The sequence below is a fragment of the Capra hircus genome, chromosome 20 (assembly GCF_001704415.2).
Source record: "Capra hircus breed San Clemente chromosome 20, ASM170441v1, whole genome shotgun sequence".
In the NCBI taxonomy this organism is placed as follows: Eukaryota; Metazoa; Chordata; class Mammalia; order Artiodactyla; family Bovidae; genus Capra; species Capra hircus.
Genome location: NC_030827.1, coordinates 66402395 through 66472317, shown reverse-complemented (window position 1 = coordinate 66472317; position 69923 = coordinate 66402395). Strand labels below are relative to the sequence as shown.

General features: G+C 53.3%; 1 protein-coding gene across 2 annotated transcripts; it reads left to right on the top strand.

Moving 5' to 3' along the window:
• PAPD7 (poly(A) RNA polymerase D7, non-canonical) lies at positions 20988-61403 on the top strand. Of its 2 annotated transcripts, none has more exons than XM_018065611.1 (13): positions 20988-21472; positions 45435-45558; positions 46336-46382; positions 47221-47341; positions 48242-48349; positions 49413-49541; positions 51659-51872; positions 53721-53847; positions 54827-54927; positions 55473-55645; positions 55895-56053; positions 58482-58646; positions 59247-61403. In XM_018065611.1, exons 2-13 carry the CDS (start codon positions 45469-45471, stop codon positions 59439-59441), a joined length of 1629 nt encoding a protein of 542 aa, XP_017921100.1. In that variant the 5' UTR covers positions 20988-21472; positions 45435-45468; the 3' UTR covers positions 59442-61403. The 2 variants fall into 2 exon arrangements, with proteins under 2 accessions (XP_017921100.1, XP_017921099.1); XM_018065610.1 differs by having other exon boundaries at positions 21383-21472; positions 59250-61403.

The window sequence follows — 69923 nt, the reverse complement described above, 5'->3', positions numbered from 1 at the left end:
ATAATTGAAGCTGTTGTATAATTTTGAATGAATAAATAGGTCAAAATAGAAAGGCTTTATGATTTTTTGATAAACATCAAAAAGGTGTTTGATAACATTCATTTCTAAATTTTTTTAAAAAGCTTCTAGAACTAGAAATAGAATGCCATTTTCTTAAAAGTCTAACAACTTATTGGAAATAAGCAGGTAAATTATATTTAGCAATGAAAAATACGGCACTCCCATTAAAATAAAAAATAAGAAAAGTGTCTACAATCACAGGTATGGTTAGTCACTGATTTGAAAATTTTAGACAATGAAGTAAGGTGAATAAACCATGAAGCTGCATGCTGCAAAGTGGGAGAGAATACTTTGTTTTTACAGGTAATTTGATTGTCTGCCGGAAAAGCCCAAGGAAATCAACTCATAAAAATATGTGAATTAACAACAAACTAATTGAGTGGTTGGTTATCAATTATCTTTGTGACATAGCAGCAATAGCAGTAAAAAAAAAATCACATAATTTCAATTAAAAAATAAAGATACTAGCAAGAAACATAAACCACAAGTACAAGGACTTGTCTAGTGGCCAAGACTCTGTGCTCCCAACGCAAGAGGCCCGGGTTCAAGCCCTGGTCAGGGAACTAGATCCCACATCACAACTGTGCAGTGAAATAAACAAATATTTAAAAACTAAATAAGCAAATGTTCAGGAAGTTTCCTGGTGGTCCAGCGGTTAGCACTTTCACTGCCATGGCCTGGGTTCAGTCCCTGACCAGAGAGCTAAGATCTTGCAAGCCACGTAGCTAGGAAAAAAAGAAAAAAGTGCAGAGTCACTGTGAAGTCATTATTAGCACTTTACTTCAAGACATGAAGTTCTTGAATAAATGAACAGACACAACATTCCTCTGGGTAGAAAGATTTAGATTAATTCTTATGTATAATACAATTTAATAGAATTAGTTTATAAGATCTAAAAATGTAATATAGTTTAATACATTAAAATTTATGGAATCCTACTGCGTCTTTCTTGACCTTGACAAAATTATTCTAAGATTTACCTGGAACAATAAATACCTTTATTGAAATATACAAGATAATGTGTTTCTTGTAAAGTAACTTAACATTTAGGAGAGGAATCCCCCCCCCGACCCCACCTTATAGGACATTGAGGTGAGGTGAAGTTGCTCAGTCGTCCAACTCTTTGTGACCCCGTGGACTGTAACCTACTAGGCTTCTCCATCCATGGGATTCTCCAGGCAAGAATACTGGAGTGGATTGCCATTTTCTTCTCCAGGGGATCTTCCTGACCCAGGGATCGAACCCGGGTGTCCCGCATTGGAGGCAGACGCTTTAACCTCTGAGCCACCAAGGACATTAAACATGCCAATTTACAATCTAATAATTAAAATGGTATTTTTCTGGTTGAAGAATGGACAGAGTAATGAACAGAACAGAAAGAAAACTTTAGAAACATACATCACAATAGTCAGAGACATACTGGACTGGATCGCTAATTATTTGGAAAAACTAAATCAGATTTCCTATTTCACAGTTTACACACAATCAGCTCAAATACATTAAGTTTTTTTTTTTTCTGACTGCATCAGGTCTTAGCTTTGGCACGGGGGGCTTAGTGGTTGTGGCACAGCGGCTTAGTCGCCCCTTGGCACGTGAGATCTTAGTTTTCAGATCAGGGAGGGAACGTGCGTCCCCAGCATTGGAAGGCAGATTCTCAACCACTGGCCCACCAGGGAAGTCCCAAGATGCATTATTTTAAATTCGAGATATAAACGCCTATGTTTAATTCCACCCTAGATGCATACTATAAAGCAGACCCTGTGGTGGAAATAAACACATGCATTCAACTGGTTGAGGGATGTCTAAGCGTGACTCACAGTCAGAAAAAAGTATTCTGTGAATAGTTCATGCCTTCACTCTGCTTGATCATTACCCTCGAAATACTATACTAACCCACTGAAATGTTGTTTCATGTTTCACGATCCACCAGTTGAAAACAGTATGCATGTTCTTCGCTGGAATTATTTTCTCAGACAACACAAAAGTCACAAATGTAGAGGATATTTCCAGTATTGGGCCTAAGTTTACCGTGAGTGTTTTTTCTGCCATGAAATTACACATCACCTTTCAGACATTAGGAGACTGGGTCCTGAGTGGTCTCGACTTGAATTTAAACACGTCTAGCTTTCAGATGGACAGGGAGGCCTGGCATGCTGCGATTCATGGGGTTGCAAAGAGTCGGACACGACTGAGCGATTGAACTGAACTGAACTGAGCTTTCAGAAATGTTAACTAGCAACTGTAAATGATGTGCCAGTGTGGGCAGTAATTGTTCACAGCTACTTTAAATGCTTGCGTTCTGGAAATGCCTTTGCCTCCTCAGCCAGTCTGTTTTGCTTTAGGCATTTTGCAAACAAGATGCTTTCGAAACAAAACTTTCTAACTCCCCGGCTGGCAGGGGGTGGGGCGGGGGGAGTGTTTTGTCATTTTATTGTTTAGAAATGAAATGGATGCATCTGCCTGCTATGAGACAAGCCTTTGTTACGTACTGACCTAATTGCAGGATTTCTGCATATATTTCTTATGATACTTCAAATTTCACAAACTCATTCTTAGAGGTAAGTGGTTAAGAAGCAAGGTGAAACTTTCAACTCCCTCCAATAGCTCTGTCTGGTGGAAAACACATGCTGTGATTTGTGCCTCTAAAACAAGCCAAGTCCATTGTCCTGAGAAAGAGCCAGTTCTTTGGGAAACAACTTAGCCAAGATCACATGCGAACGGCATGATGAAATGTAGGGTTTCATTATAAAGCATATGCAACCCACTCCAGTATTCTTGCCTGGAAAATCCCATGGGCAGGGAAGTTCCCATGGCAGGTGCAGTCTGTGGGGTTGCAAGAGTTGGACATGACTTAGTGACTAAACCTCCATTTCAAAAGGAAAGGAAGTAATTTTTAAAGTTTTTATTGAAGTGTAGTTGATTTACAATGTGGTATTAGTTTCAGGTATATAGCAAAGTGATTCAATTATACATACATATTCTTCAGCTTCTTTCCCCTTATAGATTATCACAAGATACTGAGCAGAGTCCCCTGTGCTAGACAGTAGGTCCTTGTTGGTTACCTGTTTTATTGGGCTTCCCTGGTGGCTCAGAGGTTAAAGCGTCTGCCTGCAATGTGGGAGACCTGAGTTTGATCCCTGGGTTGGGAAGATCCCCTGGAGAAGGAAATGGCAACCCACTCCAGTATTCTTGCCTGGAGAATTCCATGGATGGAGGAGCCTGGTGGGCTACAGTCCACGGGGTCGCAAAGAGTCAGACATGACTGAGCAACTTCACTTCACTTCAGTGTGTATCTGTTAATCCCTATCTCCTAATTTATCCTCCCCTGTTTCCCCTTTAGGCTTCCCTGGTGGCTCAGACGATAAAGCATCTGCCTACAATGCAGGAGGCCCGGGTTCGATTCCTGGGTCAGGAAGATACCCTGGAGAAGGAAATGGCAATCCACTCCAGCACTCTTGCCTGGAAAATCCCATGGACGGAGAAGCCTGATAGGCTACAGTCCGTGGGGTAGCAAGAGTCTGACACACTGAGCATCCCTAAATCTGTTTTTGTGTCCGTGAGTCTCTTTCTGCTTTGGAAATAAGTTCCTTTTTATCTTTGTTGCTGTTCAGTCGCTCAGTGTATCCCACTCTTTGTGACTCCATGGACTGCAGCACACCAGGCTTCCCCATCCTACACTATCTCCCAGAGCTTGCTCAAATTTGTGTCCATTGAGTTGGTGATGCCATCTCATCCTCAGTCACCCCATTCTCCTCCTGCGTTCAGTCTTTCCCAGTATCAGGGTCTTTTCCAAGGAGTCGACTCTTCGCATCAGGTGGCCGAGGTATTGGAGCTTCAGCTTTAGCATCAGTCCTTCTGGTGATTATTCAGTGTTGATTTTTTTAAATCATTTTTCCTTTGGATCCCACATATAGGTGATATCATTCCCTTCTGGAAGTGAATTTTAAGAATATTATTTGAGTGAGCCAAAGATAAAGACAAAATAAATTGAACATCTCCTTTTGGGCTTCCCTGATAGCTCATTTGGTAAAGAATCCACCTGCAATGCAGGCGACCCTGGTTCTATCTCTGAGTCAGGAAGGTCCCCTGGAGAAGGGATAGGCTACCCACTCCAGTATTCTTGGGCTTCCCTGGTGGCTCACCTGGTAAAGAATCTGCCTGCAATATGGGAGACGTGGGTTGGGAAGATTCCTTGGAGAGAGAAAGGCTACCCACCCCAGTATTCTGGCCTAGAGAATGCCATGGACTAGTCCATGGGGTCGCAAAGAGTCAGACATAACTGAGTGAATTTCACTTCACTTTTCCTCTAAGTGACATTTTGGGGAACTTTTAGCACCCGATAATCCATGTCAGCAATTGTGTTAAATTCACTGGACACCACTTGACTGATTGAGTGACCCATTTCAATCTTACTGTTTTAACTTTTTTTGTTCCGTTGCTCAGTCGTGTCTCTCTGTGACCTCTTGGACTGTAGTCCACCAGGCTCCTCTTTCCATTGGGGTTCTCCAGGCAGGAATACTGCAGTGGGTTTCCATGACCTTCTCCAGGGGATCTTCCCCACCCAGGGATCAAATCTGCGTGTCCTTACACGTTTCTTGCACTGAGGGCAGATTATTCACTGCGGAGCCACTGGGGAAAGCCGTTTTTCTTGGTAAGGACTTATGTTTTCAAACCAGCGTGGACAAGTTTCTCCCTTGTCCGCTAAGCTGAGTTCTTCGGGATAGCGGCCAGCTCAGAGCCTAGCACTCTGGCGTGGGGTGGTTGCTTCTTAAATATTTGCAGATTCGAATGTCTTTCTTGTCTTCAGATTCCTTTTTCTGCTGCCTGTGGCAGGAGATGAACCATGTCTTGTCTGCTGCTTGTTTGAAACTTCTGTAGCTCTTTTGAAAGATCTGGACCCAGATGCGTTTAGGGACGTTTCGGAGAAGGCAACGGCACCCCACTCCAGCACTCTTGCCTGGAAAATCCCATGAATGGGGTCGCTAGGAGTCGGACACGACTGAGCAACTTCACTTTCACTTTTCACTTTCATGCATTGGAGAAGGAAACAGCAACCACTCCACTGTTCTTGCCTGGAGAATCCCAGGGACGGGGGAGCCTGGTGGGCTCCCGTCTCTGGGGTCGCAGAGAGTCGGACATGACTGAAGCGATTTAGCAGTAGGAGCCTCCCCTGAGATGCTGCGATATCTCTGCCCACTGTGAGAAGGCCCAGTGCCCTCCCTGTCAATCAGGAAAAAGGGGAGGAGCCGCTGGAAACACGCCACACCCGCGTGCATTGAGCGCCTCCTGCCGGCCAGCCGCGGAGCCGGGGCGGTGCAGGGCTCAGTGTCCCAAGACTCCTGCTGGGATGCATCCTGCGGTCCACCTGGAGCACTGAGTAAAAGGGTCATAATCAAGTGATACCAGAGTTACCTCATTCCAGACAATGGGAGAGGCCCACCTCTCCTTTTCAAAATCACTTGGGTGATGTTCAGAATGACTGTCAGTCTCCACCTCCCAGCTCCATCTCATTGTGGCCAGGAAAAGTCCTGCAAAGATTTTGGCTGCACCCAGGTCTGGGAGGTTCAGGTTACACTGGGAGAGGCAAAGACGAGGTTGAGAGAAACTTTCAGAGAATCGACAAACCCTGAATGCAGGTCAGAGACAAGAAAGCTGGCAGCTCACTTGGCTCAGAGGCTGTGAGCAAAGAACTCTGAGAGTCTGGGCTCCAGCAAGTGGGGGAGTGGTTTGGGGAAAGGCTGGTCTGGAGACTGAGGTCCAGTTGGGAGGATCTTGAATGTCAGTTCTTTTTTCAGCAAACAACATTGTACGGGACACCCTGTTGAGCTCTGCTGAAGGGTGGGAAGGTTGGCAGCCTCCCTGTCTCAGCCTGGGGCAGGAGACGGGGACATCACCAAAGTCACCTCACTCTGAGCTGGCTCATGGTTCATGGCCCATGGTTGGTCGTATGAAGACTTTCTGCCCAGAACTTTTAGCACCTGCTTCCAAGCCTTGACCTTTTGCTCCTTGGGGCAGGACCTTCCCTGCGACCGAGGTAGGTAGGTAGAAGGCCTCATTCTGACTTTCTGATGGGAGGAGTCACACAGACGGTCCCTAAAGTGTTCCCTGCTGTCCATCCTGCGCTCGTCTTGTGGGAGGGACTCCACACAGGTCTGTGCAGTAATTGCGTCATGAATATGCAAGTGAATGGATTTATCTACAGAAGAATCGAGACAGACACAACCATGAAGACAAAGCAAAACCTTCACCATCTGAAGTGGTTTCTTATCTCCAGACATCCTGATGGCAAAACATTCACCAATCTTGAATATTTTTAGGATAAAAAGAAATGGACTTGTTAATGGCTGTTTTTAACCTTAGCCAGACTGAGGCAGAGCCTGCAAACCCCAGAAGCAGCGTGGACCACAGCAGCATCGTCTGTGAGCAGGTGGACCACTGGTGAGAAGCGGTACCTGCAAGGTAGCATCCTTCATCCAGAGGTGTTGTGGGAGCTGATTATTGGAGCATCGTTCCTCCTGGTTGTTCTCCGTCTTCTATCAGAGGGCCACCCATCACATCTTCTCCCTCGGGCATGGCTTCAGCCAGCAGAATGAGACTGTATGTAGCATCACCACATCCCAGCAGAACACTGAGGGTCACCTGAGGCTTGGCTAGGTCTCCCTTTTCCCTCGCTGTGGGGCTGAGAGGGGCTGCTCCTCCCGTGAGGGTCCTTGAATGGTGAAAGCATGATGGAGATAGAGCGGGGGAGGTGTTGCCCGTGTTATTCCTAGAAGCCGGTGAGATGGGGTCATGGGTCGTTCAGTTCAGTTCAGTTGCTCAGTTGTGTCCGACTCTTTGCGACCCCATGAATCACAGCACACCAGGTCTCCCTGTCCATCACCAACTCCCGGAGTTCACTCAGACTCACATCCATCGAGTCAGTGATGCCATCCAGCCATCTCATCCTCTGTTGTCCCCTTTTCCTCCTGCCCCCAATCCCTCCCAGCATCAGAGTCTTTTCCAATGAGTCAATTCTTCGCATGAGGTGGCCAAAGTACTGGAGTTTCAACTTTAGCATCATTCCTTCCAAAGAACACCCAGGGCTGATCTCCTTTAGAATGGACTGGTTGGATCTCCTTGCAGTCCAAGGGGCTCTCAAGAGTCTTCTCCAACACCACAGTTCAACAGCATCAATTCTTTGGCGCTCAGCTTTCTTCACAGTCCAACTCTCACATCCACATATGACCACCGGAAAAACCATAGCCTTGACTAGATGGACCTTTGTTGGCAAAGTAATGTCTTTGCTTTTGAATATGCTATCTAGGTTGGTCATAACTTTTCTTCCAAGGAGTAAGCGTCTTTTAATTTCATGGCTGCAGTCACCATCTGCAGTGATTTTGGAGCTCCCCAAAATAAAGTCTGACACTATTTCCTCTGTTTCCCCATCTATTTCCCATGTAGTAATGGGACCAGATGCCATGATCTTTGTTTTCTGAATGTCGAGCTTTAAAGAGCCAACTTTTTCACTGTCCTCTTTCACTTTCATCAAGAGGCTCTTTAGTTCCTCTTCTGCAGCTGTGAGGAGCTACCCCACGTCCAAGGAGCGGTGGCTGCACGGGCGCAGGAGTGCCTAGAGGAGCTACTCCACATGCAAGGTCAGGAGGGGCAGTGGTGAGAAGATACCCCTCATCCAAGGTAAGGAGCAGCGGCTGTGCTTTGCTGGAGCAGCCATGAAGAGATATCCCATGTCCAAGGTAAGAGAAACCCAAGTGGGTCATTACTGCAGCATAAATGAGCAAAGCTGACTAATGAAGCAATTTTAAAATTTAATTTAATTCAGTTTGTGGCCGTGCTGCTTGACTTGTGGGATCTTAGTTCCCTGACCAGGGATTGAACCCTGGGCCCAGACAGTGAGAGCTCAGAGTCCTAACCACTGGACTGCCAGGGAGTTCTCGTGATTTGTATTTTAAACTGTTAAACCACACACAGTAGGCCAAAGGAAGGGTGTGTTAGGCCAGTGTGTTCTTTGAAACACAATGCCCATGCCCTCCAGGCAGGAAGGTTGATGTGATCTCAGTGCTTCTGGTCTGTCTGAACTTCTGCCTCCTGCAGGGTGTCTGGGCCAGGATGGGCAAATGCAGCATGCAGGAGCACCGTCCAGGAGCACCCTCCTTCCAGCCCCTTCCTGTAGGGGGATTTGCTGACCCCACCCACTCAGAAGACTCTTGAGAGTCCCTTGGACTTCAAGGAGATCCAACCAGTCCCTCCTAAAGGAAATCAGTTCTGAATATTCATTGGAAGGACTGATGCTGAAGCTGAAACTCCAATACTTTGTCCACCTGATGCAAAGAGCTGACTCACTGGAAAAGACCCGGATTCTGGGAAAGATTGAAGCTGGGAGGAGAAGGGGACGACAGAGGATGAGATGGTAGGATGGCATCACCAACTCAATGGACATGAGTGTGAGTAAGCTCTGGGAGTTGGTGATGGACAGGGAGGCCTGGCGTGCTGCAGTGCATGGGGCTGCAAAGAGTCAGACACAACTGAGTGACTGAACTGAACTGAACTGAACCCACTCCTTTAAAATACCAAGTGAAAGTGAAAGCTTTCACCTTTTCTCTGCTGGTGGTAACACCCACACCTTAATCACAGCCAGTGGTCTGTGAAGGAAGCACAGGTGCTGGTTTGAAGCTTCAGGAGCAGGTTCCCTCTCACTCAGGCATTTCCAGGGGGCTGCCCTGTGCTTTGGAGAACATGACATCCTTGTGTTTCTCCCAACGACTGTTTTGTTTCTGCTGTGGCCACCATTCATGTTGGGGGGCTCTAACCATTGCCCTGTGTGTGTGTGTGTGTGTGTGTGTGTGCACTTAGTCGTGTCTGACTCTGTGCAACCCCATGGACTGGAGCCCATCAGGCTCCTCTGCCCATGAAATTTTCCAGGCAAGAACACTGGAGTGGGTTGCCATTTCCTCCCTCCAGGGGATCTTCCCACCCCAGGGATCAAACCTGTGTCTCTCACGTCTCCCTGCTTTGGCAGGTGGGTTCTTTACCACTAATGATACTTGGGACACCTGGCCTGAATCAAATTCAGAAGGAAGGCAACGTGACGATGAGGATTTTTCTCAGCAAACAGCCGATTTGGTGGACCAGGCTGCCCTGGCCCTGTCTCCATCTGCCCTTGTGGCCACGCGGAATCCACTAGCAATGTCTCCCCAGCAAGTCTTCGCGTCCAGGCCTGCCTCCAGCTCCAGGGCTGCTTGGCTGGGCCTGCGAGGTCTCACTGTCGTGAGAAAAGAACCCACAGCTCTGTCAACTCGCTATTTTTAGGCCTGAGTGGACTTCAGCCAGTTCCCCAAGTGTAGTAATTACTCAGCTATTTTATTGAACAGAGCCTTGAAAAATGACAGCACACATCCTAACTCCACTCAGAAATTCAAACGGGCTGAAAAATGCCACGCAGTGGGTCCAGGCAGACGGTGACGCGTCTGCTTGCCCCGCCGTCAGGCTGGTCCTGTCCCCATTTGTCTGTTCTGCTCACCGACACCCCCTGGGCGAGCTCACTGCCCGCGCTCCATGCCAGCAGGGAAGGCTTCCCTCCCAGTCGCGCCTCTCCAGACCAGCTCCTCGTCCAAATGCATCACTTCTGTGGCCGGCTGCCTCCTGGGTATCGCCCCAGGATGTCAGGCCAGGACATCACAAACCTCATGTTTTCAAAGGAGCTGCCTCCTGCTGCCCTGTGTCTCCATCTAGGAGAGAAAGCCTCTCAGTTGCTCAAGGCACCACCCGGGGTCCCTTTATTCTCCCCTCTGCCTCACTCCTCAGTCAATCCGAATGATTCTGCCTTCAGACTGCTCCCGCCGCCCCCTCCACCCAACCATAATGGTACCAGCATCCACATTTCTTCGGTGGGATGGCCAAGGCCCCAGACTGGTCCCCTGTCTGGATCCCTCCCTCTCGCTGGTTCCCTTCCACTCAGCGCAATTCGTTGGGAATGTAGACTCTGCCTCCATCCCTGGGCTCAGAATCCTCTTGCCCTGGCCCGTGAAGGGGGACATGTGTCTGTGGGTCTTGCTGCCCCTTGTCTCTGGTCATTCCATGTCACACACGGACATTCTTGACCCGAGTGACGGTTCAGCAGCAACTGGGAACCGACATGTTCCGGCCCACGGGCCCAAGGGCTCCGTTTGCACAATGGAACAAAACAGACCCCCGGAGAGTTTGTCTGAGGATGAAGATCTATTAGAGAAATAGAAAAATGCATGAGTTCATCAGACCTGTGGAGCAGTGAGCTCTTCTCTTTCATCACCAGGGAAGTTGGAGCCTGACCAAGAGCGAAAAAACAGGAAGCAGGGCCCTTGACTGCATCTTTCCACTGAGAGCAAGAGGAAACTAGGAAACTGAGGGTGTAAGGAAAATTCTAGCTTCTTTAAGAACCTCTGAGAGACTTCCCTTGTGATCCAGGGGTAAGAATCCACCTCGCGATGCAGGGGAAGTGGGTTCAAACCCTGGTCGGGGAACTAAGATCCCACATATGGCAGAGCAGCTAAGCCTGGGCATCACGACTACGGTCTGCGCATTGCAACAAAAAATCCTGCATGCAGCAACTAAGACCCAATACAGCCAAACAAATAAAATATTTTAAGAAGAACCTCTGAGAAATAACATGAATACACGTGTAGGACAGATGCTCTGTGCCCGTCACTCTGGTAAGCACTCCACAGGTGTTGAGTCTTTTAATCTTCACGCAGTCCTATGCACGTGTGTGTGTGCTAAGTCCCTGCAATCGTGTCCGACTCTTTGAGACCCTGTGGACCGTAGCCCTCCAGGCCCCTCTGTCCATGGGATTCTCCAGGCAAGAATACTGGAGTGGGTAGACATGTCCTCCTCCAGGGGATCTTCCCGACCCGGGGATCGAACCGCATCTCCTAAGTCTCCTACATTGGCAGGCAGGGTCTTCACCACTAGTGCCATCCTATGCATAAGTTCGAATTATTGTCACCATTCTGCCAAAGGAGGCGACTCGGGCCACCCAGGTTAATCAGCTTGCCCGAGGCCCCACAGTCAGGAAACAAACAGGAGAGTGATTGCAGTGTGAACTGGCTCCCGCAGGCCCTGTTCTTAAACAAAGAATCTGATCTTGGTTTGAGAACTGGCTGTCCCAGTCAAGCGCTAAGGCAGAGGGAAATTTCAGCAAACCCCTGAGATGAGAGCCTGGGTCCCCGTATACCTGGCACGGCTTCCCTGTGCAGGGCAGTAGCTTACGGATGCCGCGGGCTGTGGAAGGAAGGTTTGGACCTGGCTGCGGGTGACCTCCGTCAGAGGGGGACCGAGCCTGGGGCTGCAGGAAGCGCCTGAGACTCTGGGGTGTAACGTGTGAACGCTCAGGCAGAGCTTCTGGTTGTGGAGGCTTCTCCAGGGAGCGGGAGAAACGCTGAAGCCAAGGAGCCTCCATGAGGCGAGAATGAGAGACCGCCAAAGAGAACCCTCCTGTTTCACCTTCAGGCTGCCGGGCTACACTGGAGGTTTACAGCCGCTTGCATCTGTGGCTCTCCTCTGGCGGGAGGCGGAGTCCGGCAGGTGGTGGCGGCCGCAAGGTGGTCTGCTGGGCTTGTAGAGGAGCCCCTGGTCGGCTTGCCCAGGCTGGGGCTCCTGCGTGTCCTCCATCTGGGGGTCCTGGCCCGGGCTCCTCGCTGGAAGCTCCTGGCTCCTCCCTCTTCCCTTCCTCCACGTGGAATCAATTACGGGCCCGATGATCTTACCTCGAAAACATCCTGCGGCAGCATCAGCGCTGCGGTCTGCCAGACGCGTTTCCTTTCTGCTGGGCTCCTGGCTCTACTACACTTTATAGACTCCCCCAGTGAGATGGGGCCGAGAGCATGAGTTCTGGCCACCGGGCTGCCCACTGCTACAGATGTGGGCCATGCCAGGCCCGACCCCGAACCTCCCACCAGACCCATCATCCTGCTCCTTCCTTCCCCTGCTGGTCCTTGCCGGGTACCGGGGGAGCCTGCTGGGCCCAGGGAAGCCAGCACCCCTGGACAGGGTAGCCTGCATCCCTGAAGGACCTTCACATGCCCTCCCTGCCCACACCCAGGCCCCATCAGGCCCAGCTGGATGCAAATATGAATGAGAGACAAACTCACTACGGCCTGCTGCTGAGACCTGAGGGTTTTTCTTCCAAGAGGCACAGCCCCTGACCTGAGCAAGCTTATCTTCAACTAAATTTTCCTTTGCAAACCTAACACCATGCTCGTTATTGACTTTCCAGTTCTCTCCTCAGGCCCTAGGTCGTCAGCCACTATCACCCCTCATCCAGCCTTGTGCATCGCAATTCCATCTCCTGAGGCAGAGTGAAAGTCGCTCAGTCCTGTCAGACTCTTTGCAACACCATGGACTATACATTCCATGGAATTCTCCAGGCCAGAATACTGGAGTGGGTAGCCTTTCCCTTCTCCAGGGGATCCTCCCAACCCAGGAACTGAACCCAGGTCTCCCACATTGCAGGTGGATTCTTTACCAGCGGGGCCACAAGGGAAGCCCAAGAAAACTGGAGTGAGCAGCCTTTCCCTTCTCCAGGGGATCCTCCCAACCCAGGGATTGAACTCAGGTCTCCTGCATTGTAGACAGATTCTTTACCAGCTGAGCCACAAGGGAAGCCCAAGAGTACTGGAGTGGGTAGCCTATCCCTTCTCCAGGAGATCTTCCCGACCCAGGGATTGAACTGGGGTCTTCTGCATTGCAGGCGGATTCTTTACCAACTGAGCTATGAGGGAAGCCCCCTGAGGCAGAGTGAGTCTCCTTAAACAACTCAGCTCCTGTCGCTCCTCAGTACAAATCTCTTCTTGGGCATCCAATGCATCTCACATGCCGTTGGGTGGAATACGGCCTTCCCAGGCCAGGCCTCGGGGTACAGTGCCAGCCTCAGGCGAGATTTCTGTGGCCACCCCTGGACCTGGAAGCGGGCAGTGTGGTCCTCCTGTCCTCAGGGATGTTTCTCTCCCCAGGCCTAGAATATCCTTCCTCCGCACGCATTTCCTGCATCTCAGGTTAGATGGGAAGGGGCGTCTTGGGATAGCTGTGCTGCTGAAATGTGATGACCCCCGCCCTGGAGGAACCATGGGCAGAAGTCTTTGGTGATGCTCACACCAAGGGCGCTTGAGGACACAGAGCCATCTCCATGGTTGTCACACTTCCCAGAAAAGGCCAACCCTGAATTCAACTGAGAGTCTACATCCAACAGACCAATTTGCAGAAAACAGAGGAGACTTCCCTTGGAGGTCCACGGGTTAAGACTCCACGCTTCCACTGCAGGGAGCACAGGTTTGATCCCTGGTTGGGGGACTAAGATGCTACATGCCACAGCCAAAAAGCAAAAATAAATCAGTAAGTGGAGTCAAGACCTTAAACAAAGGAAAAAAAGAAAAGAAACTAGAGATGGCAGCGAACATGTCAAGTGATACCACAGGGAGATGTGCCTGCAAGACAGACTGTGGGATGAAGGAGCCATATTCTTCAACAAAAGATTGCCACCCCCTCGGCCCCCAGAAGAGGAAAAGATGAGGGAGAAATCACAGATGAAAAACCTGGGAAGATTCAAACTAACCATTGCAATTACAGAGCTTATGGGGGAAAAACAACCAATTAAAATTTTGTAAGATAATCAGATATCACTGATCCAGGAGTCATGTACAGATGAGAGAGTTGGTCCGTAAAGAAGGCTGAGGGCTGGAGCATTGATGCTTTCGAATTGTGGTGCTGGAGAAGACTCTTGAGAGTGCCCTGGACAGCAAAGAGATCAAACAAGTCAATCCTAGAGGAAATCAACCCTGAATATTCATTGGAAGGACTGATGCTGAGCTGAAGCTTCAGTATTTTGGCCACCTGATGGGAAGAGCCAATTCATTGGAAAATAGCCTGATGCTGGGAAAGATTGAAGGCACAAGGAGAAGAGGGCAACAGAAGATGAGATGGTTAGAGAGCATCACTGACTCAATGGACACGAATTTAAGCAAAGTCCGGGAGACAGTGGGACAGGGAAGCATGGCGACTACAGTTCACGGGAGTAACAAAGAGTCGAACACAATCGCAAAGAGTCGGACACAACTTATCAGCTGAACAACAACAGATATCGGTTATGGATCAGATGTTTGATGATATTAAGTAAGACATTATCATTAATACATTGATGTGATTAATACCATAGCTATGTTTTAAAACAAGAGTGCTTATAACTCAGAAATACATACTGAGATATTTATGGATGAAATGATATATTATCTGGGATTGGCTTCAACATATTTGGAAGGAGAGAAAGTGGGTAAGGATGTTAGTGAACACATTTGACCATGAGTTGATAATTACTGAATCTGGTTAATGAGTACATAGGGTTTCATTATATACTTTCTTGCTACTGTTGTATAAATTTGAAAATGTCCATAATCAATGATGAGGATGATTACTCATTTTACAGAAATGCTCACCCCCAAGGTTTACTATTTTTTAAAAAATTTATTAAATCGATTTACAATGATGTGTTAATTTCTGCTGTACAGCAAAGTGATTCAATTATACATATATTATACATATATATTCTAGATTTCCTTTAAGTAGTGCCCCCAGCTCTTGAGACTTTCAAAAAGCTCAGCCTTCACCTTGGTAGGAACAGAGCTCTTTGAAGAACACCTGTCTTCATGGACAAGAATCCCTGGGGCACAGCTCAGGTAGATGGCTCTTGCCTTCTGTCTCTTTTTCCCTCATCATATTATTTGCTTCCCAGTGACCAGAGATTATCCACAAGCCACAAGTAACCCACTGACTCTTCCTGTCTGGCTCTCTCTGTGTGGTAGCATTTTCTGAGTCACTTGCTCCTGTTGTTCAGTTGCTCAGTTGTGTCTGATTCTTTGTGACCCCATGGACTGAAGCATGCCAGGCTTCCCTGTCCTTTATTATCTCCAGGAGTTTGCTCAAACTCATGTCCACTGAGTTGGTGATGCTATCTAATCAGTTCATCCTCTTCAATTGTCTTCATTGTTTCCCAGCATCAGGGTCCTCTTCCAATGAGTTGGGTCTTCATATCAGGTGGCCAAAGTATTGGAGCTTCAGCATCAGTCCTCCCTATGAATATTCAGGGTTGATTTCCTTGAGGATTGACTAGTTTGATCTCCTTTCTGTCCAAGGGACTCTCAAGAGTCTGCTCCAGCAACACAATTCAAAAAGATGCTTGCTCCTTGGAGGGAAGACTATGACAAACCTAGACATTTTATTAAAAAACAGAGACATCACTTTGCTGACAAAGGTCCATATAGTCAAAGATATAGTTTTTCCAGTAGTCATGTAGGGATGTGAGAGCTGGATCATAAAGAAAGGTGAGCACTGAAGAATTATGAGCAATATTGAACACTTATTTTAAGCCACTGAGTTTAGGGGTGGTTTGTTACTCAGCAGTAACTCACTAATACAAACACATGCACAATCTGATTTTTGTCAGTTACTCATATCACCTATTTAGTTTCTGTGAGCAACTGAGTTAGGAACCTTGAATTAGATAGAGGTTTTCAAACTTTACTGTGCTTAAGAATTGTCCAGGGAGTTTACTTAAAATACTGATTCTGGGCCTCACTTCTAGAAAGATTCAGTAGATTAAACGAGCCCCTGACATCTGTATTTTGACCAGCATGTCTGATTTCAGTACAGATCATTTATGAAATACACATTGGAAACCATTTGCTCGTGAGAACACTAAAACCGTGATGTGATCACAAATATCATCTCTCTTTAATATCAGGAAAGAGAGAGAGTGGGTTTTGGCCAAAGAAGGGTAAATGCTTTGTCTGATAAGCAAAGAGAAAGATGTGCCCCTTCCCGGAGTCTGAGACTGCATTTTGCTGTCAGTACTACTTCTTTTTTTTTTTAGTATGTATTTACTTTTCTTCGGCTGCATCGGGGCTCAGCTGCGTCATTCGGGATCTTCTGCTGCCGCCCGTGGACTCTCTCTGGAGCGCCGGCGCTCAGTAGTTGTGGTGCCTGGGCTTAGTTTCTCCAGGGCGTGTGGGATTTTAGTTCCCCCAACCAGGGATGGAACCCAGGTCCCCTGCATTGCCAAGTGAATTCTTAACCACTGGACCACCAGGGAGGCCCCAGAATTGTTTCTTCATTTACATAAGGAAATGTTTCTTCGAAATCACATAAAATGTTTACGATCAAATGCATAAATAGCAAAATCTGGATATAATTACAAGAAGTTGACTGGTGGCTGAGGAATCAGGCTAAGAGGGATTAGCTAGAGGTAAACAGCAAAGAGGGAGTGGGAGGTTGGGGGGGTGGGGTGGGCAGGAAGCTTAAAATGGGGAAAACAAGTAAACAGTGACAAGCTGTGTAATGGATCCTGGAAGCTCGGCAATGCAACTGCTGCCTTTCATTCCCACCGGGTCAGTGAGGTGACGACTGGTCATCCCACCAGTTCATTAAGGGCCTGTCATGTGCCAGACACAGTCCTGGAGCTGGCCCCCACCAGGGAAAAGGACAGATAAGGATTCTTCTCCTTGTGGAGCTTACATTCCTATGGGGTGAGGGGACACAGATGATAAACAACGTAAAGAAAATTTACATCAGATGGCACAGTGGGTCGATTTGCGTTCCCTGGCCCCTCCCCCTCAAAAAAAGCTCTGGTCAAGCTCTCCCCCCGGGTGCCAGTAGCACGTGCCCTTATTTGGAAATAGGGTCACCGCAGAGGTAGTCGAGTTAAGATGAGGTCAAGCGTGAGCCCTGATCCAAGGTAAACGGTGTCTTTATAAGAAGGGAACAGACACACAGAGAAAACTTCATGCAATGCTGGAGGCAGACAGTGGAGTGATGTACCCACAAGCCTGAGGAATACCTAGAATTGCCGGCAACACCTGGGTGGCACAGTGGTAAAGAATTCGCCTGCCAATGCAGGAGATGCAAGGGACAAGGCTTTGATTCCTGCGTTGGGAAGATCTCCTGGAGTAGGAAATGGCAACCTGTCTAGCATTCTTGTCTGGAAAATTCTATGGACAAATGAGCCTGGGGGGCTGCAGTTCTTGGGGGTCGCAGAGTCAGAGATGACCAAGCACAGGCACGCACACTTCAGAAGAGTAAGTTTCTCCCCCAGAGCCCCCCGAGAAAGGCAGGGCCCTGGCGACACCTTGATTTCTGACTTTTAGCCTCCAGGATTGTGAGAGAATGAATTTCCGTTGTTTCAAGCCATCTGGTTTGTGGTATTTTGTTATGTGGTCAAGGAAACGAATGGAGATAAATGCTAAGAAAAACAGAGCAAGGAAGGGAAGGAGAGAATGCTGACGATCAGGTTTGCAGTTTAAACAGAGTCACTTGGAAGTCCTCCCTAAGACCTGAGAGCGGGGAGGGACGTCTAGGGTAGGAGCGTCCCAGGCAGATGTAACAGTAAGTGCAAAGGCCCTGGGGTGGCAGAGTGTCCACTGCCTTGTGACTGAGTGGGCAAGGTGATCAGACAAGGCAGGGACTTGCAGGTCATAGTCCGGCTAAGTGAGAAACAGAGCTCCCAGAGGGTTTGGAGCAGAAAAGTGGCATGATTCTTATTTATTTAAAATCAACACTTTTTTTTTAAGGCTCACTCAGGTGGCTCTGGGGAGACAAGGCCAAAGGGGGCAAGAATGGGTTGGGGAAAGCTAGCTAGAAGGGCCTGTTTAGGTTAAACCTATGGAAGCTTGGGGCTTCCCAGGTGGTACTAGCAGTAAAGAACTGCCCTGGGCCAGGAAGATCCCCTGGAGGAGGGCATGGCAACCCACTCCGGTATTCTTGCCTGGAGAATCCGACGGACAGGGGACAGAGGAACCTGGGGTTGGGAGGGGGTGGGCTGTGGTCCATGGGTCACAGAGTCGGACACAACTTAAGCGACTTAGCGCAGCACATGGAAGTTTGAAGGGGCTGTGGGTGGAGGGTGGGGTGGATGGAGGCTTTTGGCTGTTTGGAAGGTAAAGCCTAGAGGGTGTATTGGCTCTGGAAAGAGGAGGCTGGGATGACTCTGAGGGCTTTGGCCTGAGTCACTGGAAGCAACGGGTTCCAGAATAACAACTGACTTGTTTTGTGTGTTTTCTGTGGTTTATTTAACTGGACATGTTCTAATCCTTGATCATAATTTCCACATGTACCATATACAGGTGCTGAGCAATGTCTGAACAGAAATAGCCACTTTTATCAAGTAACATCATTTGAGGGAAGGAAAAAAAAAAACACCAAAAACCTCAGTATGTAATACACGGACTTTTTCACGTTGGTAGGAGAAGGCAGTGGCACCACGCTCCCGTATTCTTGCCTGGAGAATCCCAGGGACGGGGGAGCCTGGTGGGCCGCCGTCCATGGGGTTGCACAGAGTCGGACACGACTGAAGCGACTTAGCAGCAGCATCAGCAGGAGTTTCCAGTGTCAAGCACTTAGCACAGTTTACTCATCTGAGATACCGACGAAGACGAGACCATTTAAAATATGCTTTGTTCTGAGGTCTGACGGAAAAGGCGTCCAGGCTGCGGGGTGGGAAGGAGGCAGGCTCGGTCAGGGAAGTCGCCCGGCCCAGGAACGGCCTCCCCGGGTCAGGCCAGGCCGGGTGGGGCCGCCGGGTCCGGCAGGCAGGCAGTCTTAGCTTCCCTGGCACAAGGAGACTGTGGACCTCACCGAACGTGTGTGGGCAGCGGTGTGTGCCAAACACCTCCAGCGTCAGAGCGCCGGGCTCAGAGCACTCTCTGGACACGGGAACACACAGGGCAGACGGCTGGGCAGAGTCGCTGATGAGGCCCGCAGACCCCGGGCCAGCCGGCAAATCCAGGCCACCACGGGCTGCTTCCCTGATGGGCAGCGCCTCCGGGCCGGCCTCGGGAGCTAAGCTGCCAGCTTGAGCTTCCTTTTCCGCGTAGAAAATAATTTTTAAAAGCATAACAACAGCAAACTAACAAACAAAATAAGCCTGTGAGGCGGGATGTGTATTTTCCTTCGGAAACAGAGTGGAGAGAGAAGCTGTGAATATTCAAAACTGTTCCTGGTTAGTAAGATGGGGTATGAAAAACGCAGAACTCGTTTGGGTTTTTGAATTCAGAGGAGAAGGCCTAGCACAACGGGTATGCGCTTTAGGCGTTACAGCCACAACAGAAATTCAGTGTTACCACCTACTGCTTGAGTGAGGGTGAGCAAGGACTTAGAAATCTCTTCGAGCCCGGATTTTTCTTCAACTAGGAAATGAGAATAACAACGCCTACCTCACAGGGACGCTGACCTTAGCCCACCCCGGCAGCCCGTAGCGTTGTTTGCGTTGTTATAGGATTCATGCTTTATTACTTTTGCTTTGCTTTATTACTATGTAGGTCTTTTTATGTCTCCTAAAATTTGGGGTGGGGGTGTGAATCTTAATCTATTTAATTATATTTTAAAAAAAAGCCTGTGAGGAAACCGGTAGATGAGGGTTTCCCCCCCGCAGGGTGTGGGGCGGCTCCTCAGGAGGACGCCGGTGAGCACGTGGGCGGCGCCGACACCGGGGACCGCGGCGTGACCGGCTGCCCGCGGGACCCTGGTGGACGCGAGGGCGGCTTTGGGGCATCTCTGTTCTGCCCGTGGGGCAGCAACCGCCCCGCGGAGGGGCCGGTCAGCTCCCTACGTACGGTGTCAGCCGGCGGAGGGCGAGGACGCGGAAACGTCCCCCACAGGCGGCGCCGAATTCGAGCTCCTGCGCATGCGCGGCGCGGCCGAGCGGCCGGCGGACACCCAGCGCGCATGTCTCCACGCCTCGGCCTGCGCGTGGTGGAGGGAGGTGCGGCCGGCGGATGCAGACGGGGCCGAGGGCGGTGCGTCGCCTCGCGGCTTTCCCCTCTGCCCCCGCCGCAGCCCCAGTCTGGTCTAGAAAGGCCCGCGAAGCCGGCGCCCCCTCTTTCCAGCCCCTCCCCCGTCGCGTATCCTTCCGACGCGGTGCCCCGCCCCTCGCTCCCTCCCTCCCTCCCCCCGCGCCCTCTCCTCAGACGGAAGGGAACGCCAGCACGCAGGCGCGCTAACCCAGGCCGCGGTGTCTAGTGAGGATTTGAAATCGCCCGCGCGTGCGCACTGGCGTCCGGGCCCGGGCACGGGAGGCCGCGTTTCCTGCCTGCCCGCCGCCCCCGCCCCCCGCCCGGCTCCCTCCCCGCCCCTCATTGGAGCGGAGGCGGCGGCGGCGCCCCCTCCTTCACCCGCGCCCCGTCGCCGCTGAGCGTGTCTTTTCGCCGCCGCCTCCGCCGCCGCCGCCGCCGCCGCCGCTGCTGCTGGCAGGGACGCGGAGCTAGCGGCGCGAGCTCGCCTGAGGGTCCGGCTCGCGGCGGCGGCCGCCCTCCCGCGGGTCCCGGGCCGCGCGGCGCCTGGGCCCGCCCCCCTTCGATGGCCTCCGCCGCCGGCCCGTGTGGAACGCCGCCGCGGCCCCCGCGCCTCCTGAAGGGAGCCTGACAGGCCCCAGCAGCACCGCCGCCGCCTGCCCGGGGACCTCCTCGTTTCCTCAGAGACCGCCGCCGCGAGCCGCGACCCCGACGGGAGCCGCCGCAGCGAGCCGGCCCGAGGCGCGGCTCAGGCCCGCCCGCCCGTGCGTCCGTCCGTCCGTCCGTCCGTCCGTCCGTGCGCTGCGCGGCGCGGCCCGGGGGCGGGGCGGGCGGGCGCGCGGGCCCGCGGGGCGGGCGCGTGGATGGATCCGCGCGTGGCCTGGATCCAGCCCGAGCAGAAGGGGCCAGCCAATGCCCTGTGGATGCAGATCTGGGAGACCTCGCAGGGCGTGGGCCGCGGCGGCGGCTCGGGCTTCGCGCCCTACTTCTGCCTCAACTCGCCGGCGCTGGACACGGCGGCCGCGGCGGGGACGGGGGCGGCCGGGCCGGGCGGCGGCGGCGGCCTAGGGGGCCCCGCGCTGCCCGCCGCGTCGCCCCCCGCCGCCCCCGCCGCCGCCTGCGCCCGGCGCGGCCGCTCTGCCCCCCGCGCTGCTGACGGCGCTCGGGCCCGCGGCCGAGGGTGCCCGGCGCCTGCACAAGTCGCCGTCGCTGTCGTCGTCGTCCTCCTCGTCGTCGTCCTCCTCCTCGTCCAACGCCGAGTCGGGCACCGAGAGCCCCGGCTGCTCCTCCTCGTCCTCCAGCAGCGCGTCGCTCGGCCGGGCGGGCGGTGGCCGCGGCGGCGCCTTCTTCCACTTCGCGGACGGCCCCCCGAGCGCCCCCAACGGGCACGCCGGGCCGCGCGGGCCCGCGCCCGCCGGCTCCCCGCCGCCGCAGCACCAGTTCCACCCGGGCCGCCGGAAACGCGAGAACAAGGCCAGCACGTACGGCCTCAACTACCTGCTGTCCGGCAGCCGCGCGGCCGCGCTCAGCGGAGGGGGCGGCCCCGGGCCCCAGGCGCCGCGGCCCGGCACGCCGTGGAAGAGCCGCGCGTACAGCCCGGGCATCCAGGGGTGAGTGCGCGCGGCGGGGCGCCGGGGAGGGGGGCGGCCTCGGCCGCGAGGGCTCTCCCGGGGCTGCGCCGCGGGCGATCGGACGTCCCCACCCGGCGCGCTCACCTCGTTTGGAGGGTGGGTGTTGGAAGCCGAGGTCCGACTCTGCGAGGAGCTTTTTTAGTTTCTTATTTTCATATTCAGAGTATAAACGAGCGGTGTGTCGAGATTCTAGAACTAACGGTGCAGGAAAGGGCCCACTGCGTTCTGTGCGTGCAGGTGTTTTCCTTTTCTCGCTGGCTAAACTGGAAAGGTGGAGAAGGAAACAGCAACCCACTCCAGTATTCTTGCTGGAGAATCCCCATAGACAGAGGAGCCTGGCGGGCTACAGTCCATGAGGTCGCAGAGTCGGACACGACTGAAGCCACTTAGCAAACTGGAAAGGAGGTCGCATACTTTCCAATACTACCCTCGCCCCCGCCAGGTTAGGGACCTTTTGTCAAGTGGGATGCAGAGGGGTGTTCTATGTTAACTTGCAGAGGCTTTTTAGTATTGTCGGGAACTTGAATCAAGTTGAAGGCAAATGTTGGTTAAATGTTAACTTTTTTACCCCCCCCCCCCCCCCCCCCCCCCCGCGAAAATCCATTTAGAACAGGACTAGATTTTTCGGTAGCGATACACTTTAACCAACAGCGAATTTAGAAACGACTTTCTCGTGAAGGGGCTTGCATATTGTGGTTTAATTTTGTGCCGAAATTGCCAAATAGTGTCTTCTGCAGTTTTTTTTTTAATAAGTTAGTAGTGTTCAGAAAAAGTAAAAAAACGTTTGTAGCTTTTGGTTATTCTCTGGGAAGTGTCATCTCTATTTTAAGCATTTCCACATCAGCCTAATGGGGTTAGAAGTTCCTTTTAAGGTTAGAGCAGTTACAGAGGCCAGGACCTGTGAGGAAGGTGTGTGTGTGTGGGGGAGCTGTCCCAGGTGAGGCTGTCTGAGGTGTGAGTGCTACTTACCTAGCCCTTCTTGCGCTCTTCTGAGCACCTGGAAACAAGGTATCTGTAGGCAGGGTTTTTTTTTTTTTTTTAGTCAGCATTTTTAGGATTTAAGTTATAAACTTTCTTGTACAGTTAGGAGCTGATTTAAAGGTCACGTAAGGATCTTTCAGGGTGTTAAGGTTGTAAAACATTAGTTTTATAAATCCCACAGTTGCTTGGTATTTGGATTATTTGTAAAAGTAACTAATTGTTTATTTTCTAGGTCTGTTTATTCTCTTCTGAAATGTGTTGTGAAACCTAAGTTGATACTACTTTAAAGCATGTGTGATACACAGTAATAGCTGCTCTTTCTGCAGCTTGTTTCACCTGGTGTGGGTTGGAAGCAAGTTACTTTCAGAAATTCCTGAAGCCTTTGAGTTAGGGCTTCCCTGGTATTTCAGCTGGTAAAGAATCTGCCTGCAGTGCAGGAGACCCCGATTCAATTCCTGGGTCGGGAAGATCCACTGGAGAAGGGATAGGCTACCCACTCCAGTATTCTTGAGTTTCCCTGGTGGCCCAGCTGGTCAAGAATCTGCTTGCAATGCAGGAGACCTGGGTTCGATCCCTGGGTTGGGAAGATCCCCTGGAGAAGAGAAAGGCTACCCACTCCAGTATTCTGGCCTGGAGAATTTCGTGGACTGTATAGTCCACGGGGTGGTAAAGAGTCTGACACGACTGATCGACTTTCAGTTTGAGCTAGTACTTCAGCCCTGAATAGGAGTCCTACCTCCTCTTGCTGTCTCCCTCCAGTTGCTACTTGTGGAACTTTCTGAGCAGAGGTGGTGGGGGGTGGCTGTAGGTTTCCAGCCTGTCTCCCCTGGAATTGACTGTGTCTGAGCCCTAGGAAAACAGGAGGACGTGTGGTCTTCACCTGTAGAGCTTCGGGTGTGATGCTTTTGTGGGACCTGCTCAGGCTCTGCAAGCGGTGTCCTTGCCTATAGTTTCTAGTAAGCCTGGGCACATGGGTTGCTGTCTTTCCTTAAGGAGCACACGACCTGCCAGGCGCTGTGCTGGCGTCTGGGGGAGGGGTTGGCGTGGGCTATGGCCCTGGGACCCTGACTCGGGGGCCCCTCTTGTGGGCTGTCATCCTCTCTAGTGAGGTTCAGTCAGGGCCCACCCCGCCCACCTCCCTCGCTCCCCTTAGGTTAGAGGCAGAGCGGACACCCTGCTTGCCACTACAGGCTCTTCTGGGGTCTCCGCTTCTGGGGGCCTGCCTCCTCCACTCCCCCAGTCCGTTAGAACTCAGCTCCGCAAGGTGCAGGGCTGAAGAGTGGGCTCCCAAGCTGCCAGGAGTTCTGCCTTTCAGCCCCTTAAATAGGTGGGGTTTTCCCCCCCTTCCTCGCGGGACTCTGTGGGTGGCCCTGGGTCTGTCTACTCTCTTCCATACCTGCCTAGAGGAGGAGACTGCTTGGATTGCCCACCTGTGCCTGGAAGGGTGAGTGTCCAGCACCTGGTTCCCTGCTCTGAATCCTAGCGGACTGCCGCTTTAGAAGGGCAAAGAGGAGGCGGAGTGCACCCCAGCAGCGGTCCAGCTGGGGGGTTCGCCTGTGGGGGGAGGAGGGAGGCCTCCCTGATGGTCAGTCATGTCCGCCGGCCTGCTGGGCTTCTGGGAACTCACCTTTTGGTGTGGAAAAAGATCTGTGTCTGGAGCTTGCTCCTGGTCACCGACTTCTCTGGAGAGATGAGGAAGGCCACCAGAACACCTCTCCCTTGTGGCTTAGAAAGAAAAGGAACTGAGGTCAGAGAGCCTCTGTCCACCCAGCAGACGAGACTCTTGTTGATGAAAAGTTGCCGGACAGCGTTTCTGGAAGGATGGTGTCTGCAGCCCTCCAGAAATGGTTCACACTTGCTCGTGTGGCGGGAGTTTGAGCAGCCTCCACTGAACCCCATTGGGCCTCTGCGTGGCAGCCCCTGTAGCAGCCGGCACCATCCCTTCTTTCTTGGGGAGCTTTCTGCCCTTGGGAACTCAGCCTGATGGCTGCCTTGAGAGATGGCCAGCCTGTCTTCATATGAAGAAAAAGCATGTGAAAGTGGATGGGAATGAGGGTGAGAACTTAAGCGTAGAGAAGGTCACATGCTTCTCTTGTAGTTGCCGTTGTCTCTAGTTCTTAGTCTCTTTCTTTGGTTGAATCTCAGTCTTTGGGGAACCGTGTGGGCAATGGGAGGGGTGCTCTACCTGGGGATGCAGGCAGGTGGCGGACGGGTTCAGGGCCCCTGTGACCTGGCCTCTACCTGCCTCGCTGAACTTTGCCCAGGTCAGCCTCAGCAGCTTCAGAAACCTCAGTTTCAAGATAAAGAAAAGTGCTGCATAGCAAGTCAGGGTGTGGGCCCCAGTTCCGCTCTCACATCCACCCCTGGTGCTCTGTGGGCCCCTGGGAAGGAGGTCCTGGGATGAGAGAGGAGGCCTGGCGAGCCTGCCATCGGGTCCTGCCCAGGCTCGGGCTCCGAGTTTGCCCTCTCAGGCCTGCCTGCGTGTGTGGGGTCACCCAGCAGCCTCCCCTCAGGTCTCTGGACGTTTCATTTTTAAAGGTCTTCTGTTCCCCCAAAGAGAATTCACTCAGCCTGAGTGTCCGAGACACCAAGTGTCATTCATAGGGGTGTCCAGCCGCTCCCGCGGGACCTGGTCCGGTTTCCTTCTACCCTGGGTCTGTTCCCTTCTCCCCGCTCTCCTGAGTCAGCGCCTGGAGGAGGTCATGACCTCGCCCCTCCCTCTGGCCCAGCCTGCGGTCCAGCAAGCTGCCTCCCATGGTGCGTCCTCAGGGGACTGGTGGGAGGGCACAGGGGAAGGCCTAGCATGACTGCCATGGACCCTGGGCTGTCTCCACTCTCCTGCCTTCGTCTCATCCAGATGAACGTGCTGGGATTCGCAGGAATGGTATTTGGAGATCTGCCTTGAAAGGTGGCACACCTGGGCCTGGTTTTTCCAGTGTTCATCCCCGGAGGCCCTTGGTTGTGGAGGGCAGCAAGGGCGATGCGCTGGGCATGCATTTGCTGCTGCCCGGGCCATTCATGAAATCCGCTGCCATGCAGGCACTCACCTGCGTGCCAGTCACATAGCTCTTCCTGCCCCTTGCACCATGGCTGGTCTCTCTGCAGAGTGAAATTGAAATCTCACTCAGGGTGCTGGCTGTGATGCTCAGGGAGAGTGGCGCCTGGTCGCTGGTAAACAAGGATGGGCTGACCCTCAGGGAAGGGGCTGCCAAGGAGGAGGGGGGGAGGGGCAAGACAGAGCCCTGGAAGTGGAGGGGCAGCTTGTTACGCCAGCTGGGGAGGGGGCCTTTGAAATGGGGGCCCTCAGAAGGTTTTGTAAAATGGCTTCCCGATTGCTCCTGTGTGGAGGGCAGGGTGGGATGGAAAAGCCTTGCCAAGGTTGGGCCACTGCGGCCGCTGAGACATGGCACGTGGTGGGGCTGTGCACTCCTAAAAGGAAGTCTTCAGTGTTATGAAGTTAAAAAAATTTCATAATTGAAGATTTGTCAAAGTAAAGTGTCAGACTTGCCTTTTGTTTGCCATTTAATTTTAAATTTTGGTCCCCGTTTTAAGTGGGCTCATGTGAATGGAAAGAGAGGTAGCAGTCATCCTTGAAAAATGCTGTTGTTAAGGTGATTCTGGTTTAAGCTTTGGCTTTTTTGGTTGTGGAGTAAAAGAGGATTGCCATAAACAGGCAGACACAAACCTGTGATGTTCGCGTTCACAAACCTGGTTTTGATGATGCAGCCAGAACGTGGGCTTACAGGGTGTGGGAGGAGGGCTGACTGAACCCGGGAGCCGCCGGGTTGTTGAAAGCCACAGTGCTTGCTGGGAACAGTTGCCGGCCTGTCTAGAAGGCTCCAGCTGGCCCGGCAGGGTTCCTCTGCTCTGAAGGCTGCGCAGGGGGTCTGTCTGGCAGCGGAGGAAGGGGAGGTGGGTGGGCTCTAATCGGGATAGGAGCCCGAGACACCCGCCCACAGTGCACTGCACATGCGACGTCTGACGCTGAGCTTTCAGCGCCGCACCTCGTGTGCTGCTGCTGTGTAACACACATCCAGGCTCCGGGCTGCCCGCTGCTCTCACCGACTGTCTCACAGGCTCTGTGGGTCGGAGGGTGGGCTGGGGGCTGGCTCCTCCACTCGGGCGCTCGCTGGGCTTAAGTCCTGGGTTGCCCACTGCATCCTCCGCTGGGGCTCAGGAGCTGTCTGTGAACTCACTCCTGTCATGGCGTGATTCTCCCTCAGGGTCCTAGGACTGAGGTCCCTGGTTTCTTGCTGGCCGCCAGCTGGGGCCTCTCTCAGCTCCTTTAAGCCACCAGTGTCTTTTGTTCCTGGTCCTTCTGTCTTCAGACCTGCCAGGCTTTGAATCTTTGGTAGCCTCTGCCAGCTGCAGGAAGCCTTCTGCTTTAAGGACTTGTGGAGTTGGTGCAGGCCCACCAGGGGACTGTGTTAAGGGCTTGCAGTAATATGGCATGGTCCCAGGAGCCACGAGCATTTCCTCATGGCCACAGGTTCTGGATTTTCCGGGGTGTGGGTGGGGAGGTGTTCTCTTGTAGGTAGACCTGTCTGCCTGGGGACTTGGGCTGCGCTGTCCTTTTCCAACACTGCTCTCCTTTGACTGGACACTAGCCCGTCACTATGACTGGCAGATTGTCTGTCTTCTGGTCTGGTTGTCACCACTGAACTTGGGCAGCCAGAGCTACCGTAGCTCTGAGGGCCTGTCTGTGCCTTTCATGTGGACTGTTCTTAAAATTTGTTATCTGAGCAGAGTTTATGTGAATGTTGTGGACATACAAAAATCTCAGTGATTGAGAAGTCCTGTGTGTGAGGTGTCCTGCCTTGGCTTGCTTAGCGAAGGTGCCCTTCCTGCGCCGGGGGAGGGTGGCCGGTGACTTGCCCAATCACCCCTGGATTACCCCGCGGTCCCTCCGTGCTTTCAGAAGACGCAGCCCAGGTTTGGGGACTGGTGCCTTGCTCAGAAGCCCCGCCTCAGGGCTCTCCCCCTGCCTGTGGAGTTACTGCTGCTCTTGAGAACTGGCGGCAACTCTCCTGTGTCCTTTTGGGGGAGGGTGGGCTGTGTCCAAGCCTGGATTCCCAGTGCCAGGCACAGTCACACTATGTGCACTGCTGCTGTGTGTCTGGGGGGCGAGTGAGCGAATGAGTGAGAGAAAGAAAGGAAGAGAGTCTGGCAGGTGTGGCAAGTCTGCTGAGTTGAAATAAACCAAATGCTAAAAATAACTTTCACTGTTTTTCTTAGAATTTTTGAAGATTTTATTGCTAACTGAGGTTATTTAAGTGCAGAATGAAGTAAAATTTATCACAGTGTATCTGCCTCCTTTCCTGAAAAGTGGTGAAGTCAGGTTTACGCTTTGCAACCCAGAATGTGAAAAACAGAACGTTCAACAAAAATCCTATTTGGTGTTAGAAAGGCATCTCCATTTAGTTTTTAGCTGGTCTCTCTCTCTTGTTATGAAATGACATTAATACCTAACACGAGGAGGTAGAAAGCTTGGTGCCCAGTGGGTGTCCTGTGACCTGGTCCCACATGCCCTGGGCTTCTGAGGCCTGGGTTCCCTTTGCCGTGGAGAGGAACAGCAGAGGTTGGACCCACGCCGGCCTGAGGCGGCTCTGCGTGGAGGTCTGTCCTTCTCCACACTCACAGCTGGACAGCGCTGAGGTTCCCCTTGGCTGAGAGTGGCTTCAGTTATCCGAACCATGTCCTTTTCTTGTGGGTTTGTGCTCCTTTTAACTCCCAAGTCAGCTGCTGTGCATAGCCATTTCAGCTCTGTGTGGTTGGAGATGAGAGTGAACTTCTTAAGTGTAACAGGTGGATTGTAGGTAGTTTCTATCTTTTCACGTTTGGAAGGGATTTCGCTAGAAATACCACCGCACACATTACTCTCTGGCTTGCTCGGACCCTGTCAGTTGTGTCCAACTCTTTATAACCCCATGGATTGTAGCCTGCCAGGCTCCTCTGTCTGTGGGGGTTCTCCAGGCAAGAATACTGGAGTGGGTTGCTATGCCCTCTTCCAGGGGGTCTTCCCCACGCAGGGACTGAACCTTGTGTCTCTCATGTCTCCTGCATTGGCGAGTGGGTTCTTTTCCACTGGAACCATCTGGGAAGCCCTTGAAAGGCATTTCAGATCTTAACATTTCTGGAATCCTGGGAATCAGAAGGAATGGCTAGGGTGGAGGAGTTAAAAGGAAATGAAAAATCAAAACATTTGCCTGGTGGTGGTGGCTGCGTGGGGAAGCATGTGTAAGGCCTTGAGCTCACTGGATTAGCCCCATCTCGGGTAGCCTGGTTTTCCAGTCTGGATGTGACTGGCTTCTTTGAGGGTCCTGACTTCTGAACCTCAGTTTCCCACTGTGAAAGGGGGCCTGCCCCTTCGCCAGGCCTGTCACATAAAAGGCGAGCGGGTGAGTTGTCACATGGAGGAGTTAGGAAGGCCACTGGTTTCGTTCCTCCCTTTTCTCTAGAGAAATCGAAACCAAAAGTTGCGTTCCCTCTCAGGCCAGAGCCTTTGTGTTGGAGAGACGGCTACAGGGCACTGGGCGGGCTGGGGGCACGGCTGGGATAGCCCCACCGAGGCTGGGAAACACTTTCTCCCTTTGATCCCAAAGAAACTTTTCTGCTTTTAAAAATTTAAACAGTGCCCAAGTCTTGTGTCCTCTAGGTTTAAGTGTCCTATTTTCCCAGAGCTTCCAGGGTCCTCTGTGTATATTTACCGGGTGTGTGGGGGCTGCCCTGTGTAACTTGATTAGAAGCCTTTGGGAGTTTGGTCTTGTCTTGAGTAGAAGGGGCGGGTGTTATGCTGTTTCTCTGAGCTCCTTGCAGCCTTCAGCACGTGTTCTAGATCGTGTCACAACTTGCGACTGAATAGCAGCTGTGTGTTGTGCAGGAAAGCGGGGTGAGAGTCTGGGCGGGTCAAAACTAGGGCCACGCCGCCCGCAGGACGTTCGTGAGGATGGGGCCTGGTTCTGTGCTGCCCAGCGTGGGGGGCCACTGACCCACTGACACTCACAGGACTGAGGAGCTGGGTTTTCATCGTAGTTAAATTTACTTTAAATTTAAACAGTTTTACATTGGACAGCACTGAACTGCAGTAACTTAAGATTCTTTACTCAAAACACAGTGCTTGATTCAGTAACTGCTGCCTAAATAAATCCAAACCCTCACACCAGCAGAAGCCATGCTGCTCACCAAGTTACCACCAGAAAGCCCTGGAACAGTGTTTCTGAGTTTCTAGTGGAATTCCTTTCCCAGGGCTGGCATCTGCGGAGCGCACAAAGCATAAACTGGGTTCCTGGCGGAGGACCCCGACGGCCGGGGGGTCTACTCCAGCAAGTGGGCAGCAGTCTCCTGCATCCCAGCCTCTTCCGCTGGGTGGTCTCGCTATCCCCGCCCGCCCCACATGAGGTTTCTCCCTGTAAGCCTTTTCCTTTTGTGTAGATGGAAGAGCACAGCCTGCCCAGGCCAATGTGATCTGGCCAGAGGTGCTGCCCGTGGGAGTGTCAGTCTGGCACTGACCCTGGGGAGACAGCTGGAGACTGGGCTGGAGCTCACAGCTCTGCAGACCTGGCCGCAGTGTGTCTGTTGTGGGTCATCTGCTGTTCCGCTTTCCGGGAGAGAGCAGACCAGGGGAGGGGGACCCAGGCCCTCCCTGCCTCAGGACTTTGAAGATCTGATGACCAGTGACAGAGCTGGGGGGCCTGGGGGGCCCTTCCGGCCTCTGAGGTCCGAGGAGTTCCCCAGGCATTCTGCAACTGCCTGGGGAAGCTGTGGTGAAGGCCGCAGGACTCCTGCCATCGGGATTGTTCTTAGAAGTCGGGGTCTGTGAACAGTGAAGGGTTTGAGGAGCTGTTGACTTGGGTTCTTCCAGAAGACAACCGAGAGATGGAAAAGCAGGGCTGGTGAGTGTGTGGCTCCGCCGCCTCGGTGTCAGGGCTGCTCTCACTATCCCGCTTCCTCCCAGGTCCTTGGGCTCACTGTGAAGAGCAGGTTAAGTCTTGGTAGATGACGCGTCTTGCCCAGGGTGCAGCTAGAAAGCCAAAGAACAGGCAAGCGCCTCAGCCTAGGCCTGCTGGACAAGAAACCCCGCTTCCCCACTGCCTGCTGGGGAGGGGTTGGTGCCCTCGGGAAGGCCCAGAGGAAGGAACGTGGTGAACAGTCAGGGGAGCCTTGGTGCAGCGCACAGAGAGTATTCTGTTATTCAGAGGCCTCTCCTCTGAATTTAAGCAGGCGGGCTAAAAACTTGAGGTATAACTCTGGAAATGACTGAAATATAGGAAAGAGGGTACTTTGCCTGGCTTGTGAAATGCAAAGGGATTCCAAAGTATTGTTACGAGTTATCTCCTGGGAAAAGTGGATGATGAATCTGTCTGAGGAGTTGGTATCTCTGTCAAAGACTGACTCACGAGGAACTGACGTACAAACCTCAGTGCAAGGTGAAGGTTAGAGGTAAGAATACAGAGCTGAGTCCAAATTCCAGAGACCAGGGACCTGTGAGAATTGTCACAGGTTAAGGCTGGAGTGAAGGAAAGCTTGCAGAATTGGCCTCTCAGGATGGGTTTTAGAGTAAGCTCTTGGGAAGTGAGTGGCGGGCTGGGCTGGGGAAGACGGCTCCGTCCCGGGGCAGCTGGACAGGGCAGCTGGGCCTCTGCTGCGGGGACGGCAGTGGTCCTCAGTGCATGTCGTGGTGTTTATCAATCGTCGCTGGCCTCCCGAGCTCCCACTTCTCCAGGAGGAGGAGAGGGCGTGAGGCTCAAGCCGCTGAGTCTGTGTGTGCTGTAGGCTGACTTAAATAATGGTACTGTTTTTATAAAACAGATTTGTGTGTGTTTTTTTGGTAAAAAGTAGAAAGCTTAAAATCACTCAAGCCTACCACCGGGAAATATCCACAGGCCCTCAGATGACTGCCATTGTGGACATCTCTCTAAGTCCCATTTGGATGGACACATGGCATTATCAGCAGATGTACTTCAGTGTTCCTTAAATACAATTTACTGAATTATTAATTTTGCTTGAAAGCGAAAGTAGGATTCACTATCAAATAGAATAATAGTTTCTAAGAGCTCTTGTGGAGACGAAGAATATAAAAAAGATGATGAAAACCTTATGTGGCTAAGTGTAAAGAAAAGTTGGATTGAAAGTTTTTTTTTTTTAAATTATTGATTTTTGTGCTGGGTCTTCGTTGCTACGTGAGCTTTTTCTCCAGTTGTGGCTGGCAGGGCTCCTCTCTAGTTGCAATGCATCTCGTCGCGGCTTCTCTTGTTCTGGAACACGGGCCCTGGAGCGTGGGCTCCGTGGTTGTGGTGCGTGAGGCCCGCTGCTCCGAGGCCTGGGTGCGTGGGGTCTTCACTGCTCAGGGATCGAACCTGTGTTCCTTGTGTTGGCAGGCGGAGTCTTTACCACTGAGCCACCAGGAGAGCCCTAGAGTAACAAGGTTAATAAGGTCACTTGCGTCTGCTTGCTGTCATACAGAGATGTGAGCCCTTGCTGGGGAGTTGCCTCCCGCCAGAGTCACGTGTCGAAGCCCTAGTGCACATGGTGTGGTGGTGGTAAGAGGTGGGGTCTTTGTGGGTGATGGGCTCGGATGAGGGCAGGTGGGGCCTCATCGTGGGATGAGTGGCTTTATGGGAAGAGGACCGTGTTCCCGCGTTCTGTCTCCATCGCACGGACACGGAGAGTTGGTAGTCTGTCCGCCCGGACGAGGCCCTCACTGTTGCCCATACGTGTGGGGAGCGGGCGCTGGGCTTGCCGCGCCCGGAGCCGTGTAAGGTGCCCGTCTGCGGGGCCCACGACATGGCCCTCTGTCCGTCCCCAGCTCCTGACACGGGCGCCGTTGTCTGTAGCCGCGCGTTAGACGTTGGTGTCTTGTTCCATCACTGTGATCACTGCCTTCGTTTATGGAGCTCCTCCTGAGTGCCAGGCCCCGTTCTGAGCACTGTGGACTCGTTGAGTCTTGATGATGATGCTGTGTTTCCCGGGGTAAACAGGCCCAGAGCGGCGGGGGTCCCGCCCCGCCCCCTCAGTCTGCAGTCGCTCAGCCTCGATTCTGTACTTACGCAGACGTTGTGCTGGGCACCAGGCTGTCCCCACATGCCACCAGCTTTCCACGTTCTGGCGGGCGTCTTTGTGGGGCTGCCCTGTGTGTGAGCACTGGCGCTGGTTAGGATCTGAGCCCTCGCTCCCCCTGGCCCGCAGCCCCTGGCTGCTCCACGGGCCAGGGCCAACCAGAGCTCGTGGGCGTGTGCTCCCCGAAGCCTGCTGGGGGCCAGCGTTGTGACCTCAGTGTGCTGCCCACCGTCTCTTGGTGTTGTCAGAGATCTGAGGCAGGGCAGAGTTCTGCTTAGGGACGCTGGTTGCTTCTGGATGCCCACCTGTCCGAGCCTGCCTCCCGTCCTTACCTGGTCCTTTCTGTGGCATGGGCCCCGCCTCAGGCCTTCTTGGAGCCGCCCTGCCATCCTCAGACCAGGCTCTGCCTTGACTTTCGGTGCTGGGTGCTTGTTGGTTTCATCTTCCTGTTGGCGAGAGTCTTCCACCTTTTCCACGTGGACAGCCTGCCTTCTCTCTTTCTCCTCTCTGTCCGCCCTCCTTAAACCGGCCCTTCCCAGGCTGTGGCTGCAGCGGCTCCCCTGTGCTCCCCGTGGCTCCTCACCCTCCTTTCGCCCCGTGTGTATGACCACATTCTTAGCTAGGTTTTCCATAGCATGAGGCACAGGAGTGGGTTTTCCTGACCCAGCCGGAGTCTGCTCCTGCACTGGGCTGCCGTCCTGGTGGCCTCTGGCACCCTGGTCTCTGCCTCTCGGTTTGCTGTGCCGTGGTCCTGGGCTCTGGTCCCTGAGGATGCGGCATGAGGGTGTCTGAGCCCCCCCACTCCCCTGGCATGTTCCCTTCCCGGCCGTCTGCAGGCTGGAGGGGCTGCTGTGTCTTTGGCGGGCTCTCTGGCACCCGTGGCCCCTGGGTGGAGAGGAGAGTCTTGGGGCGAGTCTGTGGGCCACCTTTTGGGGCTTGAAGCCTGTCCCCTGAAGAGCTCGGCTTCTTGGGGCCCAGCTCCTGTCCTTTCATGGACTCGGGGTCTCCAGGCCTGGCGTCCGTCTGCTCTGAGGTGAGGTCAGCCCAGGGATGGCCAGCCCTCGCCGCCAGTGTGTTGGCCCCAGGCTCTCTGTGCTCCAGGCAGCATGGGTTCCTCTGGCCCGCAGGGCTGCCCTGATCTTTGAACGTTTGCAATTGCCCTCTGTCGTAGCTCTCGCACCAGCTCACTGGGAGGCTGCCTCTGACCCCACGCTATGGACTAGCCGTGACGTTGGCCGTGGCCACCATCCGGAATCTCTGCGGGGTGTGCTGTGCTTCGGGTTGGTTTAGTTGCTTGCTTGGCTTCCTCCTCTACGGCCCTGACCCAGCTCCACGAGATGACGGCCTGCTTTTCTCTGTCTGGTGCTCTCCATTGCCGGGGTCAGAGCCTGCTCCGCCGGGGTTGGCCGAAGGAGCCAGACGATGACTTGCGTCTGCTTTCTGGTCTTCAGTGTGGACTTAAACCTTCGGGGCCAGTGAGTTCTGTGCTTTGTCCTCCCTGCCTGCCTGTTTTTCTTCGTTTTCAGCGCTGTTGTGTCACCCCCTTTCTGTAAAATGTTTTCCTGGTCGTCTTGGGTGCCTTGGGAGGCTGGCGTGTGCTTTTGCTGGTGTCTTGAGCCAAAACCCGGGGCCCGACCCTGAGACTCGCGAGGTGGACGTGTCTCCCTCATGCTGGGCAGAACTGGAACAAATGATTTACAGCCTGCTCTACACATATCGAGACCTTTTGCCGACTGAATGGAAAGTAAACATTTGATAGTTAAAAGTTATGTTTTTATTCTTCTGGTATCATAGGTCACACGACTTTGATGTATACACAAATACTGGATACTGTGAAATTAAGTAGCTTTAATTACAGTGGACTTTGAGAAATGCTGACATATGGGCATGTGGGGAGACTTGGCTCTCATGTGGCCAGTGGCGCACAGGCGCCTGGCAGTGATGAGCGCCCATGTGGTCATGTGCATGGTCTGCCGGGAGCGGGCTCAGGCTCACCGAGTGCCCCCCTGGGTCCCGGGGACATGGATGGTGGTTGGCAGCGCCCTCCATCAGGTGTGCCACCCAGCGTTCTCTGGGGAGAGGTGCACACGGCGTCTGGCGTCGCTGCCCAGCGGTCGGGGCCAGGGACGGAGCAGCTGGCTGGGCGGAGGTCTGCAGGAGGCGGGGGGCACGCTGGGGAGCTTGGGGGCTCCAGGGGGCTCTCGCAGCAGCACAAGCAGAGACACGTGAACCTCGGGTTCCTCCCAGCAGGTTGCGTGTGGGCCGCGAGGCTCGGGCTGGATGCCAGCCCCTGAGCATCTCTAAGGCGGGAGGGGGAGGGGTTCCGAGGTCGTGCTCGTAAGGTTGTTGCAGGTGAGTGGCCCCAGCAGGCAGGCGTGTGTGTCAGTTACTTGTCTGCATAGTAAGAATACTGATACGATAACACTGCTAGTGAAGTTTAGCAGTTTCTAACTTGGGAAGATCCCCCGGATGAGGAAATGGCGACCTGCTCCAGTATTCTTGCCTGGGAAATCCCATGGACAGACTGTAGCCAGGTGGGCTGCAGTCCACGGGGTCCCATAGACCCAGACACGAGGGAGCACACATGCGATGTCTGCATGCAGCCTCAGTCCCACCGGACACAGCCCTCAGGCAGCAGCACTGTTGACAGGAGCCGGCCAGCGGGGAGCCAGCCGGCTGTCCCTGGTATGGAGTGGCCAGAAAGACCAGCCGGGGTGGTGGACGTCGCCTTCCTCACTGGTCCACTCCGCTCAGTCATCCACGTCCCAGAGGTGGTTTTGGGCTTGTAGGGTGGCTTTCTTAGAAGGCCTTTCTCTGCTAATAAGCCAGTGACCTGGGCGTACTTTAACCAGAGCTCTAGGGCTCCACGGCATTGGAGATGAGCACAGGAAGAGGCCCTTGGGCCCCCAGGTGCCGGGCAGGGGCCCAGCCAAAGGGAGCGTTTGCGTGGGTTTGGCCTTAATGTGGAGGCTGAAGGGGGCCCGCCTGAAGAGGAGTGAAGCTCAGCAGTGTCTGACTTTGGTCTTTGGAGTAAAGTCAGTCACTAACCCTGCATGGGGACACTTTCTCTTGGCTTTGATTATAAAAGCAGTACAGTACTTACTGAAGAAATTTGGAAAATAAGGAAAAAATACGACCCATGCTACTTTTCTGTTCTTAACATATTTCTTTCTCATTTTTAACGCTGCTTTAAACGTGTCATAAATTGGTCATTTTGTATGTTTGTTTAAATCTAACTCTAGATAAATGGCTCCTCGTGTCTCAAAAGGCTCTTTTAAACAATTTTTAAGGATGGAATTAATGTACATTGTTTCTCAAATAACTAGGAATAGATAGACACAACTTTTCACTTTTTACAAAAGCCTGTCGTGCGTATTTCTGCCTGTGTCTGTGTGTTGGGCGACTTGCTGAGCGTGACTCCCCAGCCTGTGGCTGAAGGTCAGGATCATGAGCTGCATGGCTGTGGGTTTGAGTCCTGATCAAATAATACTTGCCTGAAAGACTATAATGGCACCCCGTCCCATCGCCTTATAGCAAATACATGGTGAAAAAGTGGAAGCAGCGGTGGATCTCATTTTCTTGGGCTCCACAATCACTGTGTACAGTGACTGCAGGTATGAAATTAAAAGATGCTTGCTCCTTGGAGGAAAAGCTTTGACAAACCTAGACAGTGTATTAAAAAGCAGAGACATCACTTTGCTGACAAAGGTTCATATAATCAAAATTTCCGTTTTTCCAGTTGTCATGTACGGATGTGAGAGTTCCACGAAAAAGAAGGCTGAGTGCCAAAGAATTGATGGTTTCGAATTGTGGTGCTGGAAAAGACTCTTGAGAGTCCCTAGGACTGCACGGAGATCAAACCAGTCGATCCTAAAGGAAATCAGTCCTGAATATTCATTGGAAGGACTGATGCTGAAGCTCCAATACTTTGGCTACCAGATGGGAAGGGTGGACTCATTGGAAAAGACCCTGGTGCTGGGAAAGATTGAGGGTGGGAGGAGAAGGGGGCAACAGAGGATGAGATGGTTGACTGGCATCACTGACTCGATGGACATGAGTTTGAGCTAGCTCTGGGAGATAGTGAAGGCCAGGGAAGCCTGGCCTGCTGCAGTCCATGGGGTCACAAAGAGTTGAACATGAATTGGCAGCTGAACAACAACAAAGACTATTTGGGAGATGCTAGTGAAAATGCTGGCAACGTGGATAGCATTGTGTAGTCTCCCAGAATAGTACTCTTTTCAGACTCTTAGCCATATTGCTGCCCAGAAGATTACCCAGCTTACCTTCGTGAGTGTAAGCACGTCTGGAAATAGGACAGAAGATGTAGCTGTCTCCATCTGAGAAATGATCCAGCTCCTGGAGCCAGGAGCACGGCTGGGCGGTTCCCTCTGAGCCTTGCGGCCTGAAGGGCTTGTGCTGCGGCTGTCGTGCGGGGCTGGGTGGTGGGGTCCTGAGTTGTTGCGTGTGGCTCAGCCAGGGGCCTTCTTGGCACCCTTTGCCCTGGCAGCCTCTTGGCTGTGAGCTCCTCCAGACTATGGGTCCTGGAGGGCATGCGGGCTCCTCAGGACCCCAGTGTCAGGAGGCTGAGCCCCACTGGTCATTTGCATCCCGTGACGGGTTGACTTGCTTAGTGAGTGGGAGTTCCTTGCTGGCTTGCTCCAGCTGGTGGCTGTGGCAGTTCATGGTGCATCCTGGCAGAGCGATGGTTCTGAGCAGTTGAAACCACAGGAATCTCTGCTCACGCATCTGTGAAATGCTGAGGTTGGCTTCGTCCTGGTCTGTGGGAAGCTCTCAGGTGTCTTACCAGTCTTCTCTGTGTAGAAATTACGTTAGCATGTCTTTTCTGTTCTCGCAGTAGGTTTGTAAAGACATGCCTTAAGTTAACTGCCTCTGCCATGATTAATTAAGAGCTTCTGATATCTGACCTCTTGATTTCTTCTGTGAGGAAGAGGAGATCGTTGTGGTTCTTGGGCCATTTGGAGCCCCAGGGCCCTTGCTTGGCGTGTGCAGTATGGTTGGGTTTGGTCTGCCAGGGTGAAGAGGCACTTCCCCTGATCCACACAGAGGCACCTCTGCTTCCCTCAGTTCAGGTGCTTGGACGTCGCCTGCACGCAGTTCTGTGTGAGTCATTCCAGGACAGATCTTTGGAGGGAAGGGGAGAGAAAGCTTGCTTTTTTTTCAAAAAAAATTATTTTTGGCCGTGCTGGATCTTTGTTGCTGAGGGTGTGCTTTCTCTCGTTGTGGCCAGCAAGGGGCTCCTCCCTTGTGGAGCGCTGGCTCTCAGGTGCCTGGCTTCAGTCATGTGGCCTGCAGGCTTAGTTGCCTTGCAGCATGTGGGATCTTCCTGGACCAAGGGTCAAACCTGTGACCCCTGCATCAGCGGGCCGATTCTTAACCACTGGACCACCAGGGAAGTCCGAAAGCTTGCTTCTGCCAAGAGCTGAATTTGCATGGACCAGGGTGACAGTTGACGATTCCTGAGCTGCAGAGCCCTCTGGCCTGGCCCTCTTGTCCTGGGTTGGCTTTGGCCTGGCCTGGCGCCCCAGGGTCCCCCGTCCATCACTACGTCCTCCTCCTCCTCCTCCAGTCACTCAGCCCTCAGGACCCTCCCCTGGCAGCAGCTTCTCCAGAGGGCCTCTCTCTGCACTGTGAAGGCCCCGCAGCTTCCTGCAGGGCTGTGCTCTCAGGAGTCCCTGGACACAGGTGGGTGCTGGCGGATGCAGTGAGGCTGAGGTGCGGCCCCGCAGGTGGGTGGTGGGAGCCCTGGTCTGGCAACGACTCAGAGCACTTTGGAGGCACACCGGCTTTTGACCTTGTGGTTTCAGTCTCCTTACACTTTTGAGCTTAGGTTAAAAAGTTAACCTTTGACGGTCTCATTCACAGTGTTCTAAATAGTTGGTAGAGATAGTGATTGGTCTGTAACATTCTTAAAAAATAAATGCAAATGATTTGTAATTAGCTCACTAACCATGTTTTAGAAAGGATTGTCCACCCCCAAAATAGAAGTCATTTGGTCATCCCCTGCAGGTCTGTCTGTCCAGGAGCCTGTGCTTTGCAGCCGCAGGGGGAGCAGGACTGTTCGTGCCGTCGGCGGTCGGGCTCCGGGCTCTCACTGTAAGAGAATTCAGGTGGCTTGAAAATCTCCTCTAAGGCTCCAGTGGTTCACTCCAGATCTTTTCACCAAGGTACTGTTGGTGGCAGAAATGCAGAACATGAACATTGTGGAGCTGAGGAAGGGCGCTTCGGTTTCTGAGAATCCACTGGCTTATCAAGGCTTGTAAGGAGAGCTGGAAGGAGTGGGGGAGAGAGAGAATGAGAATACATCAACAGTGGAAGGTTCTTTTGCCTTTTTCACTGTAATCAAAAAGCCTGGCTTTCCACAGGCATTTGGAATTGACCAGGTTCATGGAGGGTGTGAAAGGGAGGGTGACTCGTGGTCAGCAGTAGGGGGGCTGTGGGGGCGGGGGCCAGGGCGTGGGGACCGCGGGGTGGGGAAGTTGGACGGCTGAGTGCCCAGGAGCACGGTGCTCGTGGGCGTGGGCGATGAAATGCCCTGTCGCTGAGCTGGAGGAGGTTGCGTTCATTCGTCTTGTCTTTCTTCTCCTCCTAAGCGATGAGTGAAGTCTGATCTCTGACCGTGGCTTTCCTTAGAAAAAGCCACGGGGATCTCACATATAGGGGAACAGGCAGCCCTCTGTGCTTCCCCCTTGCAGACCTGCATCGGCGAGCGCTTGGCCTTCCCATTTGCCCCACTCCTGCCCACACTGTTCTAAGTACATTTCGTTGTCTTCGCTTCTGGTCCCTTGTGGAATCGTGTCTCCTGCCTGCTGCGGTGCATCGCCTGCCCTCTTGTTTGAGTGCAGAGATGTCTCCATGGAACCACTTGCAGACTGTGCCGCGCTGGCAGCGGGAGAAGGAACCTCTCTGCCTGGGGCTGGGTGCCAGGGCCCCGGGCTGGGGAGGTGCTGCTGCCAGGCGCCCCCTTCGGAACCAGCCAGCCCTCGCTGGCTTTGGTTCTGATTTAGCCAATGTCGGAAGCCATGTAACCATGCCAGCTCAGCTTCTGCAGGCGAAAATCCTCCTCCTGGAATGGGTCGTCTGTTCTCTTGAATAGTTGTATTAGCTGTGAAATGACATAGTTTGGTACCCAACTTAATTCTGTCTTTTGCTCTTTAAAAAATTCACTGACTTGGATTTCATAAATATGTACAGCAGCCATGTACCAGGTATTTACTAAATAGATACTGAAACAAATGCAAAAATTAATTTGGCCAATTAATGTACTAAGGTACTAAAAATTGAAAAGTCATTACCTTTTGAGTAGGTTTGAACTCTTATAAGAGAATGATTATAAGAAATGTCTTTTCTCATTTTTCAGTGAATCTTATTTTCTAATATTTAGGTTAAAAGTACATTTCAAAATAGACCTTAGAGGCTTGTTTTCCAGTAGTTCCTTAATTAAAATTCACCGAAAATTCTGGCCTCACCATTTTCATCTATCTTAAAACAGCCAGGAAGGGTATCAATTCAGGACTTGTTCCGTGGTGCTGTGTCAGTTTGAGAGTCTTCTGCCCTGACTGTTGAAGTCGCGTGTGGCCTTCATGGCCCGTCGCCAGAGCTGGAGTGTGTCAGAGCCTGCCTCGCAGGCACGGCGTGAACTGCTTCTAGTTCCTCACCTGCCAGCAAGACTTCCCCACCACGTCCCAGCTGATGGCACCTCTCCAGAGGCTAGAGCTGCCCCACACACAGCCATCCTGGGCTCCGCTTCTCGTGCGTGACGCCTTTAGACCCTGTGATGGGCGGCAAGGACACCCGGGTCTGCTTAGCTGAGAGTGAGGTCTGTGTTGTGCAGAGGTTTCTGGAGGCGATTCTCTGCCTAGTGTCTGCAGAGTCACAGTCAGGCATCATATCCCGTGATCCTCTGTGGCTCTCACTGCCTCCCCATGATGCCTTGTGGCCAGCTTCTAATTCACGTGTTCGTTTGGATCTGAGGTGCCGTTACTTGCAGGAACTTGACCCATTTGAAATTGAAATATAAACTTCATATAGACAACTTTCTGTTCATCAGCCAGCTTAGAGGTGTACTGTTATGAAATGTACTGTGAAGAAAGAAAAATACTTAAGTCTGCATTGGTTTGGTGCTCAGCCATTGATTGAAAGATGCATCCCAGTTTTAGACACATTGAAATGTTAAGGGAAAAAAGAGTACGTTTTTGTGATAATGGAAGAATAATAGTCTTTGCCCAATTACAAGTTACATCAGTTACTTGGAAAATGCTCTAATCAGGCACCATTATTTACCAGGGTCTTGTTGAGCTATTAAGTCACAGTTTTGTGAATGTAGCAGTATGTATGTATATAAATTATATCAAGAACCATAATGCTTTCTTTAACAGTTGTTGCATGGTGTCTGACTCTTGGTGACCCCAAGGACTGTAGCCCGCCAGGCTCCTCTGCCCATGGGATTTCCCAGGCAAGAACGCTGAAGTGGGTTGCCATTTCCTGGTCCATTCTCTGTGTGTATTTAGTGTTATTTCCGGATGTTAAATACAATTAGCGGTGTAATGAGCACACTCATGGGTGAACTTGTATGTGCTTCCTCAGTTGTGTTTCCTCCAAAATGCATCTTTTTTCCTTGTTACTTTTTAAACATTATTATCTTTTAATTATGCACAATTTAAATTATTTTTTGGCCACACCATGGAGCATGCAGGATCTTTGTTCCCCAATCAGGGACTCAAACCCACGCCCCCTGCAGTGGAAACTTAAGAGTCTTAACCACTGGACACCAAGGAAGTCCTGTTCACTTTTCAATTTATACTTAGATGAGTACATTCTAATAAAACCCCCAAATTCCAGCAGCACCCAGGTGTCTATAGAGTAGGAGGTGGTCACTCTTGCCAGCTTGTCGATCACCTGGAGGAGGAAGCCCGGTGGCCTTGGCTTGTGGCCTCTTGGACCTTTCAGTGAGTTATGTGAACACAGAGTGTGCGTGTGTGTGTGTGTGCACGCCAGAGCCCAGGTGTTTCAGGCTCAGTGAGGGAACCTTCGTTCAGTCAGATCCGTGATCAGCTGACCCCAGAGTGTGAGGTTCAGCCCGAGAGTGCCTTGGTCTTTCTGAACAGATCCTTCCTGTTTCTGCCAGGTGCAGCTGACAGTTTACACGCCACGTGTTTGGATGAATTTCTCTGCAGTGACTCGGCTGTCTCAGTCTTTGGGATCGCCGTGTTCGGGGTGGAGTCTGGAAGGCTGAGAGAGCTCCCTTTGGTTTTTCTTCTGTTTGGTTTTTTCGTTTAAAACTTTGGCTCTGCCTCTGTATTAGGTTTTCAGATGGAGAACGAGGCGGGAATCTGCCTGCCTTGAGTTCTTAGATACTGTGTCAGGATTCAGTTTGCAGAGAGGGAAAGTCAGAATGATGGTTCCCTGACCCCAGAGTGCCAGGACCGGGGAAGGGGCAGGCGAAAGGGCTGTGGGTGCGCTGCTCTTAAACTCTCTGAGAAGGCCCCCGGAGCTTCTGTCGGGGCTCGCTGGTACCTGTAGGAGCAGGAGGTCCCTGATCTTTTAAGCGCCTGGGCCCTCCAGGTTACCGTCGCTCCGGCCGGTTTTGCGATCCCGCTTCTCTGATTCATGATAGAGGAGATGGTTCTGTGATGGTCACAGCATAGAAATTTCCTTGAGAGATGGGAGAACGGGTGACGCGGGCCCCGGGAGACACGATGGCTAAAGTGCATGCTGATGCGAGACTTGAGTGTGGTTTTTACGCGGAGGTCTTGTCAGCCGTGAGACTCCTTAGAGGCTTTGCTGTGTGAGAAGAGAAGAGCAACCATGTTCATTTTAGTTCTTGAGTAGAAAAGATCAAACCTCTTCCTGGCCACAGTTCTGTAAACCCCTTTGGAGAACTGAGGGTGCGTGCGTGTTCACTCTCGGACGCGACAGTCGTCAGAAGGCCCTGCCATGTGTCCTGGTGTGGTCGGCAGCACTCGGTGTGGGAGTGTGCTGCCCCGACCATCACAGGCTGTGTCTTAGGCTGGTGGGTGATGCTTGTGGTGTCCGTCAGTCCAGTCGCTCAGTCGTGTCTGCCTCTTTGCGGCCCCGAGGACTGCAGCACACCAGGCTTCCCTGTCCATCACCAATTCCCGGAGCTTACTTAAACTCATGTCCATACTGAATAGCAGCATCCCAGCTGTTTTATTTAGGACTGTGTACCTTTTCCTAGGATGCTTGGCTGTTTAGGTGACTTGTACTCACGCATTGAGCTATCCAATGCAAGAGTCAGACACCTTCTGTGTGCTCATTTTTGATGACGTTGTATAGGGAAGGCCAGGTCTTCAGTGACGAGGTCATCAGCAAACTATGTGTTTGATCAAAACTTGATTGATCCCACACGTATTGATGGAGTACCTGCCCCAAGCCAATGCTGAGACAGGCCGTGAGCAGGTGCCCTGTCCTAGAGGTCGCGTTCCCCTGGCTGAGCCGGACTCCCGGCCACCCCCATGCCTAGTGGGGGCGGGGGCGCTGCTCCTCCCACCCGCAGGCCCTATTGGGTGGCTCTGTCTGCCCCCCAGCCCTCTCCTGCCTTTGGAGCTTCCTTCCTCTCAGGGTTCCTCCAAGAGCCTGAGCCGGAGGGGGCAGCTGCAGGGCTTTCTGATCTGTTCAGATGGTTGTCAGACCTAGTCATGTCTTTCTGCACCATCGGGGCCTCCCATTCCAGAGCCACAGCTCTACCTGCCTGGAGGAAGAGCCCCAGGGTGGACCGGAGCCTTCTTGTCCAGCCAGGCCTCCAGCAGGATCCCTTCTATTCCCAGAGGCAAAGCAAGCATCCTCTTCCTGACACGTGCTACAGCAGTTGTGAATTTATAGATGTGGTTTATTACGTATCTCAGACACACATTCAGTGTGTCTCACTGGTGGAACAGGACAAGGCAAGTCAACAGCCGTCTGACGCCGCCGCTGGTCACACGCGGCCCTGAGGGCAGGCCCCGGGAAGCTGAGGGGTGGCAGCGTGTGGCTGTGTCTCTCGCAACTGTCCTTTCCACTCTGTGGTGGTGTCTGGGGGGTTGGAGTGGCCCGTCTCCTGATGCTTTCACATGTTAGATGTGTGGAACGTGAGCTCGGATTTGACCGCATCGGCTCTGCTGTTCTTCTTCCAAGTCCTCCAGCCAGTTGCCTGACTCCTCCAGGCCTGTGTCCTCAGTCAGCGTCTCTGCACCTCTGTGCTCTGCTCTTATCCACAGCGCTGAGCTGCAGGGGAGTGTGTGCCCCTGGTGCTGGGGTGGGCTGACTGCTCACTGACAGATGGCTGACCCAGGGGTGCGTGCGGCCTCCCGGCAGGTGCTGGGAACAACGGCTGACATGCTCGCTAGCAGGAGGGTCCCTGGCTTGGTCACTTACCTGGCATGTCTGTTCCTGCTGATGACCGTGCTGAGCTCGGGGAATTGTGGTTCACAGCTCTCACGATGTGCCATCTGAGCCACTGGAAGGGTTGCGGGAAAAGGCTCAGGATGTCATTGGCTCTCAGTCATTGTTGAGATGATAGAAGCTTTATCCTTTAAGTCTTGGAAATTTGATAGCTATTTTGGTAAAATTACCTCATTTCAGTGTGGTATGACTTACTACCTTTTCTGATTGACTAAAAACTGGACTCATGGCTTAAGCAGTAGCAGGCTTGGGGTGGCGTTTCATTTGAAAAATTAGACATGGTGGGCTCCAAGTTAGGTCCCCGATTGGTGGTGGCCTCGCTGACACTGCCGACGTGCCGTGAAAAGGGTGTGTAGGGCTTGTCTCCTGCCCAGCCCTGTCTGGGCTTTCAGTGTCTTCACGTGGCTTGTAAACTGAGTGCTTGGACTGTCCGTGTAGGTGAGCTGTGTGGGGAGGCGATCCTGCGGGCAAGAGAGCCACAGCTGGCTGTGAGCTGGAGTCGGTGGAGGTGTCAGCTGTCTGGCCTCACCTTCATGGCTAGGCACCAGTTGGCTCCGTCAAGTCTTACCTGCTCTCAGGTAGACTGTCTTACTCACTAGTGAGCTGATGTTGATGTTATTATTGAACGAATTTCACTTCTTCTTTTCCGTACTAGTAATCAAACTTGGGATGGAACCAGGTAGATTTGACTTGATACATAATTTCTGGGAGTAAGTTATTTGCTCCCTTATCTTTAATCCCGTAAAGTAACTGAGGGTGATATGTCCTTCTTTCCAGCAGAACGATGACCCTACGTTGCTCCCCCAGGGGACTGGCAGAGAAGTGACTCTGGGGGCTGGGCCGTGAGGTGGCTTTCGGAGCCCACCGGTCTCTCCTGAAACCACTGCTTTTTATTTTATATCTTTGTTAGAAACGCTGGAGCGGGGGAGGGCTGAACTGACTGGTGTCCCTCACACCTTGGTCGCTGGCTCCCAGGTCGTGGCCTGGGCCCTTGTTGCTGATCCGGGGCGTTATCTCAGTGGGTTGGGCAGACCTGGCTGCTGAGACTTGGGCCTGCCAGGCTCCTGAGGTCAGGTGTCTTCTCCTGGCCTGGCCTGTGTCGGACCCCACCGTGAGGGCGCCCCTGGGCCTGGAGCACACCCGGCTGAGGTGAGACCCCCGGGTAACTGGGGGCCCTGCCCTGCTTCCGTTGGGAGCACCCTTCATCTTCTCAGTTTCTTAACGTCACATCACTGAGACGCTCCTTTCGGATAAGACTTCAGATACCAGTTGGAAGCTTTGGTACGATGCGCTCGTGTTACTCTGCGGTGCTAAGCCATACTGCATCCCCACAGAGGGGTCATCTCACCCTGCACTCCAGAGGAAACAAGAAGCTGGATTTTAAGTGGCCAGAGATACGCCTTAGTGTCGTGGTGATCTGATAACAGAATGAGATGTGTGGTTACATCTAATGGTAACTCTAGTGTGTTTCTCTTTTGTCCGCTAGACTTCACGAGGAAATAATTGACTTTTATAACTTCATGTCCCCTTGTCCTGAAGAAGCTGCCATGAGAAGAGAAGTGGTGAGGAGGATCGAGACCGTGGTCAAAGACCTCTGGCCGACGGCCGACGTGGGTATATGCGCCGTGTGCTGTGCCACTGCAGGCACCGTGTGTCTGTGGGCCTGCGCAGACCCGCGGGCGGGGCCCCCGCTGTGGTGCTGGGAGGGCGGCGGCCTCACCTGGAGCTTGTTAGAGAGGCCTGCGCCCCTGCCGAGGGCGACCTCGGGAACCCAGGCTGGGGGTAGGGCTCTGCTCAGCTTGCCGCCCCCCACCCCCACTGGTGGTTCTGAGCTTCTGATGTCTTCAAGTGTGAGGACTGTCTGCCTTGGGGAATTCTTTTTTGGAATCTTGTGATTATTTTCCTTGTTTGTAATATACCCTAAGATAAGTTTACCCCTTCCTGCATCAGACTGCATAGTAGGGTTCCATTGTGTGAACCCTGGAGTGTTTGCTCGCAGACTCCTTCCCCAGTGAGTGAATCACATGTGCTCATGGAGGCGCGCTCCGTGGGCCCTGGGCACGTGGGGGGCAGTGGGAGACGGCCCTCTGGTGCCCTGGTGTCCCTGCCCCCACCACAGGAGTTTCGTCCCTGCCCTTGGGTGCCCTGGGACAGAGCCCTGTGCTGTTCACAGCCTGGACACCAGTGCTGCGCGGCTGTGGGTGCCACCAGGGGCTGTTTCGTCTTTTGATTCTGAGCTTTGGAGAATTCCCTTTGGGGCAGGCTTTTAACTTGAGGCTTGAGAGGATGCTCTCCGGTCAGTGGGGCCCCAGGCAGGAGCCGAGTGAACAGTGGCAGAGGGCGCTGCCCGCTTGTCCCGGGTCTGAGCCGCGCGCCCTCTGTTGCAGGTGCAGATATTCGGCAGCTTCAGCACTGGTCTCTACCTTCCCACCAGGTGAGCGCCCACTCCGCACAGATGAGGGTGTAGTGGATGAAGCTGGGGCTGAGGGGCGGTGTCTGTGTGCGTGCTGAAGGCTGAAAGCAGCTTCCTTGTGTGCAAGTCTGAGGCTGGAAATGCAAACTGAAGGGAAAGGCCGCAGAGCACGGGGCAGATCGCAGGGAGCGGACGTCGACTTGGCCGTTTGGCCCCGGTTGGCCCCGGTTGCTTTGCCTCTCCTCTCGCCCTGACCGCTGACGGGGATGGGGAAGGAGGGGGTGGGGAAGACGGGAGCTGTGGAGCAAGCACAGCACAAGCAGTCCACGCTCTTTGGATGCTTTTGAAAAGATACCTTTACATCTTAATGAAACTCAAGCAAAATTGCATTTGAATAGGATTTTGTGAGGATTTTTAATTGATAGAAAAATATCAAACAGGTGTTTGCATTTTAAAGCCATTCCCCAGCGTTTCCTCATAAAGGGTTTTTTAATGTGCATCATTTTATTAAAAACTTGCATTCTGCTAAGCCAGTTCAATCCTCCGAGACTGAAGAGACTGCAGCCTCAGGATTTTTGGGGTGGCATTGGCGAGGCTGGTGGGGAGCTGGATTCACCGCAGGTGTCCGGGTCCACTCAGATGGGAGGGTCAGGCCTCCACGGTCCCCTTGTGGTGCGGCGACTCGGTCAGCGTCTGCTCTCCACCTGTGTTACAATTGGTTCACAAACTTCCTTTTCTCTCACTAAGAGGGAGAGGCTGGTGGGATGATGTTGGCCCTGGAAGCACTGTGGGCCTGCAGCCGGTGTGTTGCCGTGCAGATAGGGGAGCAGGGGTTTACGCTTGCTTCTCTCCCGTCCAGTGACATCGACCTAGTAGTCTTTGGGAAGTGGGAGCGCCCCCCACTGCAGCTGCTGGAGCAGGCCCTGCGGAAGCACAACGTGGCTGAGCCGGGCTCCATCAAGGTCTTGGACAAGGCGACGGTGAGTGCCGCTGCTGGGGGGCCCCGCCCGAGCAGGGGGCGCACGGCCACCTGCTACAGCCTGTGGGATTGGCTGGCGTGGTTGGCGGTGGGCACTGGTTCTGTTTGAAAACTCTCACTTCTCGTGTGAATGAACTTGTGTTGTTTTGTAGTTAGGGTTTCTAGCTGACGATATGTTTAGAGACCGTCTGGAGTACACATTATACTACAAACACTGCACTAAACTCTCGCTGCACTAAGATACACTACTGGGCATCCTTTGTGAAGCCGTGCAAGGAGGGGATAATCATACCCAAAGCAGGGCACATTCAGAGGCTGCCCTCTGTGGAGAGTGGGGCCCAGTGATCAAACCATGGCGTTTGTTACATAGAAAAAGGTTACCATTTGCCAAGTTACACTTCAGAAAGAAGAACTTGCCTGGTCCTTTCCTGTTCCAAAAATGTCCACATGTGAAAAAACATACTTCCCTCAGGCAGAAGGTGGATGACCAGGCCTGTCTGGTGTGTGTGTCAGGGTCTGTCCAAGTCCAGAGCTCCGCACAGCCCAGGAGCCCTGTGTCAGTGGCCTGCTCCGTGACGCTCCTCAGTCTTGGCCCCGCCCCCTCTGTGGCACTGTCCCTCGTGCCGGGTGGCTGCTGGTCTCTGAGCGGGCATCGGTGTTTACATACAGAGCAGCCAAGGGAGCTCAGCCTGACTGTCCTGAGAGCCCCCAGAATGTGAGTTTGGCAGTGTTACGACTAGTTCCCGGGATCAGAGGTTCATCCTGTGAGTATGGGGTGTGTGTGTGTAAACTCCCTTTGTGTTTAAGGAGAAAACTCTCTGTATAACTTGGGAAACATTTGATACCTGACCATAAACAACGTTGCCTATTAAAGCAAGTTTCCTAAATTAAATCTCTGCAGGTACCAATTATAAAACTGACAGACCAGGAAACGGAAGTTAAAGTCGACATCAGCTTTAACATGGAGACCGGGGTGCGGGCAGCGGAGTTCATCAAGAATTACATGAAGGTGCTGTCACCGCAAGTTAGCACAGTGCAGATAAGGGGCTTAAGTTGGCTGACGTTTCCCTTTTAAATGTTGAAACCTTTAAACTGATGATAATCTTTAATGAGAAAGATGGTTGCAGATGGATTTACCTTAGAGTATTATTTCTTTGGAATTACATAGCTGTTTCGCAGCTTTGCCTTCCTTCCCTAATAATTTTAGACACTTGCGCATCATCATAGAGACCCTTCTAGTTGTTACGCAGTGACCATCCCAGCAGCTCGTTGTGCCTGATTTGCAAGTTGAGTGCATCACAGTGGGGCATAGGTTTGCTTTCTCTGGGGTGGCGGGAGGTCTCAGTGCCTCAGGATGGGAGGCGTTCCTTGAGCTGAGGGACTCTGAACTCTGACCAGGTGTGTGGTGCAGTTAAGCGGCGCATCCTTCTCCGTTCAGAGAGCTGCGTTGTCTGGACCCTGCCTCTGCCCCCAGTTTGAGGCCTTGCTCCTCGGGAGCCGCTCACTCTGCTGTCAGGCTTGTCCGCAGAGTCCCCTCTGCCACAGCAGAGCTGGAGCGCAGCGGAGGCGGCCGGGCCCCTGCACCCCTCCGCAGATCCGGTCGCTCCTTGTTCCCACGCCCTGCTTTCCACCCTTGTCCTGCGTTTGGCAGTGTTGTGTCCTGCTGGTCTTCTGCCTCGTGAGCTGCCCACCCCACTGCTTGTCTCATGGGTGCCCCTTAGTGTGGGCGTTTTGCCTGCTGGTTCTGGGACCTTCCCTTACCCACAGAGCCCTGTGCTCAGCGCCTGAGAGCGGGCAGGGACTTGGAGGAAGCACCTGTTCACTCCCTGCGCACCTGGGCCTGGGGTCTCTCATGCAGGCCTCCCGCCTCAGCCGCACTAAACCATCATCTGGGGAGGTGCCCCCAGCAGGGCCCTAGTGAGCCCCCCATGGAGTGAGGAGGCCTGGCCTCGAGCCTCCTGAGGAGCAGGACGAGGAAGTGAGCTTCCTGTCTGTGTGTGGAGTCTGCCCAGTGTGGACTCTTCAAAGCCGCAATAACTAACCACATGCTGTCTTTCTTTTGGAATTTGCAGAAATATTCATTGCTGCCTTACTTGATTTTAGTACTGAAACAGTTCCTCCTGCAGAGGGACCTGAATGAAGTTTTTACAGGCGGGATTAGCTCGTACAGCCTCATTTTAATGGCCATTAGCTTTCTGCAGGTGAGTACACTTTGTCTCAAGAACCCTTGACCTTGAGGCTGACATGGGGGTCATTGTTCCCTGGTGTTCTGACCAGTTGCTTCTTGGCTTCCAGGTCTTTGCTGTCCCTGCACAGCTCTGTTTTGATGTAGTAAAAATTGACTTCTAATCTTGATGATGAAACTTTTGATCAATACTTTTTTCCTTTGCACTTGTTTTTTTGTGTGTCTATTGTAACTGTTAGAGGGTTTATCTCATTTTATCAATCAAGTATATATTGACCTAACTCTGAAGAAACATTATGTTTAGAAAAATTGGAAGACATGCCTTGAGAGACAGTGAAAACCTTTTCTTGGTTCTTGACTGTCAATTTATACTGAAAAATTCATCTCAGAAAAAAGTCGAGTCCCACATACGGGGGAAAAAAAAATGAGAGCTTTTTCCTGAGTGATGAGAAGTTGGTATTTCGTCTTTATCTGTTGCCCGTATTTTGTTGAGTAGCGTGAAAAAACCTATTAGGAAACCTGAGTATTAAATGCTGTGCTGCGCCGATGACCTGTCTTTATGCTGCGTTTCTAACATGTGGTCTCTGTGTGAATCAAGGCATGATCGTGCTGTTTACACTTGTCAGCCCCTCTGCTGTGTTCTGGCCGCACAGCGCTGCTCCTCTGTTCTGTGTCTGTGGTGGCGCTGAGGGTTTTGTGTCGAGACTTGGGTCATTTGTCTCGATACTGTCAGCACTGCTGATGGTGGAGCGGCTGGGCCCAGCGCCCTGCACCCCGGGGTCTCCTCGGCGCGCCTCTCAGGAGGCCCCTCGAGGGCCCGAGGGCAGGTCGGGCTCTCTCTGCCGTGTCCTTGCTGCACGTCTCTCACGCTGCCCTTAGAGCCCTTCTGCCCGAGGTGTCGGACCTTTTTTTTTTTAAGAACTAAGCATGAGCTGTGTCCTTAATTTATTTCCTCCCACTTACCTGAACTGTCCTGGCAGCCTTGTAGTGTGACCTGCCCACTCTCGTGATGCTGGGTGCCTGGCTCAGTGACCCTGTGGAGGCCACCCGGGCCTGGGCGGGGCGGCCACTGTCAGCTCCACCCGCTTGGTGCCCGGCCCTTCCCACCTCCGTCCTGTGCTCGCTGCATCGTCTGATCCATGCCGGGGCTCACGGATGTCGAGGCTCACTTGCTTGCCCTCGGTAGCGCTCAGGCGGGGAGACAGAGGAGGGAGAAAGCCAGACAGCAGCAGGACCACGGCGCTGAGCCTGCGTGAGGGCTTCTGAGCCCGGACATGCCTGCAGGCTGGGAGCTGAGCTTCCTCCATGGCCACTGTGCTGTGAGTGCTTTCAGCCTCTGTGCTTCTGCCGGGACTTGGACTCGATGTTCCTGTTCTTGACCATCACTGTCCAGCAGCGCGGGTGGTGCTGTTTGCTGGTCCGGTGGGATGGCCGCATGCGCCTGTGGGGCTCTGGCAGGACCGGCAAGCTGAATGTTTGGTTTGTTTTAACTTGTTTAAATTCACAGCTTGAGGCCGTCACAGTGGGCCGAGCACTCAGATTCCTGAGCCTTTTAGTGACTCAGGAGGGTCAGTAGACAGGGGCTCAGCTTCAGAATAAATCCATTAGCTGCTGCAGGGACAGGTGGAGTGGAGCTGAGGCTGAGCTGTGTGCCGGGCAACAAGGCGAGTTTGCCGTAAATGCTGGCGCAGAGCTGGTGGCTGTTCACAGAGTTAGGCCTTTCATTTTGAGCAGTGATGCTCTTCAGGCTCACACTGCCCCCTGCTGGTTGCATTTCAGAATAACGGAATTAATGCTAGTATCTATAAAACTGCCTCCGCCATCTAGGTGACTCTGCATTGTACAGAATACGGTCCACTCACCTACCACTATTTGGGAATTGGGGGTTAATCAGATGTCTGCGTAGAAATGTGTGGCTTCTGAATTTCAAAGGATTGGAGTATAATTTAAAAATTCAGATGAGCAGATTTTCTTTCTCTTGAACACCCTTGGTTGACAAGCGATCCAGGCTCCAGTGGTGGTGGGTGGACGAGGGCCCCTGACTTCGTCCTGGGCCCGCCGTCTGAGCTCGCCGCGTGTGCGGTGTCTGCAGTGCCCAAAATCCACACACACTGGGGTGCCTCGCTTTCACAGCTGCATCCGAGAATTGACGCCCGGAGAGCGGATGAGAACCTTGGGATGCTGCTCGTGGAATTTTTTGAACTCTATGGAAGAAATTTTAATTACTTGAAAACTGGTATCAGAATAAAAGAAGGAGGTGCCTATATCGCCAAAGAGGAGATCATGAAAGCCATGACCAGCGGGTACAGACCGTCGATGCTGTGCATTGAGGACCCCCTGCTGCCTGGTAAGGACCTCGCTCTGCGCGGGCCCCTGTCTGCAGGCACTGTGCTCTGGCCGCCAGTGCCAGCCGGGGAGCGCTCACAGGCGCCCCGCCACGGGCAGTCACGGGGTCTCATGTGGAGTCCCGCTGCACTACCGGGGTCAGGGTTGGCACGTCAGGATTCCTTGTTAATACTTCTAAATAACTTACTGTAAAGTTGCAACTTCGTTTACTTTCTATAATCAGAGAAATGTAGAAAGTGTGAATTAAGAAAAAAACTTCTATTTTTTCTGAATAGAAATGTATTACCTGTCCGTCATAAAAACCATCTGTTTCCCGGAAGTGTGCCGGTATCCCCTCCCCTTTTGCACTCTCTTCTCCAGTCTTCCACATGTGGATATTAACATTGAGTGTTGCCTCCTTATTAATTGGCGTGTGTGCTCAGTCCTGGTCGATTTTCTGCGACCCCATGGACTGTAGCCCACCAAGCTCCTCTGTTCATGGGATTCTCCAGGCAAGCATACTGGAGCGGTTGCCATTTCCTGATCCAGTTAACTGGATGGCATCACATAATACAGACAGCTTTGCTGCTTGTGGTTTTACTTAAACAGTAAACCTGAGAGTCCTATTCTGTACGCAGAGGGAGGTTCCGATATAAGGCTGGCTGCCTTGCAGAGCCCCAGGTTAAGGTGCGTTTCCCACATCTTTGCTGACCGTCTTTGAAATCTTTGCCCACCTGGTAAGGCCAGGCATGTCCATTTTCACTTACTGTACTTTTCTTTAAGATGGCTGAGGTGAAACACATGGATACTTGTCAGTCCCACAGGTGTTTGTGGAGGGTTTATTAGGTGACAGGCCGCTCTTTGTGGGCGATAAAGTCAGAGGCAGCAGGCGACAGGCCAGGTGGTGAGATGGTCCGCTCTGGTTGCAGGGCCCTTCATGGTTTTCTGTGTGAGCTCACGCGCTTTGTCTGTCCGTCCACTGTCCTCCCTGGTTTTGTAAGGTCCTCTGTGGTCAGGGAAGCCTTTCTCTGTTGACATGTTGTACTTCTGTCTCTTGCATCTGTATTTGGTATTTTTTATTATGTGTGTGTGTGTGTTTCTGCTAAGTCACTTCAGTCGTGTCTGAGCTCCTTCTGACTCTATGGACTGTAGCCTGCCAGGCCTCTCTGTCCATGGGGTTCTCCAGGCAAGAATACTGGAGTGGGTTGCCATGCCTTCCTCCAGAGGGTCTTCCTGACCCAGGGATCAAAGCTGCATCTCTTTTATCTCATTTATTGGCTGACAGGTTCTTTAGCACTGGCGCCACCTGGGAAGCCTTTTGTCTCTTGCATTATATTTGGTATTTTTCTAGTGTTTAGCTCATGTTTATGTTTTTCAACACCTTCAGATTTATGGTTTTTGATTTGTGGCTCCTGGGGTATGAAATTTATTTCTTAAAAGTCTTCTGAAAGACTCTCCTCTGTGGTCGTGTGGTCTGTGTGGCGCTTCCTCAGCGGTGCATTTCCCTCCCCCAGGATAGGCCTCCAGCCCCGGCGTGTCTGCATTGGGTCAGCTAAGTGGCCGGCAGTTCCTTTGTCTTCAGTGTTTGCTGAAATGTAATTGAAATAGGAAAACCCAACAGTTATTGAGCAGCTACATGAGTAAACCTGGAAAAGAGAAAATGTTGGCGCTTAAGGATATATTTCCTAAGAAAAATACCCCCACCTGAACTTGAGGAATGAGTTACATGTAAATTGAGCTTGGAAAGTCTGCTGTTTCAACAAAGTCCACTCCTTACCTGGACTCCTTAATGACTTCAGTGTTGCTTCATTTTATTTGCTGTCTGCAAATGTGAGAGGCCGTACCTCTGACGATGGCTGTCTTGTCTCAGGAAACGATGTGGGCCGGAGCTCTTATGGGGCCATGCAGGTGAAGCAGGTGTTTGACTACGCCTACATCGTCCTCAGCCACGCCGTGTCACCGCTCGCCCGGTCCTACCCCAACAGAGACTCCGAAAGGTACCCCGTCCTGGGGGCCGCTGCCCCTGTCATTTGCCTCCACGGAGTTTGCCGCCCTGTTTTAGGAGAACCTGAGAACGCTGGGAAAAGAAGGCCTTTCAGGGGTTCAGGGTGGTCATGGTGGTCAAGAGATGAAAGGTTTTCATTTAGAGAGCTAGGATTTTCCCACGGTATTAGTTTTAGGGAGGTCATTTCTGTCTTTTAAAGCTGTGGAGTATGACGCTCTTTTCCGGCTGCCCTCAAGAAGTGGGTGTCTGGCCCTGAGGGACGCATCCCGCCCCCAGGCCCTTTCCTACACACTGGTCAGCCCTGGGGGACGCATCCCGCCCCTGCCGCCTCCCTGCACACTAGTCCTCCTGCCCCTGTTCTGGGTGCTCACTTTCCCGGTGTGCACTTCTAGCTGGTGAGAAGTGTTTCTTCCTGACCGCAGACTATGTGCAGGAGGTGGGGCTGGGATGGAGGGAGGAGCTGAGGGGAAGTGAGGAGCAGGGGTGATGGCTGTTGCAGGAGGTTGCTGAAGCTGGGCTGGTACGTCCATCCTCAGAGGTTATAGAGGACGCGGACTCTGAGGCTGGCACAGTGGTGGGGGCACGGGAGACTCGGTGGCTCCTGTCCCCTGGGTGTCTGCGGGCAAAGCTTTGGGCCTGTTCTGGGCACTCTGTCTCCCCCATGTGGTGGGAAACGGGGCCCCTGTGTCCCTGGGGCTAGGGGGTGGGCTTCCCTACCTGGCAGGGACTTCGGCGGTCCTTTGTGGACAGATGGAGGGTCCAGGACTTGTGCACCTGTGCCCCCACTTTTTCTGTACTGTGTAGGTTTGGATTCAAACAGCAGAAGTCAGTCGTAAGATTACCTTAGCTTTCCCCAGCTTTCACTTAGCAGAGCTCGGTGTTAGGATGTAAAGTGGCTACTGGATAGGATGGTTGGCCGCACGGCACGCTCTGTGCTGCACTCACGCCCGCGTACCCTTACCCTTCCGCAGCACCTTAGGGAGGATCATCAAGGTGACTCAGGAGGTGATCGACTACCGGACGTGGATCAAGGAGAAGTGGGGCGGCAGGGTCCACGGAGCGCCAGACCCCGGTGAGAGGCCACCCCTCCTGTGGCTCTGCACGTCCTGACGCGCCGCAGAGCAGTGTCTGTCTTCTAGTAACAAACCGTTCATGCTAAGAAAGCAGCTTGTTTCCTGTAAGAGTTTAAAGCTGTAAGGTTTAGGCCAGTGCTGTGCACACATGGCAGGTTTGAAGTTCCCAGGAGCTGCATTGTAAGTGGAAAGAAGCAGGGGAAATTAATTTTAGTAGTCTGTTTTATTCAGCTGAGTGCTCAGAATACTGTCATCTGAACGGGTAGTCAGCACCCAGAGCTGCTGGGTCTCTCGTGCCATGTGCGCTGTGTGCAGTGTGTGTTCACACCTGAAATGCTTCAGGGCCAGGCTCTGTGTAACTCAGGTGGACCTGTACACCCGTGTTGTTTTGAACATAGTTAAGTGTACTCCAGTGGCTGAGATGTAACTGAAATTGATTGATGTGAAGTGAAACTAGCAGCTGGCTTTGTCGGCCTCATGCACAGCGTCAGGCACAGTGGGGCCTCGGGCTGAGGAGCGTGACAGCTCCACCTTCCTCCCACAGACAACAGGGTCAAGACCGCAGAGCGGATGGGCGTGTGTGAGGGGGACCAGCCTCCTCGACGAGACCCCGAGCCTCCCTTGGGCCCGCGCCTGACCCTGTCCCTGCCTGGCCCCCAGCTCCGGTCGTCCGGCTCGTCCGCCTCCTCTGTGTCCTCGCTTTCCGGCAGCGACATCGTGAGTGGCGCCCTCTGAGCCGGAGGGCTGCCGGGGGTCATGGTGTACAAATTTATGGGGAGATGAGACCAGAGGTTGGGGCATCTCAGCTGTGATTCCATGATGTTGTTCAGTTTTGACCTGACCGGGAGGAGTCCTGGGCAGAGGGGGGCAGGCCGCATCCTGGGACCCCCTGGGGCTCGCCCGTGGCTGCTCCTGTTGCTCTGAGAGGCACAAACCTCGGGTGCAGCCCTCCTCTTGTCCCACCAGGACTCGGACACGCCGCCCTGCACGACACCCAGCGTGTACCAGTTCAGCCTCCAGACGCCCACCCCGCTGCTGGCCAGCCTGCCCACCGCCCTGCCCATGCCGAGTGGGAAACCTCAGTCCACCACGTCCAGGACGTTGGTCATGACAACGAACACCCAGGTATGCGGCTGGCTGGGCCTTCCCAGTGACGGCCTGGGACCAGGTCCAAGGTGCTGCGCGTGGTAGAATTGACCAACACGTTAGATTAGAGAGAGAACCTTAGACATTCTTGGAACAGATACGTCTGTCCTGTAAGACGTTCTCATCCTTGGGTTGCTAGAATGTGAGTCCGGTCGTTCTGTAGAAGTTCTTGAGCTTCACCATATGCTGTGTTTGCACCAGGGGACTCTGAGTGGGCCCAGTACTGGACCTTGACGAGGTCCACATGGTCTTTCTGCAAGTGATGTTGGCGCGCTTCATGAGGCCACTGTCCTGGGCTTGTGCTCAGAGGGTCCCTGGTGCTGTCCCTCGGCCGAGAAGGACACGGTCCTCAATTTCCTCGAAGAGTCTCATTGTTTGCGCTGCTACTCAGATTTGATACCAACTTTGACTTCTCTTCGTCATTCGCTACATACTATTTATAGAGTTGTTTCTATTATAGTATGTCCTTTTCCAAAAAATTTAGACAAAATTAGTCTAAAAGGTAGTCTTTTAGAGGTAATTTTTGATGTTTTAGATTTGTAGGTACTTGCCAAGTATACATCAGCTCCATGTGTATGAAACTCATCACATTAATGCACTTCTGAAATAGAGTCGGCTTTCACAAGCGGTTGTAATCTGAGCAGAAGGTGATGGGGGTGCCCGCATGTCCCCATGTCTCTCTGCTTTGCTGGGCTCCCCTTGTAGGTAGGGCGTTCTCAGGACACACCCCAGACTAAGGGGGTGTGGAGGCAGCAGGCGCAGGACACACAGTGATGGCCATCAGCACAGCCCTCCCGAAATCTTTCACTGGCACCTTAGTAAGCAAGAACCACAGAGGCAGTGCCTTCAGTGTGGACGAGGACCGCGGAGACGGTGCCTTCAGTGTGGACAAGGACCGCGGAGGCGGTGTCTTCAGTGTGGACGAGGACCTCGGAGGCAGTGCCTGCAGTGTGGACGAGGACCGCGGAGACGGTGCCTTCAGTGTGGACGAGGACTGCGGAGGCAGTGCCTGCACGCGGGCGAGAGCCGCTACAGGCAGGCGTGGGGCTGGCCTCTGCTCAGCCGGCTCCCTCGAGAGCCGTGTGCAGGTGCTGCCCGTGCACCTCCAGGGCGGCGTCAGGGCCACGTGCTGCCTCTGGTCCTGTCACCTGCACAGGTAGTGAGGCAAAAGGCCACTCAAGGGATTTTTTTTTTCTTAAGCAAAATATTTATTCACTTTACTTGGCTTCCCTGGGTCTTAGTTGTGGCATGTGAAATCTAGCTCCCTGACCAGGGATTGAACCTGGGCCCCCAACGTTGGGAGCGTGGAGTCTGAGCCACTAGGCAACCCGGGGAGTTGTCGTTCAAGGTTTAAGACAAAAAGCTCAAAGCTCACTTTCTCATTTTATCGCCAAACTGCAAATGTCACTTCCAGTGGGGAAGTGACTGAGGGAAACCCCACTTGCAAACCTCACGTGCACAGTCTCTTGAGTGTCTCACTCGTGGTGAAGTCTCCCATATCAGGATGCAGTGGCGACACCAGCCAGGGCACAGAGCTGTCAGAGACCCCGGGAGTGGGCTCTTCTCTGTGCTCCTGGGGGCACAGAGCCCCCACTGAAGAGAGGCCCTGGGTGGGAGGAAGCGTGAGGAAGGGGTGCCATCCCTGAGACCAGCTCCTGCCATAGCTGTTCCCCAGGAGGCCACAGCCACCCTCCTGAGGTCTTGGGAGCGAATGCGGACAGTTAAGGTGAGAGCAGAGAGGGTCTGGAAAAGCAGGGGAGGGGCTCCTGAGCCAGCATCTCTGCCCTGATGGGGAGGTGCTGCAGAAATGGGAGGGGAGCCCGTCTGCAGGCCTTCGCTCCAACTGGCCCGGGGCCTCTTACCCTGCTTGACCCAGGGTGCTACCCGGAGACTCAAGGGACAGTTTCTCCGATAATTGTAGTTCTTTTGAATTTTTTGTTCACCAAAACCTCATGGCTTGGGTGACTGGACATCTTCATGTTGTCATTGTGCTTCAGAGCAGACTGTTGTGAGGTTGTAGTCAGACACAGACTGAGGAGCCTGTTGTGAGATCTATAGTTGGACAGACCAAGGGGCCTGTTGTGAGCTTGAAGTCAGACAGAGTGAGAAGCCTGTTGTGAGGTTGTAGTCAGACATATTCTGTGGAGTTTGTTGTAAGTTTGTAGTCAGAGACAGACTGAGGAGCCTGTTGTGAGGTTGCAGTCAGTCAGACTGAGGAGCCTGTTGTGAGGCTGCAGTCAGTCAGACTGAGGAGCCTGTTGTGAGGCTGCAGTCAGTCAGACTGAGGACTGTTGTGAGGCTGTAGTCACACAGACTGAGGCGCGGCTGTGAGTGGGGCCCTTCTCGGGGCTCCTGGTAAGAGCCGTTTCGCGTGGGCGCTCACGCCGTCTCTGGTCCTCTCCCCCAGACCAGGTTTACTATCCCGCCCCCGACGCTCGGCGTGGCCCCTGTGCCCTGTAGACAGGCGGGCATCGAAGCTGCTCCAGCGCTGAAGGCCGTCCACCACGTGTCCTCCCCGGCCATCCCTTCTGCGTCCCCCAACCCGCTTTCCAGCCCCCACCTGTATCACAAGGTATGGCCGCGGGGCCCCGGCGCTGGTCCCCTGCAGGCTGGCGGTCGGCCCGCACTGAGTGCCTTCTCCGCGGAGGGAGTCCACACGTGCTCTTTGTCTCGAGGGGCAGCTTGGTCATTCAGCTTCATGTTTGCTTTCCCTGTAACGAGCAAAGTGTTAAATTATTTTAAAATTTAGTGTAGTTTAATTCATTGAGTTTGTTAGCATAGAAGTTAAGTGCAAAGTAAAGAATATTTCCCATTTTTCTGTTAATTTCCACGGTAGGAACTTTGGTTTTCAGGAAGCAAACGATGAAGCGGGAACGATGATGCTGCCCATGGCATTGCCCCTCCCACCACGGCAATGCCCCCGGTCTTGCTGCGGGTGCCCTGGACTGGGCCGGGCTTTCTGGTGCCCAGGGCCCTGGGGAGGCATGGGTCCACTGCCCTGGGGCCCCTCTAAGTCTTCCCTACACGTTAGAAATGAGGTTCAGGGAAAAGGCCGGAATGTCAGGAAGAGCCATGCTGGGGTCCAGGCTCTTGGCCCGCGGGGGGTGGGCGGGGCTGCGGGTTGGGGTCTGTCCAGGCCGGCCTCGAGCCGCGTCCCTCTTGATCTCCTCAGCAGCACAGCGGCATGAAGCTGTCCATGAAGGGCTCCCATAGCCACGGCCAAGGCGGCAGCTACACCTCGGTGGGCACTGGCAGCGTGCGGCCTCCTGTGGGCAACCGGGGCCACCACCAGTACAACCGCACCGGCTGGAGGAGGAAAAAACACACACACACAAGGGACAGCCTGCCTGTCAGTCTCAGCAGGTAATGCTGCCGGCGGTGCCGCCCGGCCTGCCTCGCAGACTGCAGCCGGGTGGCTGCGGGGCCCCGGGACCGGAGACCAGCCCCGGCCGGCCACGCTGCATGTCCCCGTGTGGTGGTCACGTCCTCAAGAACAGCTCCCTGTGTCGTCTGTGAAGCCTTATTAGACGTGGATGCTGTCTGCTGCCTCCCAGGCGCCTCCTTCAAGGCCGGAGCGAGTCTGCAGGGAGCCGGGGGCCGCGCGGGGTAGGGGCGCCTCCCGGCACCATGCCTGCCCTGCGGGTTGGGCACTTTCATTTCACGCTGGAGCAGCAGAGAGCGAACCCCAGTATTTGTTGGGAGGTCATCATTGTTTTACTGCCCTCACGTTTTGTTTCAAATTTCAGAACTGTTTTCTATGTGAATATTGAAAACTTATGATTTGTGCAATAACTCAGATATTTTTTATTTAATTTCATATTTTCACATAAGTTATATTGAAGGGAAGAGGGAATTTTTTTAAACAAGCTTAGATCCTTTCCCGAGTTGCATTTTCTAAGTTGGGTTCATCGTGTCGGCTGGATGTCTGATGAGCGTTGTTGTGAACACCACGAATGAGGGGCTTGGGTAATTTTTATGTTCCTTCTTCAGGTCAGACGTGAGGCCTCTCAGCCTGTGGTGAAGGAGCCGAGTCCCCGCTCCCCCAGGGGTTCGGCTCCTAAACATTCTGACCAGCTGCCCGCCGGCTCTGCTGTCCGGCCTGTCTGTGGTCCTGCTCTGACCTCGGAGTTTTAATGTTTAGGGTTTGGTTCTTTTTAACTGTAGACAACAGACCCAGCATTTAAAGTGCCAGAGTATAACTTTCTACAGGGAGAAAAGGTTGTCACGTGATAAGATCTTAAACAAGCGTGAGCCGTGAAACGCTTTAGTTTTTAGTCACGCGGCCTGTCATAATGGGTCTGGCGAGCGTCATCACAGACAATGGTACCCAGTTTTAGGAATGTGGAGAAAGGAGTTATGTTGATTCCGTTGTGGAATCTGTAGCGGTATGCATTCGTTCTGTTAAGAGCAACTATAGGAGAAGTACTTGAGCTGCTTGGCGCGCCGCGGGGGGTTTTTAACACATCGCCGGAGAGCACAGCCCAGTGTCGGGCCGGAATGGCCGGCGCCCGACCCGAGAAGCATCCTCTGCAAGTGTGTTCTGCCACGACAACCACTGTCTCTGTTACCCATCCCGAACACCGACGCAGCCACCCTGCCTCCCCCTGAGTTTCCCGAGCGCTGCGGGTGTCCCAGGAGTTGGGCGCCTCTCCTGGGTCATCTGGTTCCCATTTTTAAGACGGGGTTCTGACCCTGCCACACTACAGGTGGGATGGTCTTTGAAGTCCACTAGTGAGAAACGGGATGAGAAGCTTACTGCCATGACCCCGGTGGTGTGCAGAAGCGGGGCGTTCTCGAGGGCTCCGAGCGCTACACGCCCCGCTGTGTCCGCGGCCCCCGGAAGGCGGGCCCGGCCCGCTGGTGTGGAGAGGGGCTGCCGTGCCTGCAGGCTCCCTGGGGGGCTTCCGAGCCGAGTAGCACAGTTTGTCTGCGGTTCGTGATGATCCAAGGTTATCAAAAATATTTAAAGATATTTAAATTGTGAACCTATTGATAAAGAAATATTTATAAAAACTGATACGTAGGTCTGTACTAATCTCTACGCATTAGCAATATCGACTGTAACCCTCCACTAAAGAAGCACGGCGGGGACGCAGGAGCACCGCGGGTGGGCCCAGGACGGAGCCCCAGGCCTGGGTGCCAGGCTCAGCCTGTCACGGTGAGCGGATGAATTGGCCTGGCTCCCTGTGGCCACACGCTGTGGGCTGGCAACAAGATATATCATGTTTCGATTTTTTTTGTGCGTGGACAACAATGTGGAAGCTAAAATTGACATATTTTTATGTGAAGTTTTTCTATTCTTTGATTTTTAATAAACTTGGGAAACCAGGTGGTGGCTGTGTGTGTGCCTTTTTCTTTCCAGGCGGGGGCGGGCTGCCTTCTGCAGGCTTCGTTCTTGCCTTGTCCAAGGCCGGACAGCCAGCGATCATGTTGTCATTGGTTCATGAACTCGGATTCCAGTGAGGTTGCAGGCTGGGCATGGGAGAGTGAGCCCTGTCCCGGGCTAGGTGACAGGACGTGCCAGAGCCGTTATTGACACTCTTCATGTGTAGTTTCTGACAAGCCGATGTCACATGGCACTTAACTTCCCATTAGAATCCTTTGTTCCACCTCTCTCTCTCGAGTCAACATTATACGACTTCAAAATAGCACATTTGAAACCACCGAAAATCATAGCGTGGCTTAAAATGTAGCTTATGATTAGAATGTATAAGGAAATTTATGAAAATTCCCGCTCCCTTGCGTTACGGAGCTGCTGGCCTCGGCCCGAGGCCTCTAGCCCGATGCCCCAGAGCCATCAGGCCTGGAGCCGGCGCTGTCGGGCCGGTGTCGTGGGCCTGGCCTGCCTTCACATCCTTCCAGAGAAGGCTCCTTCCGAAGACTCTCTGAGCAGCAGTCTGCAGACACCAGGCCCGGCTCCTCAGGCAACCCCCTTGCCGTGAGGTCACAGAAAGCCTCCAAGGGTAGCTGATGGCCCACAACCTCAGTGGAGAAGGGAGCTGGGGCTGGGGGTGCAGAATGTGCCAAGCCACTGGAGTTGTGTCCCAGTCTGTGACCCCGCCAGGCCCCTCTGCCTGTGAGAGTCTCTGGAGGTGAAGGGTTATGGGTGCATGTTTCTGAGCAGGGCGCCTCATGTGGCCTTGGGCCAGGACTCGAGTGGCCTGGGGGAGCTGGGTGCGTTTGGGGCACAGGAGGCTGCCTGGGTGGGGCGCAGGAGCTGGCTGGAGGGGCAGAGGGAAGGTTCCTCTGCCCTGTGGCCACCTCTGGAGGGCGGGCTGGAGGAGGGCCTTGGGTGGTCCAGCTGAGAGGACAGCTGCTGGGTTTAGGAGGTAGGGAGGGCCCACAGGTGGAGCTGTAGGGCCGCCTGGAAGACTCGGGGGCAGAAGGGGGTCTGCCCACAGCGCTCTTTGCACCAGGTTGGACAGCGTGATTCCAGGTGCCCGAGGCCTCCTGGAGGGGCAGGGACTCGGTAGGCGAGCCACGCTGGGAGCCTGAGGTGTGGGCTGTAGAGACTGCAGTCTCAAGTGTAAGCTGAGTCTCGGGGGGGCTCAGGGATGGCGAGGGGCTGCCAGTGCTGTCTGACTGGACCCTGCGTCCTACTGGGACACCACATGCCGGCGTCAACCGTCTGGAGGGGGGCCCCTCAGCTCACTGTATCTGCGGCCCGGCCCCACGGCCTCAGTATGACCTTCTGTTGGTTCACCACGTTGTCCTGGGCCCATCAGCAGATTCCCAGGCTTCCAGATGCCCCTGTGCCCCCGTCCTGCACCCCCCGCCACCCACAGCTGGGTCTCCAGGATTTCGTCTCTGAGTTGCTTTGGGATCTCAAGTGTGCTACCTTACCGCCATCCGAGGGACCTGGTAGCTGGGCCCCAAGCTGCCTGTGTGCACAGGGTCAGTGACGTTGGTGAATCAGAAGCGAGTGTGTGTTTTTGTCATGCTGTGATGGGTTTTTAAGTTTGTTCTTTATAGTTGACACATTAATTGCAGGTATACAGGTACGCACCTGGGCTTCCCTGGTGGCTCAGATGGTAAAGTGTCTGCCTGTAGTTCAGGAGACCTGGGTTCCATCCCTGGATCGGGAAGATTCCCCTGGAGGAGGGCATGGCCACCCACTCCAATATTCTTGCCTGGAGAATCCCAAGGACAGAGGAGCCTGGCGGGCTGCAGTCCATGGAGTCAGAAAAGAGTCAGGCATGACCGAATGACTGCCACACACATACAGCATTGTATTTCAGTATCTGTATAGTTTACATGGACTGGGTTGCCATGCTCTCCCGATCCAGGAATCTTCCTGACCTGGGGACCGAACCCAGGTCTCCTGCATTGCAGGCAGATTCTTCACTGTCTGAGCCACCAGGGAAGCTCACTCCACTGAAAGTCATTATGAAATACTATCTATGTTCACCAGGTGATGATCTGATGAAGCTTTGAGGAAGGTGTGATGCTTATATCCTTATACTTTAGAATTTGCAAAGCTTCTGCCAATCCTCAGGTGATTTAGATGACCAAAGGAAGCTGACTTAAAAAGGACAGGGGCTACCATGAAACACACACAGTCCCAAAGACCCCATTCAGTTCCGTTTAGTTCAGTCACTCAGTCGTGTCCGACTCTTCGACCCCATGAATCGAAGCACGCCAGGCCTCCCTGTCCACACACTCCTGGAGTTCACGCAAACTCATATGTCCATCAAGTCGGTGATGCCATCCAGCCATCTCATCCTCTTTCGTCCCCTTCTTCTGCCCCCAATCCCTCCCAGCATCAGAGTCTTTTCCAATGAGTCAACTCTTTGCATGAGGTGGCCAAAGGATTGGAGTTTCAGCTTCAGCATCAGCCCTTTCAGTGAATACTCAGGACTGGTCTCCTTTAGAATGGACTGGTTGGATCTCCTTGCAGCCCAAGGGACTCTCAAGAGTCTTCTCCAGCACCACAGTTCAAAAGCATCAATTCTTCAGTGCTCAGCTTTCTTCACAGTCCAGCTCTCGCATCCATACATGACTACTGGAAAAACCATGGCCTTGAAAACAGACCTTTGTTGGCAAAGTAATGTCTCTGCTTTTCAATATGCTATATAGGGTGGTCATAACTTTCCTTCCAAGGAGTAAGCGTCTTTTAATTTCATGGCTGCAATCACGATATGCAGTGATTTTGGAGCCCCCTCAAAATAAAGTCTGACACTGTTTCCACCGTTTCCCCATCTACTTCCCATAAAGTGATGGGACGAGATGCCATGATCTTCGTTTTCTGAATGTTGAGCTTTAAGCCAACTTTTTCACTCTCTTTCACTTCCATCAAGAGGCTTTTTAGTTTCTCTTCACTTCCTGCCATAAGGGTGGTGTCGTCCGCATAACTGAGGCTATTGATACTTCTCCTGCAATCTTGATTCCAGCTTGTGCTTCTTCCAGCCCAGCGTTTCTCATGATGTATTCTGCATATAAGTTAAATAAGCAGGGTGACAATATATAGCCTTGACGTACTCCTTTTCCTATTTGGAACCAGTCTGTTGTTCCATGTTCAGTTCTGTTTCCTCCTGACCTGCATATAGGTTTCTCAAGAGGCAGGTCAAGTGGTCTGGTATTCCCATCTCTTGAGGAATTTCCCACAGTTTATTGTGATCCACACAGTCAAAGGCTTTGGCATGGTCAATAAAGCAGAAATAGATGTTTTTCTGGAACTCTCTTGCTTTTTCGATGATCCAGCGGATGTTGGCAATTTGATCTCTGGTTCCTCTGCCTTTTCTAAAATCAGCTTGAACATCTGGGAAGTTCATGGTTCATTGCTGAAGCCTGGCTTGGAGAATTTTGAGCGTTACTTTACTAGTGTGTGAGATGAGTGTAACTGTGTTAGTTTGAGCATTCTTTGGCATTGCCTTTCTTTGGGATTGGAATGAAAACTGACCTTTTCCAGTCCAGTGGGCCACTGCTGGGTTTTCCAAATTTGCGGGCATATTGAGGGCAGCACTTTCACAGCATCATCTTTCAGGATTTGAAATAGCTCAACTGGAATGCCAGCACCTCCACTAGCTTTGTTCATAGTGATGCTTTCTAAGGCCCACTTGACTTCACATTCCAGGATGTCTGGCTCTAGGTGAATGATCACACCATCGTGATTATCTTGGTCGTGAAGCTCTTTTTTGCACAGTTCTTCTGTGTATTCTTGCCAGCTTTTCTTAATATCTACTGCTTCTGTTAGGTCCATACCATTTCTGTCCTTTATCGAGCCCATTTTTGCATGAAATGTTCCTTTGGTATCTCTAATTTTCTTGAAGAGGTCTCTAGTCTTTCCCATTCTGTTGTTGTCCTCTGTTTCTTTGCATTGATCGCTGAGAAAGGCTTTCTTAAAGACCCTGTACCCAGGGCTAACTCCCACTGTCTACGAGCTGCTCAATGAAAGGTTTCTTTACTGCGTTTCCATGGCTCCGTGGGGGTGGGGCAGTCCCCCAGTAACGGATGAGGAAGCCCTAGGCCACCCCTGCTGGTGTCATTCACCGTCCATCTCCTGGGATCCCTGGGTCCTGGAGAAGGACCAATTCGTGATTCAAAGTCCCCAGGGTGAATTCTGGAGCTTCCCTGGTGGCTCATATAGGGAAGAGTCCACCTGCAACGAGGGAGACCTGGGTTCCATTCCTCCCTGGGTCGGGAAGATTCCTGGGTCGGGAGGAGGGCATGGCCCCCCACTCCAGTATTCTTGCCTGGAGAATCCCCATGGCAGAGGAGCCCGGCGGGCTACAGTCCAGGGGGTTGCAAAGAGCCAGACTCGACTGAGTCACTAAGCAGAAGCAGCAGCAGCAGCGGCGGCGGCAGGGTGAATTCTCAAGCAAGGCGGATGAACCGGATAGACCTGGTGTTAATGGGTTCCCAGGAGGAGAGGCGAGTTCCACCTTCAGGGAAGGTGCTTGGTGGGCATCCCAGCCGCCGTGGACCAGCCCAGAGCTCCTCGAGGCCTCCCGTGATCCTCGGAGGAACTGCTGAACTCAGCCTGAACCCCTTTGCGTTATGCCTGGTGTCTGGGGCCAGCCGGGAGCCACCTGGGTGGATGTATTCACACGGTTATGAGCAAACCACCTGGACTTGGATTTTCTCTGCCAGTGTTTGTACTGGAAGATGCTGACCCTCATAAAGATGATGCTAGAAAAGCGTGCTTTTCCCAACGTCCGGTCCTTCCGGCTCCTCCCTGGTTCACCGGTCTTCCCCCGCACCTCCCTTCTCACGTGCGCAGGCCCTCCTGGTAAGACAGGTGATCCCTCACTCTGCTCCGAGGGTGAGGAACACGGGAGTGGGGTTGGGGGGTGCAGCTGAGGCTCCAAGCACTTAGTGGGCCCGAGTGATACCCGTGACACCACCAGCACTGTAGCTCACCCCGCATCCATGCTGGGCACAGGTGTCTTGCATCCCCTTGGTGAGTCAGGGGAGGCACAGAGGTCAAGGAACTCGGCCAAAGTCGTTTAACAAGAGTGGACTGACTGGACACAGCTTCCCATGGCCTCAGGGCTCCTTGCCCCTTTCCCAGAAATGAGGGTCTCAACCCCCCCAACGCAGCTCACATTCACACCCCAGCTCCCCTCGCAGACGTGGCCTTGCCTCTTGGGTCAGGAAGAAAGCCCGGGGCCTGCTCCTTCCCCAGGCGGTAAACAAACACACAGGAGGCGCGGCCCGGCCTTTGCTGGGTTCCGCTTGTCCTCTGTCTCAGATGCCCGCTCCTGTCTCCCTGGATATGATGAACACTCAAGCTCATGTGGTTGGTTACTGGATCCGACAGACACGAGCCCTGCTGTCAGGCGTTCAGGCGTCCAAGTGCTCCCATCGGTGGTCTCCGCTCCCACGTGGCCCTGGCAGGGACCCCAGCTGGCCCCTCACCCGCTCTGAATGGCAGCCCCCACCCATTCTGCGAACCTCTCCATGGCCTTCCTGGGGTGCATTTATCCCGTGACACTTGACGCATGTTTTGCGATGATTCCTTCTTGTGGGTGGCCAAGGGTGCCCACCTTAGCATCATTGCTCTGGACAAAGTGATTCAAACACCTTTGCTGGGCATCTCAAAGGAGGCTCAATGCCGGGGCCCCACCTGCAGAGATTGGCATTAACTGTGTAGACGGAGCCTCCGCCCACCGGCTTTAAGCCATGGGATTTTCCCGAGGCCAGGGGTGACAACCATGGCCCAAAGCACCACCTGTCCCATTCCTACGACCTCGACAAAAGGAAAAAGTTTCCTTTGCTGCCATATCCATGTGGCTGTACACGTTAGGTGAACCACTGCCTGCTCTTACAGTGGGATCTGTTCTGTTCTACTCTCTCCTGCTCTATTTCTTTAAAAAGCAGAATGCTGGCGGCTCACAAACTGCATCCCTCTCACACCCGTGACGGTCTGGACCATCATCTGAAGCACGGCTCTGGAGCTGGGAGAGGAGGAGCACCACCTTGGACAAGGAGAATGGGACATGGGCCTGAGCTCAGCTCCTTCCTGGGGTCCACAGGGCCAGACCAGTGTCCTCCGCAGCTTTCAAAACAAGCTGGCAGAGTGGGCTCTGAGGGGCTTGGCCTTTGAGCATCGTCTCACCAACTGGAGCTGACAGCTGCGTGGTCACAAGCTAAGTGCTGCTCAATGATGTTTTGGGTGCAAAATGAAGAGCGGTCAGCAGGTTTTCTTGGCTTCCCTGCTTCCTCACGTCTGGAATTTCCACCTGGCGGCGAAGGTGTAGAAGACGTGGGTAGGTCTGGTGCCAGGCAGGGGTCCTTCCCCATGGAGGGGGCCCTGACACCCCTGGTCTCCCCCTGGGTGTCCTGGGCCCCTCTCTGGCACGGGCAGAATGTCAGCCGTGGTTGGGAGCTCTTCCTTCATCCATGTCCAGAGGGCCCCCCTCCCTGGTCAGAGCTTCCCAGAGGGTCAAGGGCTGCCTGTCTCCTCCGTGCTGCACCCAGAATCATCACTGGTCAGTCTGTCCCCTTTCTGATATGCACTATACCGTGATACGAAGGTGGGGGGCTTCCTTGGTGGCTCAGAGAGGAGAGAATCCGTCTGCAATGCAGAAGACTTGGGTTCAACCCCTGGGTCAGGAAGATCCCCTGGAGAAGGGAATGGCTGCCCACTCCAGTATTCTTGCCTGGAGAATCCCATGGACAGAGGAGCCTGGCGGGCTACAGTCCCTGGGGCTGCAAGAGTCAGAGATGACTGAGCGAAACACAGGCCCACACACAAGAAGGTGGTATTTCTTCTGTGTTGTTTGACTTTTTCAAATTTATCTTCTTTACTCAGGAGACTGTAAGCTTTCTGAGGCGTGTGTGTGTGTGTGTGTGTGTGTGTGAGAGAGAGAGAGAGAGAGAGTTAAAGGGCTTGCGTGTGTCCTTCACAGGCTCAGTGCCACTCTGGACACCCTGAAATCCCTTGCTGAGATCTCACTGGTTTATGGGTGGCTGCACATTTTTCTCTTGTTCCATGGGCAAAGAAAAAGTGCTAAGTCATGTTCGACTCTTACGACCCTGTGGGCTGTGCTCCGCGAGGATCCTCTGTCCATCGGATTCTCCAGGCAAGAATACTGGAGTGGGTTGCCATTTCCTTCTCCAGGGGATCTTCCACCCAGGGATCAAACCCTGGTCATCTGCACTGCAGGCAGATTCTTTACCAGCTGAGCTACAGGGAAGCCCCAGGGGCAAAGAAGTCAGGAGCAAAGAGCAAAGCTTAGGTGAATTTTTAAAAAATGCTTTATGTGAAGGAATGCAGCAGGAAATAGTAAGATTCCAGGTACATTTTGTAGGAAAACTGCAATCTAGACACACACTTGCATTCAAAACATCTTGGGTCATCCTTGCAGCTGCAGCATCTCACTGCAGAGCCACCCGCTCCGAGGGCTTCCTGTGGTTCTGTGACAGCCAGCCTGCCGGCAGCACTGGGCGAGGGGCAGGCCACAAGTGAAGCTACAGAACTGGGGTCACCTGGACCCCCAGCCTATGGCAGGCACCCCTCCCGGCCGCCTGCACACACCCACACCCCACCCATACTCCACACCCCTACCCGGCACCCTGCACTCCACACCCCACCCAACCCCACACCCCATCCACAACCCACACCCCACCCATACCCCATACAACTCACACCCACCTACACCCCACACCCCACGCACACCCACACTCCACACCCCACACCCCACACCCCACCCACACCCCATACAACTCACACCCACCTACACCCCACACCCCACGCACACCCCACACTCCATCCACACCCCACCCACACCCCACTCTCCATTCCCCATCCACACCCCATACCCCACCCACACCCCACACCCTACACCCCATCCCATCCACACCATACCCACATCCCATCCACACCCCACACCCCACCCACACCACACACCACATGCACAACCCACTGCCCATGCACACCCCACACCCCATCCACACCGCATTCCCCATCCACACCACACACCACACACCCCATACAACTCACACCCACCTACCCCCCACACCCCATGCACACCCCACACCCCATGCACACCCCACACCCCATGCACAACCCACACCACACACCCCACACCCCATGCACACCCTAAACTGCATGCACACCCCAAACACCATGCACACCCCATTCCCCATTGACACCCCCACCCCACACCCCCACACCCCACACCCCATGCACACTCCACACCCCATGCACACCCCAAACTGCATGCACAGCCCACACACCATGCACAGCCCACCCACACCCACAACCCATCCACACCTCGCACCTACTTCCCCTCCAACCCCACACACTACTCCCCATCCACACCCCACACCCCATCCACACTCCACACCTATCACACACCCACCACACACCTCACTCCCCACCCACACCCACACTGCATGCACAGCC

Excerpts from the sequence above, each read along its gene's own strand:
- PAPD7 (XM_018065611.1), top strand. The coding sequence starts at position 45,469 with ATGTCCCCTTGTCCTGAAGAAGCTGCCATGAGAAGAGAAGTGGTGAGG. Across the intron at positions 56,054-58,481 it reads TCATGACAACGAACACCCAG|ACCAGGTTTACTATCCCGCC; the intron begins GTATGCGGCTGG and ends CCTCTCCCCCAG. Across the intron at positions 58,647-59,246 it reads GCCCCCACCTGTATCACAAG|CAGCACAGCGGCATGAAGCT; the intron begins GTATGGCCGCGG and ends TGATCTCCTCAG.